Genomic DNA, 72,089 nt, shown 5'->3' with positions numbered 1-72,089 from the left:
AAACGGTTTGGATATTTCAATTCTAAACCACGTTTCATATTAATTAAACTATCATCACTAGAAGATGTTACTACAGTCATTAAAGCTATGTGAAGGATCGGAGAATCTAGTGCTTTGGACGATCGATGAGAAGATAGGACACGAATAAAGTAAAGACGTCAATTGAACAAAAAACACCAAGAAAAAGATCCAAAGACAGACCAAATAAAAAGTTGAATAGATTGATTGCAATAGTATCTAAAGAGACTGGAAGCAAAATATTGGGAGGAAAGGATCCAGGATCTGGATTAATGAAGGTTGACAACGGGAGCCAAAACTCTTGCAGTATTTTGAAGACACCTAAGAAGAATAATTTACTAAACATTTTTTGAGTTGAGTTTAAATATTCAACGCCACAATTGAACCATTCTCAATCCATAAATGAAAAATAAAATGATGATCTATTTTATTCTAATGTTTTATGTATTATACATGGACGTCATCTTATTGGTCTTTAGTTCAATAAACATGTTATCCTATTGCATAATACTAAATAATTTGACTACATATTATTAATATTATAAGATAACATACCTGTTCCGTTCGTTCAACAAAATATTCATTATTACCATATTCCTGTAAATATATATCTATTTAAAACAATAAATATTTGTACTAGGGCTACTACTTTTTTTTTTTTTATAAAAGATATGGTTGGGTTTATATTCCGTATTTATGAAAACAAGTCACAAATTAAAAAAAGAAAAATATATTGAATAATAATTGTACTATGAATTGTTGTTATGAATTGTTTTTTTTATATTAGATGTTAACTAAAATAATGCAAATTTCTAAAATATTATTATTACTATTTGATGATATACCTGTTCAATGTCAACGTCAAAAAAGTCATCAGTAAATTTTCGCTGTAAATATATATTTATTTAAAACAATAAATATTTTCACTAAGGCTTATAATTAATTTTTTTAATTTAAATTCTTTTTATAAAAGAAATGTATGTTTATATCCTGGGTTTATGAAAACATGTCACAAATTACACAAAAGAAATCTCCATTTAATAATTATTGTGTTATTAATTTTTATAAATTCATATAAAAGCGTTTTTTTTTTATTAAATTAAAACTGTCTAAGTTATGTCATTTTATTTCCTTTTGTAGATAATCAAAATAAAATTAATTTATCATAAAATTGATTGAAAAAATTAAAAATTAAAATTTTTTTAAATGTTTTGTATATCAGATCACAACAGCAATTAGTAATAATAATTTTATAATTACAAGTTCTTGGATTATATCTTCCTTCTTTGGTTTGGAATCCTAGAATTAAATTTGTACGATTGATAAATAAATAATTTTAAAGCCTAACCAAACATAAATTGAATAATAATTTCAATTTTTTTATTTAACCTTATGTACGATAGTGTTAATAAAAGAAAATAAATGTAACGTCACAAATTCGAAGGTAAACCGTTTATAATTTTTTGATATGTCTACTTTTTTATTTTATCGCGCAGAAAATACTCGAATGAATATTATTCTGACACAGCGGTGTCAACAACTCATTATTTTTGCTGCTGACCACTAGATAAGGCGACAAAAGAGAATAAATACAATTAAAATTGAGTTGTTTATCGGTATTGATCCCTCTCAAAAAGACTGGTCGTTATCGATTTTAAATTGCCGTTAGATTGGTTTTGTTTCTTCATCTTGCTTTTATCATTGACCGTGCTAGAGTGCACATGTATGTTGTCTTATTGTCACTTTTTAATTCAATGATGGAGTAAAGCAGCTAACGACGAACAACCAGGTCTTTTCGGCGAAGCATCCACACCACCGGATTGATCTCTTCGGAGACCGAGTATTGTTTTCTTTTTAGCTTCGATGCGAAGCTGAGATTGTATTGGTTTTATTAAGATGTGTTTTTTTTTTTTGTGTCTGTTACCACTTTTTCTCAGCTCTCACCGAACGGATTTCTTTCAACAATACGACAAAAGATCACAAATCGTATCTAGTCGAAGAGATTACCCTCAAAAATTGAAAAAAATTTCCTCGTTCCCCGTAAATGGGGGAAACCTCCAAAAAAATTACAAATTTAAAAATGCCGTAACTTTTTTAAAATAAATATATCAATATAATTCTTTTTTATATAGATGCATAATATCATTACCTTTCATTTGGTATATTTTTTTCATAAATTTAACCCTTAACCTGCCCACAAGGGGCGATTTAAAATGACAACTTTTTCACAAAAAATTAATTTTTTTAACTTAAATTTTGAAAATGTTCCGGAATGTCTGACACTTTTATATATATCTTAAATTAAAGCTAATGTAATATTCTTTATCATGAAAAAAAAAAAATTTCGGACTTTATCTTATCTTCACGGTGAAAACAGACATCAAAGTTAATAAAAAAAATACGATTTTTGTAAAAAAATTCTTTTTTATTTTTTTAACTTTATAATGCTAACTTTTTGAAAAATGTATGGATCAATATAATTTTTTTTTATAGATGCATGATGTCTTTACCTATCATTTGGTATATATTTTTTTTATATCTGACCCTTTACCTGCCCACAGGGGGGGATTTAAAATGACAACTTTTTCACAAAAAATTTAATTTTTCAACTTAAATTTTGAAAGTGTTCCGGAAAGTCTGACACTTTTATATATATCTTAAATTAAAGCTAATGTAATATACTTTATCATGGAAAAAAAAAATTTCGGACTTTATTTTGTCTTCACGGTGAAAATGGCTACCAAATGCTATTATTGTGTGAAAATTCTCAATTTTATTTTTTACATTTTTAACTTTATAATGCTATAACTTATTGAAAAGTGTATTGATCAATATAATTTTTTTATGGGAAATACTATTTTTTAATAATCCCTTTTTCATTCGACATACTTTATCTTAATCAGGATATTAATAAGGAACTAGCAGTTTATGAAGCTTTTAGAATAATCCACCAACTTTTTAAAATTAAACACTATCTAAAGATTTGCATCGAAGCGTTTTTTTTTTATAGTGATTTTAATCACTGTCAGATATCATTATACTTGATCCAACTATGCCACGTCACCACTGTGCCGCGACCCCCCTGTGCTGGGTTTTTTATAAATGAACTTAATTTTATTTATGTGTGTAGCGCACGTGTTCCTCTTTATTATAGCCAATGCTAAGAAGCGATTGTCCAGACCGCTCCTGGTGTTTTTCATTTATCTCCGATTAACATTAACGGATGTGTTCCAATACTATCTGTGATGTTTGTTATATTATTTGATTTTGTTTAAATATTTTATTTTATTTTTGTAGATATGGTTTTTAAAACACTCGTATTTTTGTTCATGTCTAACAAAATTTCCTTATTAATTTTAACTATAGTATTTATTTTATTATATTTCGTATTTATGAAAACAATGTCACAGATTAAAAAAAGAAAATTCTATTGAATAATAATTGTACTATGAACTTACACAATTCAATTTACACGTATCCCTTCCAAAAAATTATTTTTTTTAAGTTAAAACGAGACAAAAAAATTAGACGTTAATAAAAAACGACATTTACAACTATTACTTTTTAAAGTATTAAAGATATCTTTATATTACATTGTATTATAAATATAATTTTATAAATAAAAATAACAGATTATTATTGGACCCACAAATGAAAGCATCTAGAAAGCATGAATATTTTGAAAAATCACTGAATGAGGAGTTACCGGATAAACCGATACCAGCCTGGGAAGACCAAATAGTGCAAAAATTAGCTAACACAATCTTGAACGTCTAAAAAGATAGCACTAGATTTAGCCAGTGCCGTAAAAATATCTAAATTTACATTTTAATTATAGCGGTCATCCAAAAGAGGAAATTATACAAAAAAACTTGACAAATGTAGCAGTGCATACAACACAAATATCGCTATGCCAGAAAATCAATACCAACCAGTTCCGATGATTGCTAACCCAAACATACCATACATTACTAAAGAAAAATGTTAAACGCCATCGTAATATACAAACAGCTCAATTGATATGAATTAAAAATAACAGTTTTATTATTTAAAATTAAAAGTATATTAATAATATTATTAATTTAAAAGTAAAATACTATAATGTAATTGACACTCAGAATATGGTTGGGCGTCCCTACTTGCATTAATAATAATAAAAAAACTAATTAATCAGAGTGATACAAAATTAACACACGGTATAAATATATTTAAATATGTATCAATCTGATCTAAGTTTCCAGCAGCACAACTTCAGTTCTGTGTACGTGATATTAAAAACCAATATTTAAATGGAGCGACAATTAGCTTTTCATATGCCTAATGGAAACAATTTTTGCATGACTCCAATCATTTATTTAACCACAAGTACAGTAATTACACACGCGATAGAATGAAAAATGTCACAGAACAGCCCTCGGCGACGTCGCCTTATCTAGTCAACCTGACCACATACAAGACACTAATAGAAAGTCGACGATAACTGCCGTTCATCGAACTGCCTACCCCACCTAGGTTTGTAATTTGTTGTGGCTATAATTTGATTTTTTATTATTTTGTAATCTTTCAAATTTTAATTATTTATCAAGATTAATTATTAGATTATAATATTGTCATTGGGACAATTTAAGTTTTCTCACCGGAGTTGGTACTTGATAACTGTCACTTTCATCATTCTGGAACGACGATAAAGTTCCTAAGATGTATAAAGCAATGAAAAATGAATAGGTGAATAAAAACATGATTACACTAGATTTTACAGTTGAAAAAATTATTAAAAATATAGTGCAATTCATATTTGAGTTTTATATAATATAGATTTGAAAATAGAAGTATAATTTGTTTGTTCAAAAACATTTGTCCATCTCATTATTTTTAATCATTACCTATGATTTATGTGTTATAATATTAACTTAAAATTATTGCGAATTTCAATTTAAATACACACGTTAATATCTTTTATAATAATTGTTGACAAAAAAAATGACTATGAATTATGACTCTAGAAACAAATTTTTAAAATTCATTTCTAATTTTATCAATATTATAAAAATGTATAAGTCTTTTTGAAACTTATATGTGTAATAATTTTATTTCTTTGAAATTGAAACTATTTTATGGCAAACATATTCTACATTTAAAACTATTAATTTATAAAATATCAAAGTATGAATAAACTTAGTTTTTTCAAAAATAGCATAGTATGTACATACAAACACTAGTTTATGGGAGAAGTGCGATTTGATAGTTGGGGTTTTTACCCTACATTATAATTTTTTTTAATCAAATCAGAATATATGAAAAATATTGGGATATAATTTTTGTCTTCACACCTCTGTCATCCCATAAATGATCTCTACCTACGCATCTGTGTAAACATCTTAAATTTTCAGATAGTTTTAATATTTACATTTTAAATCAGTTATGCACTTCAATAATTTTTTTTAACTATTAAATTAAAGCTCATAAAATATTTACATTTTTTACAAATGTATTTTTACAATTAATTATACAGCGTGATTTTTTTATCGTAACCCACTCAATTACTTACAGAATAATAATAATTAAAATATTTTTTTTTATTATTATCTTTAATTATACAGTATTCTTTTGAATTATTAACTATGTAATACTTTTTAAGTTCATCCCTGCCTTGTAAGGATGTCAACTTTGTTTTTAGCTTCGATGCGAAGCTGAGATTGTATTGGTTTTATTAAGATGTGTTTTTTTTTTTTTTGTCTGTTACCACTTTTTCTCAGCTCTCACCGAACGGATTTCTTTCAACAATACGACAAAAGATCACAAATCGTATCTAGTCGAAGACATTATCCTTCAAAATTGAAAAAATTTCCCTCGTTCCCCGTAAATGAGGGAAACCTCCGAAAAAATTACAAATTTAAAAATCGCTAATTTTCGACATTTTTTCAATTTTTTTTACTAAAAACTGCCGTAACTTTTTCAAAAAAGAACATATCAATATAATTTTTTTTTATAGGTGCTTGATGTCTTTACCTATTATTTGGTATATTTTTTTTGTAAATTTGACCTTTTTTCTGCCCACAGAGGGGATTTTAAATGACAACTTTTTCACAAAAAATTAACTTTTTCAACTTAACTTTTGAAAATGTTCCGGAAGGTCTGACACTTTTATATAAATCTTAAATTAAAGTTAATGTAATATACTTTAATTTGAAAAAAAAAAATTTGACCTCTGGACTACCGAATGCTATTTTCGAGTGAAAATTCTCGATTTTAATATTTATATAATATTTAACTTTATAATGCTATAACTTATTGAAAAGTTTATGGATCCACACAATTTTTTTATGAGAAATAATATTTTTTAATAAACCCTTTTTCATTTGACATACTTTATCTTTATCGAGATATTAATAAAGAACCAGCAGATCAAGTAGCTTTTGGAATAAAACACCAATTTTTTTTAAATTAAACACTATCTAAAGATTTGCATCGAAGCGTTTATTTTTGATAGTGATTTTAATCACTGTCAGATATCATTATACTTGATCCAACTATACCACGTCACAACTGTGCCGTGACCCCTCTGTGCTGGGTTTTTTTTTTAAATGGGAACACATATTTTGAATTTTATAAAATGTTTGAGTTTTTAATTTAATAGTAAATGACATTTGAATTTTTAATATAACTTTATTTGTTTATTAGATATAAACATTTAAAGTTTCAAATTTTTGAGTTAATATACAGGTATAATACACAAGGGATTACAAATATAGGTAGCTAATTGGTTTTTTATGACATTGCTGTCACAGTCACGGATTATTTATTAGCAACTATGACTATCAATAGATATACTTTTTGTATTGTTAGTTAGTGTATTTATAAACTCACAACAATGTACCTTACAACCATTGATTATAACAATGCTAATATCGATGTCATAAAAATCCAATTAGCTACCTGAATTTGTAATCCTTTGTGTAATATACATGTATATTATCTCAAAAATTTGAAACTTTAAATGTTTATATCTAATAAACAAATAAAGTTATATTAAAAATTCAAATGCCTTTTACTATAAAATTAAAAACTCAAACATTTTATTAAATTAAAAATATGTGTTACCATTTAAAAAAACAAAGTTGACCCCCTTCCAAGGCATAAGGGATGAACTTAAAAAGTATTACATAGTTAAAAATTCAAGAATAATGTGTAACNAGGCATAAGGGATGAATTAGAAAGTATTACATAGTTAATAATTCAAGAATGATGTGTAACTAAAGATAATATTTAAAAAAAATGTTTAAATTATCATTATTCTGTAAGTAATTGAGTGGATTATGATAAAAAAATAATAAAATTTTTTTAGACGGAATTCGTTTTTATTAACTATAATTTATGTAAAGTATTTTTACTGATAAGAAAAACAAGTACTTACATATAAAAATTATTTTTTTCCAAATTATTATTAATTTTGATTTTTAATATTTTATAAATAATCCCTACAAAATTTCGGTTCAAAATATTGTTTTTTGTCATTTAAAGTTGATTTTTATGAAAATGTATAATTTAAAAAACGTTGAACTTTTAAAGATATTTTTAATTCAGCTGCATGTTTTAAATTTATATCATTAAAAAGGAAATTTTATAAGGATTTAAAAAATCACACTGTTTAGACTGATATATGATCAGTGAATTTTATAATGAATATTTACAGTAAAATTATAAAAAAAAGGTCAAAATTTCTTTAATTCACTTTTTTTTTTTGTAATAATTTATTATAATATAAGTCATAGTAATAATGTCTATATAACTCTTAGTGTTTAAAAAGATGTTGCAACTGAAATCTTTACATATTAATTAATATTTTAATTGTTTAAAAGTAACCAAAAAAATACAGATTGAAACTAGGCTCGGTATTGAAAGATTTGCATCGAAGCTTTATTTTTTGATAGTGATTTTAATCACTGTTAGATATCATTATACTTGATCCAACTATGCCACGTCACCACTGTGCCGCGACCCCCCTGTGCTGGGTTTTTTTTTTTATTATTTGTTTTAATAATAAAATATGTAAAAATACTTTTTTCAAATTTTGAAAGTACACATATTTAAAAAAAAATGTTTAAAAACATTTTAACGATTTGATTCTTATTTAGAAAAATTATTTATTTAGTTAAATGAAGAGGTAGACAAAGACCAAAAATGAGATGGAAGGATGTTATTGAATGTGATATGAGGACGGCTGATGTAAACGTCGATGATGACGGAGATCGTGTCTAGTGGAAGTTTAGGATGAGGGTGGCCGAACCCCAGTATTTTGGATTTAGACGAGGAAAAAGAAGAGGTAGATTCAATTTTAAAAATTGAAAATCAATTCTTAGTTTTTCCTTACATCACGGGCTAATAAAAAATGATTTTAAGAGATTTTAGCCAAACATTTAATTTTAAATGAAATAAACTTTTTTTAAACTAGTTAAGTTAAAACAAAAATTTTATTTATTTTTTTAACTTAACTAGTTGAAATAGTATTTAATTTATTTNTAACTTAACTAGTTGAAATGGTATTTAATTTATTTTACAAATTAAAAATTGGTTTTGATTACAATTTGTTAACATTAGAAGTATTTATTCGTTTCTGTATTAAATAACAATTTAAAAATTTATATAAATATCAATATATACAAAAATAAACATATTCATTTCTATGTACTATTTAGTATTTGTACGATTAGTGGTAGTTATATTTCTAACCTTAATTTCAGTTGTACTGGTGATGCAGTTGTTCATTGATGTAAGAGTTCAAATATAGTTGATATTCGTGCGTATTTATTCGCTGTTCTCTCAAACATAGTTTGTTGATACTTCCATTTAATTCATCATAAAAAATCTTATTGTTACTTGTTAGTTTTTATTTAGAGAGAAAACGAAAAACAAAAGTGTTCATTTTTTAATACATAGATATCATTATGTATTTCATTTCTTTTTTAAAACATAACCAACCAATTATTTTATCTTCTTATCACTTTGTTAGGAATGACAACATTTTTCCAGCGCCGCCACCACATAACACGAATGCAAAAGTCCCACACGATGTTGCCGCATATTATACAATAATACGAGTAATCATACAATAATAGTACATTTACAACATTTCATCTAAACTGTACCATTACATAGTTAAATTTATGAATTGTTAACTTTTAATTGTTAATTGATCTACATTGATCATACTTAACTTAACTTGAGTTATTTAATTCTATTATTATACCCATATTTGCTAATACTAAAGTTGTTATAAGCCGATAAGTACTTTTTTTAAAAGTACTAAAATGTAACTATTATAAAATACTGAAAATTAAAAAAGAATCATTTTTTTTTAGATCAAAAAATAAAAAATAGATATTTAACATAATTTAAGATTATTGTTTTAAAATAACTACATCTAAATAATAATTGTATCAAAAATTGTAAGAGATATTAGTTAAATTTATTGTACATGTACATGTAAATGTTTAATGAATCCTGTCTCAATTGTGAAATTGAGTATTAGTTTTAAATTATGGTTTTTAATATCTTCTTAATCTCCAAATAGTAAGGTAGGCATTAAAATTATTTACCAAGGATAGTCCAACTACTGTAAGACTTAAATAATCACTGTTCTGTCAAACACTTAAACACTGAGGAGAATTATATCAGTGGAGTGATATATTTTCAAATCTGCTATACCTAATTCGCAACTCCCGAGTCTCATAACTGATTTATTACTGTTTTTAAACTGTTATAAATCGCTGTGGATAAAAAATTTATAAAGTGTCCCAATTATAAAAAATTAAACTATAACAAAATAAAATATTTGTATTTCATAGCCAAAAAAATAAAAAACAGACTGACTAATTTCAATAAATTTAAGACTTATACTGAGTATAGCTTTAATAAAGATAACCAATAATTGTTTATTGTGTTAACGACAATGCTTAAGTTATTAATAATATTTAAAAATAAATAATTGAAATAAAATAAGTATCTTAGTTTAAGATTGAGTAGCATTATTTTGAATTAAAATATAATATATAAATTAAAAAATAAAATAAATTCAATACAATTTTTTCAATATATTTGCAACATTGACAAATATACTGATTTTTATAAAAAACAGAAGGATGAAGTTAAAACTACAGTCGATCAGGTTGTAAATGATGAATTTGTGTTTGATGTTGACGATCTAATAAATGATTTCTATTTTGATTTCGATGTCAGTCAGGAAATTCAAAATCATCAGTTTGAACAAACTACAAATGAAACTTCTAAAAGAGAGCCTGTATTCGCACCGAAGTACATGACTGACTACATACCTTATAACTTATTATAAAAAAAATTAAGATAAAAATTAGATTCTCAAAATTTAATCTAAAATCTTTATAAATTTATCAATTCAAAATACATAAAAAGTTTTATTTCATATTTAGTTTAGAATAACTGTAAAGTAATAAATTAAATTTAAAGAAGTAATTATTTAAATTTATTTTAATACATCTGCTATATGCGTTCATTGAAATGTCATAAAAAAAATTGAAATAATTTTAATTAAATAAATATTGTATGTCAAATACCTAGTATAAAAATTATATGAATTTTATAAATTATTTTTCCTAAGAACTCGCATTAAAACTGGTTATAAACCGGTAACTTTTTACTTTTTATTTTAAAGTATTTACAAAACGAAGTTTAGATAGTTTTATCTATAATATGTGAAGCTGTAATTTTTGGTAAGTACACTTAAATTGTCATTACAATGTACAATCTAAATTAAATTTAAAATTTTTGGTTGTACTTTGTTTATTTGTTTATCAATGAAGTCAATTACACATTATTTTTAATTTTCGATAGAAAATTGTAAAAATTCAAATAAGGTATTGTACATTAGTTTGAACAACAAATTTTATATATTTAAATCAATGTTTTATTGAATAAAAAAATATGTTAGCAATAAATTCATGATTAATAAATTTTTTTAAATATATAATGAAGACAAAAAACGGTAGCACAGTGAAGTCGAGGCACAGTGTGAACGAGGCATAGATGGGATAAGTATAGATGATATCTAATAGTGATTAAAATCACTATCATAAGAAACGCTTCGATGCAAATCTGTAGATAGTATTTAATTCTAAGAAATTGGTGGATAATTCCAAAAGCAACATCAACTATTATTTTTTTTACTATATCCTGATTAGTAGTTCTTTGATTTTAAAATATAATATATGAATAATGTAATATAAAATATGTAATTTATACGGAGAAATATAAAAATAATAAAGAATTTATATTTTGCTTTACTTTTACGTGTATAAAAATGTAAAGGGCTTGATGCAATATTTTTCAATAAAAACTGTTTGTTACTATAAATAAATGCACTGGACTACAAGGAACTTTCATCAGGTGCAAAAATATATTTTTCTAAATTAAATTTTTGTTGTAACAAAGAGAACAATAGAAACCCGTTTCCTGACTTACTGAACACTCTGTATAGCAACATGTTACCCAAAAATTTGTAATATTATATTCAGGTAGTAGCACACACAAACAGAGTAAAACAGTTATTAAATTACAAAGTAAAATGATTTAATTTTTTAGTTGAAACCTATCATACCAAATTATCATGTCAAACTTGATTCGTCAATAAATACTTTGAAATGAATGATATAATGAATTCATTATAAATGAATGATTTTAATTGTGTATATGGAGAACATGGGATAAGCAACTGTTAAATTGTTAAATAGAATTTTTTTTTTCAATTTTTGAGGGTAATATCTTTAACTAGATACGAATTGTAGTCATTTGACGTATTGTTGAAAAAAGTAGGTCAAGTTAGAGCAGAGAAAATAAATGATAGTCACAAAAAAATATGTTCCCATTTTTGCATCGAAGCTAAAACTTTTAATATAGTAAAATTTTTATATGAATAAGAAATTTCTTCTCGCGAGGGGCGACTACAGTGATGAGACGTTATTGAATATAAATGAGACAAAAATCAATACATTAGAAAATTATCCAACACGAAGTAAGGAATATTTATCACCTACATTTACAATTTGAAGAATAAGAAAATAGAAGGATATCGTTATAATAATGAAATTAAACAATTAGCTCTACATGTTTAATTTTTAGATCCGAGACTGTACAAATTTACAAATGCCTCATAAAGATTTTTATAATTATTTGTATAAATTAGAAACCATTTTCATAGAAAATTTTGTGTGTTGAAAAAAGAGTTAGTGACAAACTTAAATTACAAGTGTTAAATATTATCTAGAACATCTATGTACTAATTTTGATAACGATTATCTTATTAAATTTTTTATTCGTTTCAGAATATTTATTGTACAGTAAAATTTCTAAATAGAAATTTAGCATCCGAAATAAAACTTAAAAATAAAGAATTAGCAATTCTCCAGCATTTATAAATTAACTTTTTTTTCATCAACGCATGCATTTTTTAAATTCATAATTAACTTTAAATTTTTTGCATTATTAAATTTAAAATAAAATTATTTTTCTAAGATTGTGGAATATTTTTTAGAAATTTTAGGTTTTAGCTTTGATGCAAGCTGAGAAGGTATTTTTTTATGACTATTATTCATTTTCTCTGCTCTAACTTGACCTACTTTTTCAACGATACGTCAAATTATTACAATTTGTATCTAGTCAAAAACATTAACCTTTTCTAATATAATTTCTGATATTTTAGAGGTGATTACAATATTATTTATTATTTATTATGTTACAATACATAAATTTTACTTTCATTTTTCTATTATTATTAATGTATAAGTATAACACGTTAAAATAATGTTTACTAAACACATTATTAAGTAATACATATTTTTTGAGAATACTAATAAAATGTACTGTTAGTAATAATTAATTGTTTTTTATTAAATATTTAAATCATGCATATATATTAACACATATATTGTATATAATAATGGAACTATGAGAAAAATTTAGCACAAGAAAATTAATTTAAAGATATTTATTAAATGGTTCCTGACCCTTGGGATAATAAATTAGTACATCTGAATCATCATTCACTTCACAATTGTTATCTAATTAAACAAAAATAAATTATTAAAAATAGAGTAGTGAAATTATGTTCCGTATTAATAGAATAAAACAATAGTACATTATTTTATAACCATAGAGACAAATTAAAAAAAAAATCCGGTTTTTTACGGTCAATGGAAAGTTTAAACTTTTAAACATCCTGGTTTCACGAGAGGAGTAAATGATAACTTTATTTATAAATAAAAGTAAAATATGAACTAGAACTCATAACTTTTATTTAAAAAAAATTTAATTATTTAAATAAAACTGTAAAATGTTCAAAATATTACTATTAAAATAAAGTAAACCTATGACTTCACATAAGTTAACTGTTTTTTCATCATTTTTAATTAAATTTATACTCTTATTTATATATTTATATTATTTATTCTAGTTAGTAAACACTTTGGAGATAACTCTTAGATGGGTAAACCGAATCAAGACAATTCGGTATGAGGTGCTCATAATGGACTAAACAGACTAACTAAAACCAAAACTATTCTAGTTAGTATAAATGAACAGTTTAATAATAAAATAATAATTAAAAAGTATTTAATGATCAACCGTTATTTAATAATATTTTCAAGAATATCATATATATTAGCTAATGCTTTATTTTTAAAATATGGTATAAGATTTTAGGATTAATGAATATTTTTTTTCCTTTTTATAATATACATAAATATCAGTCAAACTGTATGAAAATATATTTTTTTTTAATTTTCAGTTTACTAGCCCTACTAGAAATATAAAATATAATAACGTTGAATATCTACGCTATCAATTTTCTAATAAACATTTCGAAACAAAAAATTTGTATTCTACAGTAAAAATCAAACTACTCTGATACACTAATCATAATATTTGCACAAAAATTGTATAACAGAATCCGTTTTCCGATTATTTTTGAAAAAATACAAAAAACACGTTGAGTGACTGATAAAATTTTTTTTAAAAATTTCACATTTTCACAAAATACTTATTATAATGTATATAATAAAGTTAAAATTGTTCTCATTAAAATTTCAATGGTCGAATTTTTGTGATCCATCATAATATACGTATATAAGGGAGTATAAAATATATAAGAATACCAGAAATTCGACAAATTTTCGAATTCTTCGAGGGCCCGATTTTTTTAAATTATAACCACCAAAAAAATTATCTCCTGTAAAATTTGAGACCAATCCGATTACGTTAAATTATGGTAACTTATGGTCAAAGTTTGACTATGGCTATATTTTTTTTAGAAAATGACTTACTATTATCATAATTTATAAAATATTATAAATAAAAAAATTTTAGATCAAAAAAAAAATGTCACTTATTTTGCAAAAAGTGATTTTCAATTTTTTTCTTAAACCATTATTTAAAGCTCAATAATAAAATTAAAACTATATTAAAAATATTATTAATTTAATAATTAAAAAATAACTCAAAAGCCACAAAAAATTACTGAAAAGTCACTGATACGTATTTCGAAAACAATGTTACCATTATAAATCCTAAATACCGACTATTTAAGTAGTATTAGTAAGTTTTTAGCGTTGATATTGGTAACATTGTCTCCAAAATACGTATCCGCGAATTTTCAGTAATTTTTTGTGGCTTTTGTGTTATTTTTTAATTATTAAATGAATGATATTTTTAATATAGTTTCAATTTTATTCAATTAATTAGGCACAAATGATCAAATATGTAAAAAGTATTTTAATGTATTATAAAATCATTACTTTCTTGTCTAATATCTTCCTGTGTCTCTACATTATTAGTATGTTGTATCGAAGGGTATGTTGTAATATCTAAACGTACTAAAATGGTTGTTAGGTCAATTTAAAACTTATTTAGATTAAAAAATAGTGGTACTGCCAAGTATTAGGGAAAATTTACCATTTTGTTGGATTGCTTCTTGCGTATTTACATAATTGGTATTTTGTGTAAAATTTGTAGAAGGATTTTGTGCGATATCTAAATATGTTAACAACAAATTATTTCAAATAAATGTAATATTGCTTTAACAGTTATACCATGATTGTCACTGGTAGATGGTTGAACAGATAAAAATGTCCGATTTGTGTTCGAATCAAATATAAATCCAAGTTCAAAATATTTTTGCGTGATTGTTGTTTCGATAAAATTACTAATATTATCACTAAGCAAAATAAATAGTTCTTGAAATTTTCCTTGAAGTAGAAATATATTGAATTCTTTATTCGATATTTGCCACAATGAATCAAAATCCAACTGTTTTAGCTGACAAAATGACTTTTCTTCATTAAGGTCATTATTCCTCCACAATAATATTTGCTTGATAGATCCTAATACATTCTTAATTGAAAGCAAACTGGTACTCAACCTAGTCAATAAAATTTCATCTTCCTGTAAATTTGTTAGTAACCTGCTTAAAATAAAACGTTTTCTTTTTCCGCTGATCCGGGTAACGGTATGATATTTTTCTATTGCATCTAAAGCTCCTTTCATACATTTTGCAATCGAAATAATTTCAATCATTTTCATTAAAAGTGTGACTGTACAATGGTGCGCTCTAACATAACTAGAATCTAATAGTTCAAAACAATGTTGTTGAAATTTAGTTAATGAATAGTTTATTAAATCTAAATCATTAGTGTAAGAACACCCAAGGAATAGCATTGCTTGCCGTATGCAATTATCACAATTTAATATTGTTACAGGTACAATAATTAAATCTTTAAGTTTATGCTGATTGTTCCTATACTTAATTAATTCGACATCATTTATATTATTCCATCCTGGATGACTTAGAAAATTTTTTATGATCTTCACATTTTCATTTGTATTACGTATTCCTTCAGTATGTAAAAAAGCGAAAAACATACATAAATACACTTTAATATTTAGTATTATTGCCATTTTCATTTTCAAAAAGTTATGAATCAATTTTTTTATATCTATCTTTTTATTAAAACAAAGAGAAGTTGTAGAAAATTTAATTCAATGATGACATCAATAAAATTTTTTATTTCCATACTAAAATAAAAATTTTGCAAATAATGCTACACTGTGTTAACAGGTGCAGATAGGCCAATAAAATTAATATGCATGTGACCGCGAGGAGTAGCTTGATTGTTATGTTTTAAACACTGCGTGTTGTGAGATTAGAAATAAATTGTATTAATACACATAATATGACTAGTAATAAAATATAATAAACATACAATTATAATAAAATAAATATAGTTTAAAAAAACTAAAAAACACGCTTTTAAAGCACATTGAACTAAAAAGTTGAAAATAATTTTTAAAACAATATTGAACGAAAAGTAGTAGAATTATTGTGATAAAAGCGCGGGCGCTCAATATACTAAAAATATGGCACGAAGCACCCACGCTTTTATCACAATAATTCTACTACTTTTCGTTCAATATTGTTTTAAAAATTATTTTCAACTTTTTAGTTCAATGTGCTTTAAAAGCGTGTTTTTTAGTTTTTTTAAACTATATTTATTTTTCACTTTTTAGTTTCATGTTATGATAGTAGTTAATATCAATATCATGGTTGTAACGGGTAACGGGAAATAAGGGTTCGATTCCGGAGAGGGAGTCTAAGAAACGGCTACCACATCCAAGGAAAGCAGCAGGCGCGTAACGTGGAGGTAGTGACGAAAAATAACGATACGAGAATCATCCTCCGTAATCGGAATGAATACACTACATATCTCTTAATGAGAATAAAGTGTATTAATATATAAGTTTTAATAGTAATTAGAATATATATATATTTAAAGGGACTTAAGTACGTAAACGTATCATGCATGAGGTATAGCCGTGTTTATGTGGGCGGGCATGGCGGAGGGAACATTATACACGAGGCATATACGGCAGCAGAGGCGTCGGCTGTAGAAATATATAAATGAATATTAACATATACGTATATACGTATAAATATAAATATATATATATATATATATTAATATTAGCGGTGGCGGTAGGAATATATAATCTTCGCATAATATCGCGGCACTTTTGCTGGCGTCGAAGACGCGATGTCCGGCGTGATCCTCGGGCGTCAATAGGTTAGCAGCGTAGATGACGACGGTGCGCGAGTGCGGATCAGTTTGTTGACGATGTTATTTTAACAATGGGAAGAAGACTACGGTATAGCGGCGGGACGTCGTCGGCCGTGCGGCACTTGCTGGACTTTGCACCGCGGCGTAAAACGACGCGGGGCTGTGTCAATTACAATAAAAATTTGTTATATATATATATATATATATATATATAATTGATGATAAGCGCGCGTCTACGGGTTGGAAAATATTGTTCTCTACGAGAGATGAGCGGGGTGGGGCGAATGCGTTACAACAGTATAGTCTCAAGGTCATACACGACGGGATACGCGACATAATAACACGTGCCGCGTGGAGTTACAAACTTACAAACGACAAACGACAAACGACTAACGACAAACGACCAACGACAAACAACAAACAAACATACAAGTGAAACTAATATAAGCGTGTTAAAAATACTTTTTATTAAGAAACATTTTTAGCTTCGATGCGAATTGGTTTTACTAATATATGTTTTTTTTTTTTGTGTGTGTCTTGAACGGTCAATCTCAGCTCTCACTAGACCAATTTTGATGAAAAATACGTTAAAAGATCACAAATCGTATCTAGTCAAAGACATTAACCTCAAAACTTGAAAAAAATTCCCTCGTTCCCCGTAAACGGGGGAAATCCCCAAAAAAATTACAAATTTAAAAATCGCTAATTTTCGACATTTCTTCAATTTTTTTTACTTAAAAGTACCATAACTTTTTCAAAAATGAACATATCAATATAATTTTTTTTTTATAGATACCTTAGATATTTACTTATCATTTAATATATTTTTTTTGTAAATTTGACCCTTTACCTGACCAAAGGAGGATTTAAAATAACAACTTTTTCTAAAAAAATTAACTTTTTCAACTTAACTTTTGAAAATGTTCCGGAAGGTCTGACACTTTTATATATATCTTAAATTAAAGTTAATGTAATGTACTTTATTATGAAAAAAAAAAAAATTCGGACTTTATTTTATCTTCACGGTGAAAATGGCTACCGAATGCTATTTTTGTGTGAAATTTCTCGATTTTATATTTTACATTTTTTACTTTAAAATGCTATAACTTTTTAAAAAATGTATGGATAAATATGATTTTCTTATGAAAAGTTGTATTTATATACATCTTTCATTGGATATACTTTTGTTTAAAATCAGACTATTTCCCTATATATGGGGGGGGCTTCAAATATAAAAATGCATATAGAAAGTAGAACTTTTTCAACTTAAATTTTGAAAGTGTTCCGGAAAGTCTGACACTTTTATATATATCTTAAATTAAAGCTAATGTAATGTTCTTTATCATGAAAAAAAAAATTTGACCTCTGGACTTGTCTTAGAGGTGAAATTGGCTACCGAATGCTATTTTCGTATGAAAATTCTTGATTTTATTTTTTACATTTTAACTTTATAATGCTATAACTTCTTGAAAAGTGTATGGATCCAAACAATGTTTTTATGAAAAATAATATTTTTTTATAATCCTTTTTTCATTCAACATACTTTATCTTAATCAGGATATTAATAAGGAACTAGCAAATCATGTAGCTTTTGGAATAATCCACTAATTTTTTTAAAATTAAACACTATATAAAGATTTGCATCGAATCGTTTTTTTTTATAGTGATTTTAATCATTATCAGATATCATTATACTTGATCCAACTATGCTACGTCACCACTGTGCCGCGACCCCCATGTGCTGGGTTTTTTTTTACTTAAAATTGCCATAACTTTTTTAAAAATAACTAAATCACTATAATTTCTTTTTTTATAAATCCCTTAGGTGTTTATCTATCATTTGAAATATTTTTGTAAACATATGACCCTTTACATATCCACAAAATGGGTTTCAAATGGAAATTTTTACACAAAAAATTAACTTTTTCAACTTAACTTTTGAAAATGTTCCGGAAATACTGACACTTTACTTTATAATGAAATAAGAAGTTTTGGACTTTATTTTGTTTTCATGGTGAAAATAGACATCAAAGTTAATAAAAAAAAAACAGTACAGTAGTGTCATGGCTCAGTGGCATAGTTGAGTCAAGTATAGTTAAAATCTAACAATGATTAAAATCATTATCATAAGAAACGCTACAATGCAAATCTGTAGATAGTGTTTAATTTTGAAAAGTAGGTAGATTATTCCAAAAGCAACATGACCTCCTATTTCCTTATTTATGTCCTGATTACAAATTTATTACAAGTTTATGACTTATAAGTGTAATATATGAATAAATATTTATTGCAGTAATGAAACATAGTATGATATTTATATTTAATAGTTTAGTATTGTAATTTTTATGGAGAAATTATAAAAAATTATAATGTAGTTATAACTTTTATGGCCATGTATATAAAAAATGAAGGTCTTGATACAATACTTAAAAAAAATTTGTGTTTGTTATTTATAAATAAATATACTGGTCTATAAGAAATTTTTATCCGAGTTCAAAATATATTATATAATAGTTAAGTCTATAGATGAGTTTATAGTTTTATATTGGCATATATAAAATAAAATTTTTATATGAAACAAATCTATTCTTTTTGATCCATCAATCATACATTGTTGATAGATATAAAGACAATTTAAGCCAGCTCAAAATTTCATTCGTTTTTATCTACTTAAAATAGAAAAAAATTAAAAAAACATTTAATTTTATATTTAATGTAAGTTAAATTCATATAACTCTTACGTAAATTGATGAACTTATCACATTAGTTGAACATTTTTTTTAAGTAATAACTGTGTAAAATTAAAATTTTAAAAATGTGCATAACAGAAGATTTAAATTAAATTTTTTTGGTGAGGGGTTGTAGTACACTAACCTCTTTTTCATGATTTCAAAAAACGCACAAAATTAAAAAACAAAATAAATTCCTTTTTAAAATGTTATACTAGCTTAAAGTAGAAATATACATTTACGAAAAATAGTTAAAAAAACCTTCTCAGTTGAGTATATTATAATATTAGATAATAATTGTGAAAATCCATAGTAAAATTTATAAGAAATTAAAAATTATTTTTTTTAGAAATGATTTATATAGCAATATATTACCAACAAATTTGCATTATTGTAGAATGGTAATAGAAAACACAAATAGTTGAAAAATTAATAAATTACAAAGTAAAATTATTTAATTTTGTAATTGAAATCTATTATCATATCAAACCTAATTCGACAATAAATACTTTAAAAACATTAAAAATGAAAGATTTTAATTGACTATATGTCATAATACTCTCAACACTATCACAATATGATATAACAGAGGACTGCTCTGTTTGTGTCCATAATAATGGTCATTTAAAAATTATTAACACTTTTATTTATAAATTATATTCATAAGCTTAGAATAACATGTTTGTTTTTTTTTCTTTGAGAAAATTCACAAATTATACTTGTCAGCTCTTTTTAACTAACTATAATAATATTATATGAAGTGTCAAAATGATTTGTGTATTATTCGCATGTATTTATGTATTTAATGTATTAATTCATATATTTTATGATGACTTGTCAATAAAATAGCAACATTGCGAGAATGACACAATGATGATTGTGCGGGGATAAAAGGGAATACTATAAAGGGGCTGAGTGCGGAAAGCTTAAAGAGAGTCTGTCTCTGAATATTCATTGAGCTGGTCGAATCGTGCTTTCGACATCGATACGCCAAGTTCGTAATCATCATTGTGAAATTCTTAATTGTTAATTTATGAACTAAACATTTGAGTTCGTGTTATTTTATTATAATCTGATATTGTCAAAAGTTATTATTAAAACAAGAAAAATCTTCAGGTAAGACTTTGAATCATTAAGAATCAATACTTATATTATCTTATAATTCAATTATTTAGAATTAATAATCTGAGTATAGAACGATAAAGCAATAGATCAAATAATTATATTAATTTTTAAACTTCAATTAATTATTATTAACTAGTTCGGACCTTATACATAATCACATTACATGGTACTCGTGAGATGGCCACCGCCTCTTCGTTGCCTAAAAGAGTTTAAAACCTAATGTGATTTCTACTGTATATATATAACACTTCGACTGGGTATTCGTGAGATGGCCACCGCCTCTTCGTTGCCTCAGTGTATTATTACAGGTACTTACTAGTTGAATCATTTACAATATCTCTATAAGAAGAACCTTGATTATTACTTTTTATATCTACTTGTCTTTATTGTTCTAAACCCTCGGACTCTACAACCCCGATAGAATCTCGTTGCTCACCAATTGACCAAATCCCCAAAATATCCAATCTTGGTCAAAAACACCCTAACATCTCCTTATTTTAGTTATTTTTGTATTATTACATATATGAAGATATGGACTAAGTAACTTTTTAATTGATAAAGTCGAAATTTTTTCAATTTTATAGAATAATATCTTTAAAAAAATAATTATGATCATTTGATGTATTGTTAATAAAAGTTGGTCAAGTTAAAGCTAAGAAAATAAATGAGAGCCATAAAAAAAAATCACACAGTAAAAAAACTTTAATATGAATAAGAAATTTCTTCAAACTAGGAGAGACTACAGTGATGAAGTCCATGATATTCATTGAAGTTATTTAATCTAAATGAAATAAAAATCAAAAAAGTTGAAAAATGTTTTATAACTCAAAAACTTACTAATCTTACTGAAGTAAGATATTTTAAAACAAAATAAAATACAAAATAAAAAATTTTAAGACAAAAATAGCATTTGGTAACTATTTTTGCCATGAAGACAAAATGAAGTTAGACATTAGTGTCAGTATTTCCGGAACACTTTCAAAAGTTAAGTTGAAAAAGTTGTCATATTGAATCCTCCTGTGAGCAGGTGGAGGGTCAGATTAAAAATATATTTATATCAAATGATAGGTGAATATTTAATATATTAATAAAAAAAAATTGTATTGAAACATGCAGTTTTCAAAAAGTTATGGCAGTTTTAAATAAAAAAAAAAAACCCAGCCCCTGTGCTGGGTTACGGCACAGTGGTGATGAGCATAGTTGGATCAAGTATAATTATATCTGACAGCGATTAAAATCACTATAAAAAAAAAACGATTCGATGCAAATCTTTATAGTGTTTAATTTTAAAAAAATGAGTGGATTATTCCAAAAGCTACATGATTTGCTAGTTCCTTATTAAAATCCAGATTAAGGTAAAGTATGTAGTTTGAAAAAGGGATTATTAAAAACCCAGCACAGTGGGGTCGTGGCATAGTTGGGTCCAGTATAGATGATATCTGACAGTGTTTAAAATCACTATCATAAAAAACGCTTCGATGCAAATCTGTAGATAGTGTTTAATTTAAAAAAAAAATTGTTATAATAGCATATTTTTGAAAATGGTAGCTACTTACGCATAGAAGATAGGTCGTCGGGACAAATTTTTTTTTTCATTTTATAGTACATAAAATAAGCTTTAATTTGATATATGTTTAAAGGACGCAGTATTTCCGGAACATTTTCAAAATTTAAGTTAATATAAATAATAAGTATAAATATTAAGTTAATAAAAAAATAATTAAAATATGACAGAAATGTTTCTTGAGTCTTTAATTGGTATTAAAAAATAATTTTTATGTATAAGTACCCATTTGATAAACTAACTCAAATGTAGTATATATATATATATACTAACCTCTTTAGGAACTCTGAGCAGTTTCAATGTTCCACATGAATTTATAGGGTGGTTATGATTATGTTTTAAATGAACTATTGCACAAAGTGGTTGTTCTCTTTTTAGATAATCATCAACTTTTTTTGTATTTTTATTATTTTTTTTAAGTAATATATCCAAAGATGCTTGGCAACTGACATCTCTTTTACTTTTTGAACCATTTGATAGTGTTTTATTCTTTGCTGAATGGTGACATACCCAGTATTTATGAAATATAACCCTACTATGTAAATAATTTAATCAAAATAATTAAAATTATGTTCTTCATGAGTAATGAACTTTAACTCACACTAATATATTCTTATGCACAAAAAGAAATTATTGTAGTTCTACATTTTATAAAATGTACTTCGGTAAATAGTAAATTTAATATAAAATCAGCTAATAACTTAACTGTCATAACCTTAATAATTAATACAGTAATAAAAAAACTATATTTATGATTATTAATCTTTAAAACTTTTGATTAATATTAACTATTCAAAACAATTTATTTTAGTGTTTTTTAAACTAATATATAATTATCTAAATCCATACCTAATCATCATAAATATGGATCACCTTTAACAAAATTGTAAATTATTTAAGTAAAAGTATTCAAATGCTTCCATTGGTATTGGAAAGTATTTTAAAATACATTTTATAAAGAGTATTTGAGTATTATTTTAAATATAATTATTTGGAATTTAATTCTAACTAATATTCAGTCTTATTATTATTATTTTTTTTTTTTTGCTAACTGTGACACATTAAGTAAAATAAACTCAGACAAAATCTAAATTGAGAATAATTATCTGTTAACATGATAGACAAGCCCAACAATAACAACTAAAAAAGATTTTAATTGTTCTGAACAAATTATGATGAATTAATATTTTTTTTTACTGATAAGTGTCCAATATATAATTTTATTTAACTCTAAAAAAAATATTGAAATTATTAAATAAATACTCTCAACTTAAGAGCACTCAATATTTGAATAAATTTATTGTCATATTTATAGTATATTCATATAGTAACTATGCACTTTATTAAAATTAAAACAATATTTATATTTCATTTTTTTTTTGTATTCAAATTTTTTTTTTCAAATATTTGGGTGTTATTTAAAATACATTTTAATAGTATTTTTTACAACTATGACCTTTAACATCTAATTAATTATATATTTATAATTAAGAGGATCATTGACTTGATACATTTAAATTTGCTTACATTTATGATCTAAATGATAGCAGTACAACTTACAAAAATCTTTGTATTGCCATTTAAATTTTGTAAAATACTGAGATACTAATTATTTAATCAATAATACTGTTCTACTCTAAAATACTCTAAACTACGTATTTATTTTTACTTTCAATATTTTGAAACTAATAAACTGAGACGCCAATCAAAAAACTCAATTTAATTGTTATGCATAAGTTTGTTAAAAAATTTTTAACATATGAAAAAATAATAAAAAGGTATTAGTAAATGTATGATATAATAACATAACATGATTATAAAGCTTAAGTCTTAAGCTAAAATCAATATCATTCTTACAATGAAATACTTTACATACTTTTGAGGATTTTTTAATTTGAAACTAACAATCCAGTTTGTGTTAGTTGTTATAGAAAACAAATTTACCCACTCAATAGCATCTTCAATATTACTAATGTTTTTTCTTATTATAATATTTTGTTTATCTAAGTCAGATTTAGAGCGATCAATTTCACATATAAAATGTTCATTCATTCTTCTAATTATTTCCTTGAAAGGCATTTTTAATTAATTAGGAGTAAAAGTTGACAATTAAAAACAAATATCAATTTAGCATTATTTAAATTTGAATCGCAATGATAACACGATATTTGGCACTAATTTTAAACGGACCAATAAGAATAGCGTATTGAGACCAGGCGCTGGGGCTATAGAGGGTTTGTAAATACGCATCCCGGAGTGGGATCCATTGCCCGGGTTGCACCACGTGGAGGTGGGGGCAGGACTTTGCGAAGGGGACAAATAATTCACAAAAACATAAAACACGAATACCTAAGGCGCCGGCCTAAACCAGCGCCTCAGGTCCTCCTGTGCCGGGCGGCGTGGCTGCCTCTGTCTCAGGCGTTCCGCTTCCTCCTTCTTTAATAAGACGGATTCGGCGAACGCCTGGACAAGCCTCCACGCCTTCCGGCTCCTCAACATCAGGTCCACCATGGACCCGACTCGGAACGTAGGCCCTAGTCGAGACTCCAAAGAGTCCCGTTTCTGGGCCCACGCCTCGCACCGGAAGAGGGTGTGCAGAGCGCTATCAGCCTCTCCCGGGCGATCCGAACAATGGTCGCACATCGGCGCGGCTGCTTCACGAATACGGTGTAAGTACTCGTTAAAGCAGTCGTGGCCGGACATCACTTGGGTAGACTAAGTATACCTAGCCTTCATAAATTGTAGAATAAAAAAATATATTTGTTGTTCTACGATCGTGGTTTCGGCTTGTTTAGAAATATATATTTTATAACATGTTATAAAATATATAATTTCAGGTAGCTATAGCTATTCGAATTATCTTGTTGTAAAAGAAGACGACCACGGTTATATATTTATTGTGTGGGTTTTTAAACCGTGGTCTATTTAACCGTGATGACTACAAAATAAAGCGCGTGAGCGTATGTCGATTATTAAGCGTTGCCTTTGTTTATTTATAGTTGATCGTCTATTTCTTTCTATCGTCCAATTTCGAATCTGCTAGTAGAACGTCTTGTTTATATTTTTTGTCAAACGCATGATGGACTGTGTTGTACAATTGTACATGGTTTTGGTTATTGTGTTAGAAACAAAAAACTCACATTTTTTGTATTATTAGTGAGTTTTATTATATATAGTATATTTGTAATTACTAAATTGATTATATAATTATTATTTATGATAAATTAAATTAGATGACTAGTTTATCCAAATCTGTATAAATATAATATAAATTAATCTATATTATGTCTACCTTAGTAAAGAGTAGTCGTTCTAAAAGAAGAAAAATGAAAAATAGTCTTGATAATATTAATAATATAATATTAATTATAAGTCGAATCGAGTTATAATTCCACTAATTATCCTGATTTAACTCAGCCTGCTCCTAGCTCTGGTATATCAACAAATTTAGTGGTTACTACAGTTGCTACACCCATTTCATTTGATAAAATTGACATTTTAAAATCGAAAGGACATATTAATACTATCCAAAAACTTGAAAATTCATTTAATGATGAACTAGCTCATTAGGCAGTTCATTATAACATACCTTTAAATGCTGTTAATGGTTTACTTTTGGTGCTAAAAAATCATAATTGCTTTTCCTCATTGCACAAAGATAGTATATATTATACCATAAGAATTGTAAAGCCTGGAATATATCACCATTTTGGTATTGCCAAAGGTATACAATTAAATTATGATAATAGTTTAGTTAATTACAGTATTTTAAAATTAGTTGTAAGTATTGATGGTTTACCTTTGTCACGTTCTAGCAAAAGTCAATTCTGGCCCATCTTAGCTTATATTAGAAATTAAAAAAAGTATTTCCTATTGGCTTGTATCATGGAAATGCTATGCCTTAAGAAAGTGATGATTTTTTGTTAGATTTTGTCAATGAAGCTGTGTATTTAACCAATGGATTAAACATCAGTAATAAATATTTTATTATTAAATTTGATCTCTTTTGCTTTGATGCACCTGCTAAAAGTTTTATTTTAAAAATTAAAAGCCATAGTGGTTTCAATTCGTGTACTCGTTGTCTAATTGAAGGTGATTATTTAAACAATGGTGTGTGTTTTCCATATAGTACCACTAAATCAACACTAAGAAATGATTATGAATATCAAAATGTAGTACACGAAGAATTTCATACATCTTCTCCGTCCATTTTAACTAAAATCTCCATCATTTATATAACTCGGTCCTTTATTTTGGATTATATGCATCTTACTAATTTAAAAGTAATGCGTAAATTGATTTTATTTTGGGTTTTGAAAGGCCCATCAACTGTACGATTACCAGCAAGAAATATTAATGAAATTACTTCACGATTGTTGCATATTAAAAAATATTTTACTGTAGTTCCCTAGAAAGCCTCGAGAAATTCAAGGTATTTTACAGTGGAAAACTACTGAACTACGTTTTTTAAAAAGTTTATGTTAGACCTTTTGTCTTAAAAAATATTATTTCAGAGGATTGCTATTTTAATTTTATGTCACTTAATGTTGCCATGATAATTTTTCTTAGTCCAAATAAAAAAGACTACACAGAATATCCTCAAGAACTCATGAACTATTTTGTTAAATCATTTAATAAAACTTATGGTAACTTCAGTATGTCTCACAATATTCATGGACTTTTACACTTGACTGATGATTATAACAATTTTGGGCCCCTTAATGAATGCAGCTGTTATCCATTCGAAAATTTTTTGGAAGAATTTAAGTTAGTACTCAGAAAATGTGAAAAACCATTGCAGTAATTTATCTATAGATATGATGAGCAATGCAATAATGTAAAGAAAAATTTAGGTAGTCCTAATACAAGTGATAAATTTGATAAAAAAAGAAAATTACATTGCCAAGGTCCCATAATTAATGATGTCATTGGTCCCCAATATCATCAGATATATTGCAGTAGTTTTAAGCTTAATTCATTAGTTAAGAGAGATAGTTATGTATTAACCAACTTTGGTAAAATTATTAAATGTTTAAATTTTGCGTGTCAATAGGTTAGTAATAAGTTAATTTCTGTCATTGTCGGTAAATATTTTATTGATATAAGTCCAGCTTACTCTGAACCTCTTTTGTCTACTCTACTGGATATTTATAAAATAAATAACATTTCTGAAAATTATATTGTAACTAAGGGTTATTCATAACACTTCATAGATTTTCTTTGATGGTTATTACAACTTGCAAATTGACATATTGAGAACTTGTTTTAGACAATAACGATTATTATATAATGAAGCAATCAATTTAAAAATTAAACGTATCATTTTTCAATAATACCTTAAAAAAGAAAAGAAGAATTTAAAGGATACAGCATTTATCGTGAGGAGGTTAATACCTCATCCAAGTGGATTGCCATAAGGAGAAAGTTATCTATCTCTGTGGTTAACAGCAATCCTTATTTGCTACACCGGAGTGAGCAATAATTGTGATTTAGATTGATAGTAACAAAAGTAGAGATTCGTACAAACATGGAAGCCAACAGCACAGAAGGTGCCATTACTCATAGAATCTAGTTGTATTTATCCCTTAAGTGACCAAAGTTTAGTTCTAAAATCATTTAATTATAATTTACACACAAATTACGCTGCATAATTAAATTAAATTGTAGCTATAACAAGCAATTTATTTACCTGTGAAATATGATAAAAATAAATTTTTCACGTAGTTTAGTTACATAATTATTAATAGGCTCAAAATTATTTTATAAAACTTTTGACCATAATATGATGATGCATCACTATCACACTCTTATACTTCAAAAATATAATATAGTTCATAAATAATTAAAAAAAAAATAGCTTTATTAATTAAAATAAGGATTTAACAATAACATATAATACATCAGTTTTACTTATAAGAGAAAATTAAAAAAATTTAACACTATATAATATAAGCCATAATTACTTAATAATATCTATCACAACTTATTATTAAGTTTTAAAATAGGAATTTTCATTCTACTTCTTATTCTTTAAAACATTTTTGCATTTAATTGGTAGAAAAATTACAATCAAATTAATTTTTACAAAAATATAATTTTGTAAAATAAGTTGATAAAAAACCATTGTAATGCTATCACAGTCAATAAATTAATATATTAAAAGTCAATAAAATATAATTATGTTAAACATAAGCTATTTACAAGAGTATGCAATTTTAACATAATATCGCTAAAATTCTTTATTTTTAAAACAGCGCTATTAATAATACACTTAATCATGTTTACATCATCCATCTTTGTTAATTTATCCCATAAATCTGGGCCTAAAATTGATTTATAAACAATGTACTTTTTCAATAAGCCTGAAGAAGGTTTGTATTTTGGATGATACTTCATTATTGCTATAGTACTTGAAGCATAGTCAACTGATCCCAACACCATAACAATAGTTATAAGACATTCTTCAAATAACCTAGATCCTATGACATAAAAAAAAAAATTAAATAACTAACTTTAATTAATCAGTTTTTCAAAAATTTTAAAAATAATAATTACGTATACGACTATCTTTTAAATATTCAATAAACTTTTCCTGCAGTATTTTATAACTATTATAAATAGTAATGTAAATATGTTCTTTTTCACTTTTTTTTGTATTAAGAGAATTTTTATACTTATTTAAATAAGTGGCTATTATAGCATTACATGATGTTCTAAAAGGCTTGATAGACATGACTAAAAATATTATTAAAAAATTATAAGATATTAAAATTAATTTATTATGCTTAAAATCATTTAAAAAATTATTTATTTACTTATTGACTGCATAATTTTAAGAGTATTTTCTTCGTTTATTTGAGTATTTAGATAATACTCCAAGGCTGGAAATAGGCAATTCAAAATAAACTCAACCATATCTTTAGATTTACAACACTTCAAAAAAACAACAATGGATACAAAAAAATCTAAAAATGAAAAATACAGAATTAAAAAATTCATGAAATTACATAAGATAAACATAAAATGTATGTACCTGGCTTGTTTATATGTTGTATAAAATTTACAGGTAAATCAGTGTTAAATGAGTAATTGAAATGAATAGATAATAAATTAATCAATTCACGTTGAAAAATGTCACAACCAGCAATTTGCTCAGAATATAACTTTTGTTTAGCTATTATACATGATATGACACTTACTAGAACTGGATCTACAATAAAAATAAAGTTTAAGCCTAAATAACTTATTCATAAATAATAAGTTAATTACCTTCTTCATCATTTATTCGCATGGGCAGGCAATTTTTCCACATTAATAATGATATGAATATTACACAACAGTATTTATTTGGTAATATAACCATTGAATCAAAAATAAATGTCTGAAGTGTCTTTAAAAGTCTTAATCGAACACATATATCGACAAAATATGTTGTATTAGTTATTATTAAGTTGTCCTAAAAATTAGAAATATTATTGGAAGAAATAGTATTTAATGAACCAATAACCTGAAGATATTCTTACTTACAATTGCATGATTCATATTCATTTTTTTATTCAAAACATTTTTTCGAATAACACTTAATACCAAATAAATAAATGAATCCTTTCTTATCATTTTGGCTAATGCTAAAGTAAGTGAAGTTAACTTAACTATTGTGGGGCATTCTATATGTAAATTTATTTCCCTTAGCCGCTCAATTTGTTGAGGACTTTCTAATTGAGAATAGTCAATTTTAAAAGGTGCCAAACCATTAATAATAGGTACTGCAATCATTTTTTCAAAAAGTAACACACCAATAGAACTGCAATAAAATAAAATGTTACGAACATTTTTTGAATTTTTTATAAGTATATGCAATTAGAATCGTATGATCTACCTGGCAATTTCTCCTTCGTTGAAAAAACGTAAATTTCTAAATTCTTTTGACTCCAAAAGTTCATTTATTGGTTTGTTAGAATTTATTAAATCCCTAAAAGTAAGCCTAATTTTGATATTACTTTTAATATCTGAAAAATATTAAAAAAAAATTAATTAGATATAACAAAATTGATCACCAAAGGAAAAAACATTTTGTTGTTATTGATTTATCAGGAAAAATTGTTAAAAAATTACTTTTTTTTTGTGTTGATGGATTTTTTTGGTTATTATTTTTTTTTTTTTCCTTTTTACTCAATACTATATTTTCACTTTTACACATAGTATTACTATCTGGAATTGGTTGCTCTGTTTCACTTAATTTTGAAAAATATTCATTTTGCTCTAAAATTAAGCAAATATTTATACATGTTTATTATATTTCAAATTATTAATACATATTTATTCATAAAAAATGAAAAATTTTATAAATAACAAACACAATTTTTTTAGATAGTTTAAATATGTTGGACACAAAGTTTGTTGATAACTATTAGTTTAAAATTACCTTTTTCATTTTCAACTTTAGTTGTGATATTTGCAACACTGTTAACATTTAATGATTCATCAAAAGTGGTACTTTTACTATTTAATTCCATATTTTCTAAAAAATTTTTAAATAAATCAGTAATTTATTTTAATTATTTGTATTTGTATCTATTACATATATTATAAACTATACACATAATTGTTATATATTATGTTAAAGAACATAGTTATTATTTACAAAGCATTATTATTTTATGACTTAGTTGCTGAATATTCATCAAAAAGTACCAGAAATTATGTGAAAAAAAGGAGGTACATTATAGAAATAGAATCTACAATACAACGCCTAAAGATATAATCTACTACTAAACCACCACACACTTATGTTTCAGATTGTGATACACTTCCTTATATGTTAATAATATGATGTGCCACTAAAGGAAATACTAATATGTCATTTAAATTTTTAATTTAAATAAATTTTAAATACCTGTATCAGTCTCGGCTACTAAATGAGTACAAAGAGGAACAAAAGGTTCACCCACCATCATTTCTTTAAATATATCTTGAATTTGTTTGGAAAATTCATTTTTATCTTTTGTACACAATATCGAGAATAATTCATTACATGTGTCAACTGACAAGTCAGAGGACATAAAATTCAAATCATTATCTTTATTCAGAGCCAATTTGTCATCTAGAATGTTTTCTGGTTCACAGCTATTATTTTTATCTGTAGCTAATTTAAAAAAAAAAAAATGATACACAAAATGATTGGTTTATCATAAACCATTCGATTACTGAATAATAATATATTAATAAAATAAATGTAAAATAAATATAATATAAACATTTGATATTAAATGGATAAATATGTTTATTTAATATGCTGACATTAAATAATTATAATTATGACTAAAATTTGAAAAAATTTTAATTATAAATTTATGCAAATATTTTAAAATCAAATTGAATATTAAAAATAAGTATTACATAAATGTTGACAAGACATTTAAAAATATGTATTAAAAGTAGAATTAACATATAATTTTATCGAAATATTTTAATACCAAATTTAGTGAATATTAGCAAAATAATATTACATAAATTTTGACGTGGCTTTCAAAAATAAATATTTAAAGTAGAATCAACGTATAATATTATTATAATATTAAAAAACTAAGATAAAAATGTAACATTACGGGAATTAATAATATAAACTAATATTTTCTAAGTAATCAATACGTAATATTTCTATCATATTAAAATTTTTTCTTACTGAGTGGGATATTTTTAGTTGCATATATTTCCTGATTTATTAGCAAATAATTACTTTTTAGAATAATCACTTATAATTTAAAGGTGTGTTTTTTAAAATATACTCTTCTGAGAACACATTCTTATAATTCAGAAAATTACAATTTTTCTAACTTAAATCTCGTATTCCAATAAAAAAAACCAGATAAATTATATTCAAAATTTAAAAGAATTAACATTTATAAATTTCATAAGATTAATAAAAAAAAGTTTAAAACATTTTTAAATAAATCTAATAGTTATTTATTGTTAAAAAAAATGTTTAGTAATAAATTCCGGTGGTGCTTACCAAATATGTTAATTGAGTTTCAAAAAATAAAAAATAAATATTTTATTAGTAAATGTATCTCCAACTATCTTTTATGAAATATTTTTTGTTTATTCCTTATATCCTATTATAAAGTTATTAAATAGAAAAATATCTAATTAAGAAAATAATTGGTCAATAACAATTTTTGAACTAGTGTTTAAAAAGTTAAGACTGTGAAGATTGGAATAGTTGCTGCTATTTTATCACTAGTCATTTCCCAACAGCATAACAATGAGAATAACTTCTAAAGTACTGGTCTTAAAGTTATTAACGACTAGTCATATCCTTAATTATAAAATTTCCTAATCTATAAGCTAGTTAAATGTGTATGTTGCCATTTAAAAAACACCCTTTTAAGTTATAAGTGATGATTTTAAAAAGTAATTATTTGCTGAATAATCAAGAAATATATGTAACTAAAAGAAATCAAAAATTGTTTTTACACAATATTGTATTTATTTTTGAGGGTAATTGAGTAATTTATCATAAACCAATCACCCTATATAAATTATAAATTACTTTTATCTTTACTGACTTAATTAAATAATACACATACTTATGCATTTATTTGTTACATCAATTATGTCTAAAGGGATTATATCAATATCAGAATCTTTTTTTGAATCGGCATTTGTATAAAACACATTGACTTTTTCAAAAAATGAATTATCAATTTTCGAATCTGAAACTTAAAAAAAATATATCAACTAAAATATAATAAAAAATATATGTATTATTCTCAACATGAATATATAACAAACTAGCCAAATGCATATATGACACAGTTTTTTCAGTTAATCTTAATAAAAACCCATAATTCTGATAGATTAGTTTTATCTAATAGTTATTAGTGGGGCTCATAACATACAGCTTTAAAACGTTCTATTTTAAGTACTGACATACAATTTAAAAAATTGTTTTTAGCATTAACCAAAAATCCTAAAATATGTTGAAAAAGTAAAAACTTTTATAACTGTTATAACACCAAAAAATTTTGAAAATATTTAAAAATTTATAAATACACGTGCTGCAATTAATATTACATGTTCCTTAGTAACAGGATCACAAAGTTACAGACAATAATAGAAAAAATAACAGAAAGAAGAATATTTTAATTGTTCTCTAAGTAAACGAAAATTATTTCAAGTTAAAGAATAGTACATGGTTGTATTTTTTTTTAGTAATAAAGGTATAAGTAATTTTTTGCTCTTATAGCTGTAATAGTAAAACAATAATTGTCTACGTTTTGGTCAACCAGAAATGTTTTTAATTAATAGTATTTATGCTATAAAAACAGAATTAAAAATCAAAACCGTATTTTAACTTTGAAATATGAAAAAATACGCAACACCAAATGTTTTATTCAGCTTACTGGTTTTTTAAAACAACCTAATACCTTACGTAGGTTTCCTTAAAGCTTCATAAAAAAAATATGCCTACACCAAAAATTAGAAACCCTGGTGGTTTCTAAACAGTAAATAAGCTAATTTTTGAAGAAATTGAAAAAGTTAGTCACTGTTTATTATTCATGTCCTAAATATATCAATATATATTCTACTTTTATCAACCTTATAACAAAAGATATGCAAGATTTTGTAAACTTGGACTTGGAAATTGTGTTTAAATTGTACAATTTTTTAGGTTCAGGTAAGGTTTAGTCTACCTCTTGTAATAATGACTTGATTGTTATTAAGTTAAAAATAACTTTAGTTGTGATATAATGAGCAAACATTTAATAAATGATACATATAAATAATATTTAGTTCATTTTTTATTGATTATTAAGAAATTGTTTTATAAACACCCTACACAATAATGTAAGTGAGTATCAAATATTTTATCAATATAGTAAATAAGGAACCTTTAAAGAAAGATTTGAACATTTTTATTTTAAAAATTAATATAATTTATATTCACATTTGAATAATTATTATTGGATGCTATATCAAATTTCGTCACAATGATTTTAAAAATAAATGTATAGTTTTATAATGTATATTTGTATTAATGTATAATTTTAATCTATACAATTTTGACTATCCTTGGTCTCTACTAAGCATAGTCCCAATTGAATTGTTTTTTATTACTTATACTCTGTAAAACTTAAAAATACATCAGTCGGTGTATGAATACTTGTCCATAGATATAATTCCCAATTATAACTCAAAAGTTGTTCATTACTACAAAGAAAACCAAGTATTATGATCAAAATTAGCTGATGGCCAGTATTGAAATGCCGGTTATTTAGATATGCCCAAGGAGTGTATTTTTATAAATTGTATAATCTATGAATTTAGACATATACCTAAATAAAAATTGAAAAATTAAATTACCATTTTTGTTTATTTCTGTGTTATTTTCATTAATATTTTGAGAATTCATGCTAGTAATATTAGCTGACCCATTTTTAGAACAATTTTCAACTGGACATTCTGAAAAATAAAGGTAATGGATTATATTTGTTTAATTACATCATTATATATGATTGGGTAGAATATATTTTAATTTTATCCAAAATCGAAACTTTATTTAGTTTTTAAATCAGTAATTTATATTTTGAGAAAATTAGTAAAAAAAACTTATAGCCCAATACCACCTCAGGTATGATATTATATTTACCGATTTGCAATTTTCCTTCTTCATCAGAACTTTCATTATCCGTTGAAACATTGCAGAAATTTTGATCAAACATATTATTATAAGGTAGTTTATTATTTTCATTATCTGAAAGTTACATAAATTAAAATTAAAAATATAACACAGAATAATAATAATATATATACCTAAGCTTTTATCACAAACAACTTCTTGTTTAGCATATTTAGAAGAATTAGGAGAAACAGAAATTTTAGAAATATCAGGTTGAAAATTAATATCTGTATAATGTGAATTTATTTTAAATGGCATATCATTACTGTCATTGTGCATACGATCTAACAATAAATATAATATTAAATAATAAAATAAAATATTAAACCACTTTTTAATAACACATTTATTTAAAATTGTATATTTCATCAAAAATACCCATAGAAAAATCTTGAAGATCTGTTTTTTGAAACTTATTGTACTCATTATTAAAATCATTTTCTTCTTTTTTACTGCATAATGATTCTTTATGAAAAGTATTGAATGTAGAATTTTTTAAACTTTCTAAAACATTGTTTCAAAGAACTAATAAATAAATTTGATAAGCATAATAATAACAAAATTTAAAATGTCTCTTTATTATTTCCAAAAAAAATTTTTACAATAAAAAGTTAGTGATCTTTTTATAACTATGTAGTCTGATCGATTTATAATAATCATTTGATTATTATTTTTTTTCAATTATTTTCAAAATAAATACAATATTAAAAAAAAACTTTTATTTCTTTTAGTTGCATATATTTCTTGATTTATAAACAAATAATTACTTTTTAGAAACATCCCTTATAATTTAAAGGTGTGTTGACTTAATTTTTTTAATGGCAATATACATATATAATCAACTTATTAAATAGAAAATTATTAAATTAAGAAAATGATTGGTTGATAACAATTTTTGAACTAGTATTTCAGAAGTTAAGACTGAAATGGTGAGGTGAGAAATGAGTGCTGCTAATTTAATCACTAGTCATTTACTAACAGTATAAAATTGAGAATAACTTCCAAAGTATATGTATGTTGCTATTAAAAAAAAAAAAAATTTAACACCCCTTAAAGTTATAAGGGTTGTTTCTAAATTGTAACACAAATAATATCCGACATCAAACTGATTTTGTCATGGACTTTGGATTAATGTTAAGTTTTAACCTTGACCCTAATCCACACATTAATTATATAAGCTGTAAGGTGTTTAAAGTACTTGGTTTATTATTTAGACTAGCAAGACTTTCAGCTAAACATTGCTGTTAAAAATTTATTTTTTTCCCTTTTTTGTCCCGTATGCTTCTACCAATTATTTAGTGAATGAGCCATTAAGGCATTTAATGTCTTGTACCAATATGGACATTCATTTCACTAATTTATTATTTAACACTTAGTTCTAAAAATATTAAATATCTAAAATTTTTGTTACTTTGTAAGTTATTGTGGATTTTTTATTGTTTTGTACTTAAAAATTGTAGTCTTTGTATAAATTGTACATATCTATTTGATATGTAAAAGGGCCCAGTCCGTTGAATTATATAAAATAAAATAAAACTTTAGGGCCAATACTATGGAAGTTAATCATATTTTTATACCTAAATGGTACAAAGAGTAATAAAAATAATTTATTAGTTGTTAAATAAAGAAATATATGCAACTAAGATAAATCAAAGTTTTTTTTCCAATATTGTATTTATTTTGAGAATTATCGAAAGATTTGATGAACCGATTACCCTGTATAATTAAATGTTAATACTGAAGATATAAGTTAGATTTCATTAATAAGAAAAGTTATTTTTAGGTAGTGATATTTATAAAAAATAATAATAATAACCTGAGATCAACAATTCATCTTCACTTGAACTATCTTCAAACGAATTTTCTGAACTAGAATTAGAAATATTTCTTACTTCAAAAATGCTTTTATAAAAAACTTGATCTTCATTGATAACACTGGTATTTATTCTATTTTTATTATTGAATGATGGTTCTATATCTAAAAAATGATGATTTAAGAAGATTTAACAAAAATAATACAAATAAATAACACATACTTGAATATATTTTGGATGGACTATTTTCTAACGGAATATCAATTTCTGAGGTACCTGAATTTTTAAGTTCTCTAGAACGCAATAATATATTGGAACTTTCACTTTCTGCTTTAAAAGACTTTTCTTTGTAGGTTGGTTTTTTTAATAATGCTGTAAATATAAAATATAATGAAACAAATATCTAAAGCATAAAGTATAAAGCATAATAATTACTAGATAAATTTTGTTTAGTATCTGAAACATCAATCATTGAGTTATCATTTGACGATTCTTTCTTGTCTATAATGGTATGAACTTTAAGTGGTGTTGATTCTGTGAAATTGAATATATTTTGATAATAATCAAACTGATTTTGACAAGAAGGATACAGGGTAAAAACCATAATGGTCTTCTCTATAAAATTTTCAGGAAATCAAAAACAAAGTAATCAATTTTTATCCCTTTATTAATTAAATAAAAAAAGACTCTTTAACATAAGTAAAATAAAAATATTTTTCACAGATTTTAATACTTGATACAACTGCCAATGATCTATTGAATTTAACTATAAAATCAATATAAAAAATAGACAACTATCATATTTTTCCTGTATCCTTCAATTACTTAAATTAAATCGGCAATCAATAATTATTTACTTTTAGGTAAGAATTTTTCTTTACAAAATGTACTATTATTATAAGAATGTTCACATTTTGAAGATGGTAATAAATTTGACACATCTTTTTCTTTAATTAATAGTTTTTCACTACAGTTAATAGAAGTATTGACATCTTCAGACAGTTCAATTGTCTTAGCTATTTTAAAAATTGAATTACAGTTACAAAAATATTTTAAAAGAAGCTTAAATATTACCAGTAGTAGAAAACTGTGAATTTTGTTTATTTGAATTACACTTTTCTGAATAGGGATTACCAGATGCATTTTTTAAATAATTATCAATATTTACATTATATGAAGAACAATTAGTTTGCTTGTCTAAAAATGAATAGAATAATTTTAAAATATAACTAGTATGAACTATTAAACTATCTATTTTATACCCATTTTTATTTTATTAGTATAATATTACGATAACATTTAGCTCAATTTACAAGTTTGAAATTGACATCATTAAATAGAAAATTTTATGAGAAAAAAATTGTAATTATAAAGTTATAATAGTTAACAAAGTTATAAGTTTATACTTATAATGATTTCTTTACTACTTATAATAATTACTTTAACTAAAATAACTAATCAAAAAAAAGTTGTTAAAAAAACTAAAAATCCATGTTAATTCAGAAGAAACTAACAATCAATTTTTAGCTTTAATGCGAAGCTGAGAAGGTATTATATTACTGATTTTTTTTTTTTTTTATTATTTTTAGAAATGATTTCTATAGCAACAAGTCACCAAAATATTTGGAATATTATAGTCTGGTATCTATCTACTTCGATTTGATACGATTTGTGATCTTTTGACGTATTGTTGAAAGAAATTGGTTTGGTGAGAGCTGAGAAAAAGTGGTAACAGAAAAAAAAAACACATAGCATCGATGCTAAAAAATGTTTTGTACAATTTTTTTTTTTATTATTATTATTCAATTATCAGTGTGCTATGATTCATTGAAGTTTAGTATTACTCACGTTATTTTATAAAAAATGCTCAAATTTTACGTTGCAGTACAATACACCAATAGTTCTTATCTGTACACTAAATATTAATGTTACTGTATTTACTCGACTACTGTTTTATTTGTTAACCCATAAACTTTAAATAGTAATCTCTTTTAGAATTGATTAAAATTGATTTTTTTTTTTTTTTTATGCTAAACTAGATTAATAAAAAAAAAAACTGGTTGCTATTTGAAAAACTAAAGTTGATATTGATTTGAGGGTTAAGGGATAAAGATGAAATCTTTATTTTTCTTATCAAGTAGCTCAACAAAGATTTATAACAAATAAAATAATTACATATATGATAAAACCAATATTTTTAAAGAAAATTTGTGAGGCATAGTTAGTCAATCACCCTGTATAGTAATTAGTACCTCAAATAGATCAAATAAAATTATGTTCAAAATAAATTAAATTTATTAAATACCTGCATTAATTTGTGGTGCTTTAGTCATAACTTTGGAACAATTAATTTGAGCCTTTTTGTTAGTAGATAAATTAAAATTTGGTGAAATAGAATTCATATTTTTTACTGCTTTATTTTCATATGGGTTTATAGTATAACCTGAAAATATATGTCAATAAATAACATCATTATTGTCAATAAATTGTATCTTCATCATGTAAATAATTTTTTTTTGGAAAATCTACCCCAATCATTTTCTCAAAAACTACACTAATTATTTACTCTAAAGTTCTGAATAATTGTATGTTATTTTTTATAAATTAAATTATTGAAAGAATACTTACATTTTTTTTTCTCATTATGAGTTAAAACTGTGACACTTGGTTCAAAGGTGTTTTTGAACTTCAATTTCTTACTAGGAGTTTTGTCTCCTAAGGAATAATAAATAATTAATATAATTTTCATTCAAAATTTCAACAATTTTATACTGAACTCATTGAGTTCTTAAATGACATATTTTTAACTATCAACATTGTAGTATTTTCGGTGATATTTTATCAAAATATAGAAAAAAATCACCCAATATATAAATAAAAAATATATACGTAAAATTGGTTAGAAAATTAAAATAATTATAAAATACAGGATTTCCACTTTATTATTATAATATTTATTTTAACATCAAATATGAAAAATTTATATTTAATATTAATCTTGTATTGAAATATCAATATTGATTGAGGACCTTATTAACTAATAATTATAATGATAAAATATAATGAATAATGTATTAATAATAAAAAAATAATATCAACAATAAAGAATAGATAAATAAATCAATGTAAATTCTTACTTTCACGAGTTTCACAGTTATCAGATAAATAATCAATATCCACATAAACATCTTTTAGAATACTTAAAATGTTAGGATCAATATCATTTGACACTGTTGTTTTATGAGAAATTTCCAGAGGTTTTAATATACTTTCTTTTCCTTCTAATTCCAATAGTAAGGGAATATCAAAATTAGAACTTCTCATTTGACTGATTAAGCATTTCTTGTCTTTACTTATTAAATCATGCAGAATATTTCCTTCTATATGCTTTTTAGTGTACATATCACTGCGAGATTTTTTTAAGTTAATATCAAATGCATGATGTTCTGATTTTGAATTAAAAATTTTATTATTATCAACATTTACATAAAAAAATGTTTTGCAATTGCATTTTTTATCAATAGACAAAGCTGAAACAAAAATATTAACAACCTAAAAAGACTTTTATTAAGCAAATGCAATAATAATAAAATTTGATTGTGTAGTAACTGTTCTCTATCAAAAATATTGTATGTAATAAATCAAATAATCCCCTTATGGTCTACAGTTAGAATAGAACCACAAAAACTCCTGCTTATCATAAATATGATGAAGAAATAGAAGATATCTAGAACAAATATAGATATAGAGTGATAGAAATGACAAACGAAAAAACAAACCTAATTGTTTTAGGAGACTGGAATGCAGTAGTAAAAGTAGTAAAATAACATGTTACTAAGTTATACATTTAGTTTAACTGAAGTTTATTGATACAAGAAATTGAATTGTGATTTCTAAGTCTCCATAAAGCTTCTTTTTTTATGTGAATTATAATATACTTTAGAATGATGGCCATCATTGCCATTGTTATCACTAGTACACATTTTATGTTTATGATTATTTTTAATATTATATAAAACTTTGATTTAAAAAACAAATCTACCATTTGAGTCAAACATTTTATTTAAGTAATTTTCAGGTATTTTATTATAGATAAATAATTATTTATAAATACTTCATTATATGTAAGATTACCTATTATTTTATTTAAATATGTTAGAAAAATTTAAGTAAAACTAGAAGTTTTACTTTATAAAATTATTAAGTTCATTAACGTTTACAATAGTAATATTGAATTTTAGCTATACAGTATTCTTTTTTTATTTATTTTTTAACATCATTTCTTTTGAGATGAACTTCTAGATTTCAAGGATAATGGTAGACATATTCATCTTTATTTTATAACCATAAAAATGTTAAACATTATCAAGATTGTATAAATATTATTTAAGGAATTTCATGCTAAAAGGGCAACATAATTACACTAAACCCCAAAAATTTAGTCAATTTTTATAGTTTTTAATAAAAATCTTATTTATAAAAAGTTACTTTTAAAATTCTAAAATCACCAATAAGTTTATTAACATAATTGTTAAAACAAGTTATTCTTGTACCATTTTCACATAATTTAAAAACCTATTAATTTTATAATTAAATTATAGAATACTTTTATTCCTAACTAAATTTAAACAAATAAATCAATAAAATATAAAGTTATTTGCAAGTAAATGATTCTAAAGTACTTACGAATTTCTACAACTTCAATTTTATTTGAACTAAATAAGTTAATAGGTTTTTCATAATTTATAAAAGGTATTTTAATAACATCATTGCAATTATTATCATGGTTGGGAACATTATGCAAGTCAAATATACTAATTTGTGATTGCTTTCTTTTACCGCACAGAGAAAAATCTAATTCATTACATATTAGATTTACAGAATCAATAATTTAATTACATTTAATGACTCATAAAAATATACCTGTTAATAAATTAGACTCATGAAATGAATCATTGAGAGTTTTGAAAGATAGTTCAATATTCTGAGATTTCATTTCATTAACACTTTCACCATTGGAATCTTTAAGTAAATATGATATTAGATTTACAGAATCAATAATTTAATTACATTTAATGACTCATTAAAATATACCTGTTAATAAATTAGACTCATGAAATGAATCATTGAGAGTTTTGAAAGATAGTTCAATATTCTGAGATTTCATTTCATTAACACTTTCACCATTGGAATCTTTAAGTAAATATGATATTAGATTTACAGAATCAATAATTTAATTACATTTAATGACTCATTAAAATATACCTGTTAATAAATTAGACTCATGAAATGAATCATTGAGAGTTTTGAAAGATAGTTCAATATTCTGAGATTTCATTTCATTAACACTTTCACCATTGGAATCTTTAAGTAAATATGATATTAGATTTACAGAATCAATAATTTAATTACATTTAATGACTCATAAAAATATACCTGTTAATAAATTAGACTCATGAAATGAATCATTGAGAGTTTTGAAAGATAGTTCAATATTCTGAGATTTCATTTCATTAACACTTTCATCATTGGAATCTTTAAGTAAATACGATATATCATTTTTACTTTCTTGTACTAAACATTACATAAAAAAATTAATGAATTAGTATTTTATGACACCATTATTAAAAAATAAAATTGTGTAATTTCTAAATATAAATTTTAATATATCTTTTTCTTAGGTTGATGAATCTTTAAAAATAAACAGATTAGTCATTACGTTATGATAAAATATAAGCAGAATTAATTAATATTATAAGTACGATTTTATAATATAAATATAAATATATAATATAAAAATAACTTACTAATTTTTGTAATATTTTCACTAATATTTGTTATACTCAATGATTTATTATCATTAGATGGAGAAATTTCTTCAACATTAAAAATACTACAAGAAGGGTTTTCATCTACATAATTATGGGAATTTGTGATATTCTCTACAGAACATAAATTTATTTAAACAATTTATTCAAAATCTATACTGCATAATTGAAACTTACTTGAAAATACATCTGGTTTTTTAATTAATTGAACATCATGATTATCCTGAAGAATTTTTTCTGTAATGAATGAATTTTGGGTAAAAATTGAGATTTTTTATACAATTAATAAAAATTAAATTTAGTTTTATAATATAACTTAAATAAATCAAATCTAACAAAAATTAAGATAACATACCTATATTAAATTCAGGATTAGGTTCAATGGGCAATTCCAAGACATTAGCTTGTATTTTATTTTTATTGCTGGTACTATTGGTAACTATATTGAAAGATTAATTAATAATTTTAAAACTCAAGTAAATAATTTTTTTTAATATTATTAAATTATAAGTACATGATCATTTTCCTCTTAAATATATTGAAATTTGAAAAATATACAAAGTGATAAAATCTTGTAAGACACTCAATTTCTCAAAAACTATTGAGAATTTAAAATTTTTGTAAGGAGAAAAATATGTTCTTTACATAATATGTAGTTATATTTTTTTCCGACCCTTTGGGGATAAAAATCCTGATTTAAAATTTTCTTAAATAGAAATCCTTATTTTTAACTTTAAAATATGATACAAAAAAATTACAAATAACACTGTTCTCACAATTTTTTAATCCAATCAACCGTTTACATTGTATGAATTGTTTAAAGATTTAAATGCAAGTAAAAATTCATTATTGATTTGTTTTTATAAACCAGTGGCAGTGCAACCAGTATTATTGTCTCTACGGTAGCAGCAATGTTACTATTTCATGACTTGATAAATAAAAATTGGTTTATGCGACTGCAAAAAAAATTAATGATTTCTGTATTCAAGACAGTAAAATCACTTAATTTTAACAAGCAGTAACAGACCAACAGTTGATCGAAAAAAAAAATTGTAAGAACAAAAATGTTAGTAGTTTTTTTTCTCTATCATATTATAAAGTTAAAATAGGAATTTCCATTTAAAAAATTACAAATAAGAATTTTTATCTCTGCAGGGATGAAAAAAAATATAACTACATATTATGTAGAGTTTCATGAAAATCCTATTGGTTCTCCTTATAAAAATGTTAAATTCTCAATAATTTTTGAGAAAATGAGTGTCTTACCAGATATTAATAACCTTATATATATATATATTACATAAATTTAATAGCCAAAATTTCACGATTTTTTAGGAAAAATTGCTGGTGGTCCTAACGCTAATTTTGTTTAATTTTTTTTAGTATAATAAATTCCAAAATGGATATTTAGAACATAAAACCTTAAAATATTATATTTAATATAAATTTAAAGTTAGGGTGTAAGTAAAATTCCATAAGAAACCCTAAAATTTGGTACATATATAGTTTAATAACATAAAAACATGATTTTTATTCATTATTTAATTAATTTAAGATATGGGAAATATTAAAAACGTTATTAAAAATTTTTTTAACATACTGTAATTATAAAAAAAAACCCAGCTTAGTGGGGTCGCGGCACAGTGGTAACGAGGCATAGTTAGATCAAGTATAATGATTTCTGACAGTGATTAAAATCACTACCAAAAAAACGCTTTGATACAAATCTTTAAATAGTGTTTAATTTAAAAAAATTGGTGGATTATTCTAAAAGCTACATGATCTGCTATTTTCTTATTAACATCCTGAATGAAAAAGGGATTATTAAAAAGTATTATTTCTCATAAAAAAATTGTATTGATCCATACACTTTTCAATAAGTTATAGCATTATAAAGTTAAAAATGTAAAAAATAAAATCAATAATTTTCACACGAAAACAGCATTTGGTAGCCATTTTCACCACGAAGACAATTCCAGAGGTCAAATTTTTTTTTCATAATAAAGTATATTACATTATCTTTAAATTAAGATTTATATAAAAGTGTCAGTTATTCACAGAACATTTTCAAAAGTCAAGTTAAAAAAGTTAACTTTTTGTGAAAAAGTTGTCATTTTGAGTCCCTCCCTGTGGGTAGGTAAAGGGTTAAATTTATAAAAAAAATATACCAAATGATAGGTAAAGACATCAAGCATCTATAAAAAAAAAATTATCATGATTTGTTCATTTTTTAAAAAGGCAGTTTTAAGTAAAAAAAATTTTAAAAACTTCGAAAATTAGCGAATTTTAAATTTGTAATTTTTTTGGAGGTTTCCCCCATTTACGAGGAACGAGCGAAATTTTTTCAATTTTTGAGGGTAATGTCTTTGATTAGATACAATTTGTGATCTTTTGACGTATCATTGAAAGNCTTCGAAAATTAGCGAATTTTAAATTTGTAATTTTTTTGGAGGTTTCCCCCATTTACGGGGAACGAGCGAAATTTTTTCAATTTTTGAGGGTAATGTCTTTGATTAGATACAATTTGTGATCTTTTGACGTATCATTGAAAGAAATTGGTTTCGGTGAGAGCTGAGAAAAAGTGGTAACAAACACAAAAAAAAAACATATCATAGTAAAACCAATACCTTCTCAGCTTCGCATCGAAGCTAAAGAAAGATTTTAAATAATAATTTTTATTTCTCACTTTTAGATTCCATTTTAAGTTCTTCTTCTAATTTTTTAACATACTCTGGAGTAACTACAAATTGTTCAAGATCATTAGAATCATTAAATATCCAGTCATTTGAATCTGAAACTTCATAAAAAAAAATGTTTAAAAATTCTTTTCTACACTTGAATTTTATGTATGATTAAGTTTATTTTATTAATTAAAGAGAGACCTTGCAAAAACACTGAAAAAATAAAATATTAGATTAGTTACTAGATTTTTGTTGATCATTCATTGATAAAATATCTACAGGCTCATTTGGATTTAAACAGCTTTTTAACATAGATAAACTTGAACATTCTGATGAGATTTCAGGATATAATTTCAATATATTTGTGCCTAAAAAAATTACAATATATTAATACTATAACATCACTTACATATTTTATATTTATTGAAATTATTCCGTTTTAATATTATTTATAATAAGCTGTGGAATAGAGAACTTTTAGTATTTGCATATATATTATCATATACATAAACAATCCCTGCAGATATTTATTTATAAACATAAATAAAATTCAAAAGAAAAAATTTGTATCATGTAACAATGAATTTATCTGTTATAAACAAATTACTTAAAAAAAAAAGTTTGAGTTTATATTATAAGGTTTTTAAGTGCAAAAGTATTTGCATATATAGGTCTTTATTGGGGCTTTAAATACTCTGATCTAATTATGAGCATTAAATTGCTTTTTTTATAGAATTCTCAAAAAATATTTCTAATATTAACATTCCTTATAATTAAAAAATTAAAACTAATTTGAAAATATGTTAACTTATTTTTAACAAAATTTTCAAAATACATACATTACACAACTAACATAATTTGTATATGTTGAGATAACAAGTATTTTGTGATCATTTTTATCTATCTGTTCTATGTTATATTTAATTTACTTTTTAAATGTAACCAGATGACGATCTATTGCCAAAACAAGCAACTACCATTTTAAATTTATAGAACTCCAAGGACTTGGAGTATACATTTTATAATAACAATTGTGTATTAAACTAAACCAATTGATCAATGATAATGTTTTACTTTAAATTCTTGATATTCAATTTTATGGTACTTTATTAAGGATAGAACATTAAAAGATAATAATTTAATATTTTTGACATTATCAATTTTTTTTTAAATATTATATATAATCTGTACACTTAATATAAAATATATATATTACTTTTCTTGGTATCTTTACATATTGATGAAAGAGATGAATATTTGGTATTAACAGATGATTTAGTATTGACTAGAAGGTTGGAGATTGGATTTGATGAATAGTTAAGTTCATTCGTTATTAATGGTTCATTCATTATTAACTGTAAATCATGGATTGAATTTAACTTTTTTTCTACAGATGTATTAGATTGCTTTTCACCTATAAATAAAATATTGATAACTAGTTATTTGATATAAATATATATATTTTTTTTAAGAATATATTTAATTGAAATCACGCTTAATATAAATATTTTATTCATTATCATTATTATAATTTTTTTTTTTATTTGTTGAATTTTTACATATACAGTAAGGATATTATATCATAATTTTTAAATATCATTAAAAAGAAAATAAATTAATCAAAATTATTATGATAAAGACAACATATTAGACTCACTTTTTTTTTTAATGTACAATATGATATGACAAAATAAAAATTTCCCATCATTATGGAGAAAAACAATCATAAGATCTATCTCTAAACCAGACAAAGATGGATTTCAAAAAAACAGATCTACCATGAATGCACTAACCATTATAACAAAAGACATCTATTCAGCATTCCATGCCAAATAACATTATTAACCTCATTGAATATCCAAAAATCTTATTATAATATAAATTGGCTGAACAAAATTCTAATAACACTTCAGAAGTAGAATATTAACAGAGACATACATACATATCTAATTTTTAAAAATATCTCACCTTCTTAGTAAAATTCAATGAAACTCATATGGAACTGAAATTTTATCTCAACTGAAAACACTATACACCATCTTCAACCAAGATTTATGCTTTAACATCTGAGCATTTAAATCAAGCCCCACACCAAGCATATTATGTGAAGCCAATACCTCTTTTTATAATACACCTCTTTTAAATATAAAAACATAATATTCTCATAGCCCTACATTAAAATATATAACCAATAAATAATTTTTAAAAAGCAACCTATAGTATTTTAAATACAGAACTAGCTTACAAAAACCAACACAGAATTACCAAGAATTTCTCCACATACAACATTTTTAACCTTGGAAACTACAATAATGTTGATACATCAAAAAATTAAACTTACAAGATATACAAAACAATTCAATTAAGTAACACAATTTTAGTACAATAACCATTAAATAATAAACACTGATGGATCTAAGCGTCAGTATAAAAGATTTTGCAATTATATTTTAAAAACCATTTTTGCTTCTCCTTCTATAGATACAATTATATATTGCCAATTGAAACTTTAGCAATTTTAAAAGTTCTAGAACAAATAGAAAAAGTATAGATTTTTTTCTTCTAGCTAGTGGCTCCCTTAGTAGATAGTAGCAATAAAAAATTTAAATGTGGAAAATGAAATATTCAGCAACAATCAGCAAAAAACAATAGCACTTCAAACTAAATGTATGAAATATTTCACTATGAAATAGTACATACATCTGGATACCAGCTCAACGAAATATAAGAGGAAATGAAAATACAGACATAACTGCAATAGAAGCTACAATTAATGTTAATGTACCAAAAAATGTAATATCATCTATAAACAGAATTATGATTAATATAAATAAAAAATTTCATCAACAACAGTGGTATATAGAAAAAATCAATAAACTATAAAAACCAAATAAAACCTACATTAGAGCCCAACATAATATCTTCTTCAACAAAACAAAGACAACATAATTAAATACTTACAAGCTTCAGTAATTTTTGAACAGATTGTCTTTTTATTAGTGTAGGTTTTCACATCACCGCCTAGAATTAAATTTAAGAGTATATATGATAAATCATTTTACAAATAAGCAATAATAGCATTAGACAACCGCCAAAAAAAAAGTATTTAAAAATACACATTAATGAAAGTTGAACATAATATTTTCTTAATTCTTACTAAAAAAATGTCTATATTATTTATTTAAAGCTACTAATTTTTTACAAACACTTACCTTTAGAAATTAGACTTGGAAGTACAGAATCTAAGTTATGTTCGAAAACTTTTGTTTTATCAAGTACATGAGATTCTAAAATAAAAAGTTAAATAGTTAAAATATATTATAAATAATACATTATGAATTAAGTTACCAATTGAATTATTAATTAGTTTGATATTATCATCTTCAGATTCTGACTCTGACTCAAATAATGAAGGAATAACATTTTTTTTCTTTTTAGGATATATATCATTTTTTGAAAATATATCATGAGTGAAAACTAAAAATGAATTATTTATAATAATAAGTTTAAAAATTATAATTACAGGTGTATCTCAATAAATAATCTGGCACACAGTTATCAGAACGTGTGATTTAAATAACTTTTATATTGTACAGCTGCATAATTTGTTTTATTGAATTTGTGTACTAAAAAAAATGTCATTGAACACACAATCATAACTTTGTGTGATAAAAAAGAAATATTTAGCCATCTAAAAAAAGTTAAAAGATAATACATATAGTCTAAGAATAGAAAACTGCAGTGATGTTACCAATCCAAGAAAAGTTTTTACCTACTGTTAAAAAGGTTATAGAATAGTTATGACACTAACAAAAATTATTTATTCTGAAGGTCGTTGCCAGATAAACATATGTTCACTAAATCTAAAAATCCCAAGTAGAAAAAATTTATAATGACTGTAACTTTTATACCTTATGCTAATTCATTAAGTTCTCGTAAACTCAATATATTTTAACTATACATTCATCTTTTTCATCATTTTTTAAATTATATATTTTACATATAACCTACGGTAATCCAGTATTTCTAATAGTTCGGCACTATTATGGTTCCATTTATTCCAAATTATCGAGATTCACTTATATTAGTTAGCAATATTTTATAACTCATTATTAAACGGTTGTTAAAAAAAACCTGTTTAAAACATAAATCAACAGTTTTAAAATGTTTAAAATGTCCCAAAAGATCAATGTAAATTTTTTAATTTTTGGTGTTTAACTAATAAAAAACACTGTTATAACCTGCTACTTAAAATGTAACAACCCTGATATAAAAACCATAAGTTTATTTTGAAATTATTATAATATTTATGTAAAAAATATTTTTATAAAACTAGGAAAAGTAAATATTAATCATTTACCATAGTTAAATGAATTGTTCTGGCCTTTTTTTTTAATTTTTCTGCCTTTTCCATTTTTTTTCCCTAAAAATAATTGAGAAGTTTATACACTTAATTCATAACTGTTTGCTACAATAATTTTTTAACATTTATTATATAAAGAGCAAAGAATTATATGCATTTATACATTTTACTAAGTTCTTCTGAACACACCATCTGCAAATACACATTTTTATTAATTGTTTAAAAATTTAGCTCTTTTTTAATGATGTTATAGGTTTTGAGATGATTAAGGGGTTAATTTCCCCTAAAATGAAAAATATTTTTATGTTTTTATATAATTTTACAACTAAGTTTTACAAACTTGGAACCCTTCAAAGTAGCTTAAACAAAATTTATAAATGCATATAATTCTATGTTTTAGTTATATATATATATATATTACCTGAAATCCTTTTTGATTTAGTACCTTCAATTTTAGAAACAGTTCTTACATCATCAGCCGGATTTAATTCATTGTTTTCTAGTTTAAACATAAATAATACTTAATTAAATAAAACCCGAGTATACTATATAACACACAATTGAAATGATACTTAATGAATGTTTTTTTTTTAAATATTTACCATAAATAGCTTAGGAAATTAATTATATTTTAGATATGTAGGAGTAATAAGAATCAAAAATGTTTCATAACAATATTAATTATTTTTAATTTTAGTAGCACAATCAACTTATTTGAATGAATTAAATGAAAAATTATAAATATTTCAATCATAAATGAGTTATCATTTAAATATACTTGATAAATAAAAGTTTATAAGTTTTCTTTTTAAACTAAAACATGAGATAAATGTTTTTTATCTAACTTGGATGGATGTTATTCAATAGTACAATTAAAAACAATACCTATGTTAAATGCTCACTAGTATTACATATTAATGTTCAGCAGTATTACACCATGTTATATTTATTGAGGCCCTGTTAAATTTTCACTTAAAAAATTATAATTTTACCTTTTAACTGTTTAAGTAATCTACATCTTGTCATATATCCACTAGTTGATGTTTGTACTGCTTTATCAATATCTTTTTGACTGAAAGACTTCTTTTTTTTTCCTATGTTAAATTTTACAGTTTAATATTTTTAATATATTATATATGATTAATATACTTAATTGTGTTATTGTATTATGATTTATTACAATCATGACAATAATCATTAAATTATATTTTTAATAAACTTACGCCCATAAAAATTGTTTTGTACAGGATTTTCTTTTTCAATCGAATCTGAATATGATCTTTTCAAGCTTTGGTCTGATATATTTAAATCATCAGTTGAAAATAAATTAACTAAAAAAAATTTAAAAATATAAACAAAACATTTAAATAAGTGTTATTGATGTATATTTTTTAATTATTTAACAAAGGCAAACTCACTTTGACTAGGACTCATGTTAGTATTCACTACTATAGAAGATTTCTTCTTAATTTTAATAAATGTCTTTCTATTCCTAAAATCATGAAAAATAAATTAATTTAAAAAAAAAACAATAAAAGGTTAGTAAAAAATCAAATTGAAAAATACAAAAATAAATGTTCTTTAAAAATCATATAATATCTTAACAAACTAATAATTATTTTAATGTGTTGTGTTAGAAAAAATCTAAATAATCTAAAAATTTCATTTATAAAACCAAAACGTTAACTAACGTTAAAATGGAGTTGTAACTTATTCGCTTACCGTAGTAATTTACAAGCTCTAAAAAGATCGCCTTATTAATAAACAATTAAAGGTATTACACAAAATTAAGGTATAGGAACACATTACTTTTTTTTAACAATATAATATTTTTTTAATAACATGCTTCGCAAACCATTTCAACTATCAAGTAAAAGTACCGGTAAGCGCACTGAAAAAAGCGAACCATGTGTTTATGAAGTTAGCAACAAAGAAGAATTGACAACATTTTTATCTTTGATAAGGGGAAATGAAAACTATTATGCTAGCTTTTATCAATATTAATTTTTTTATGATATAATTCTTTGAAAAGTATTTTTTGTCTGAAAAATTAAATATTGATTACAATTTCACTCGGAAGATCTTTTTCAATACCTATAATGAATATTTAAAAAATAATGCTATAATAAAATTATTTTCAAATAAATAATTTAGAATGATGTTCTTTGAAATTAATCTAATCAATTGATAAGAGTTGAGTATTATTGATAATATGTAGCGCGAGTTGATAATAAAAAATAAGTACAATGTATTTTTTTTAATTTTTCTTTAATTAAATATAAAATATCATTTCCTTATTTTCAAACGTTAATAAATATAATAAAATGCCACCCCACAGATTTATGCATCCTAGAAATTTATACAAAATCAGACCAAACTTTAAAGAATTAGCTGAAGAATATCCTGAATTTAGAAAATATGCTACTACTGTTTGTATTTATGACTTTTTTCACTTGTACTTACTTTAAAGAAATTTGTTAAAAACGTTTTTAGACTTTAAATGGAAAAGTTACTTTTGATTTTGAGAATCCTGATGGATTACGTGTTTTGACTATAATTTTGTTAAAAAAAGATTTTGGCTTAGATGTTGATTTACCATCTGGTAAATTAGTACCAAGAATACCATTAAGACTAAACTACCTTTTATGGATTGAAGATTTATTAAACTTGAATAATACTAATTCATTTAATACCAAAGGAATAGATATAGGTGAGTAAAAATAATTGATTTTCTCTTAGCAATTAATTTTTTGATTTTATTTTAGGTACTGGTGCATCATGTATTTATCCACTATTAGCAGCCAAAAAGTTTGGCTGGTCCATGGTTGGTACAGATATCAATAAAGAATCAATTGAAACAGCACTTAAAAATGTGGTAAAAAATAATCTTCAATGTAAAATCAATGGTATAAATTATTTTGATAAATAATTGCAGCTATCCAAATTAAATATTTTAATTGATTAGTATTAGAAGTATCGGAATGGGATGGACTTCTACCAGTAAAAGAAAATGAACACTATGATTTTTGTATGTGTAATCCTCCATTCCATTGTCAACAAACAACATGTTCTGATGATGAAGATAATAATACTGGATCTTCCTGTGAAATGTATACAGCTGGTGGTGAAGTTGACTTTATTAAAAAAATTATTACTGAGAGTGAAAGATTACAAAATTCTATTAGGTACCTAATACTTCTTAAGAACTAAACAGCTCAAATACGGTAGACATTAACTTTTAGTTAATAAACCAGTACAATTTATCTCACTTTATTATTGCAACTAAGGGTAGATTTAGTGATGGTATTGCAGAATCATCATGGGTTGGTTGATTGTAGATTAGGCCATCACCATCAAAGGAAGCCTTTCTCAAATTTTCGTTCTAATTGCATCTGTGGCTAGAGGTGTAAGAGATAAACCCCAAGCTTTAACAAACCCTACACAATGTAGAAGATCTAAAATTATTCATTCTTTATAAAAAAAAAATATTAAGGGCACCACAAAATTGTTTCGCACAAGGCATTGTAATTTTTAGCACTTGTCTTGGAAATAGAACTAATAATTATTAAATTATTAAATCAAGAAATATATGTAATATATTTCTTATTAATCTGGGACTAAAATTTTTTATTTATTACTGCATTTAAAATTTGTAATTATTATTCATAATTCAATGATTATGTATTTTTTTAGTATTTATACTACCATGGTTGGCTATAAGTCATCATTAAGTCCTTTGAAAAAAGAACTAGTCAACATTGGAGCCAATAGTATTGCCAAAGCTACTTTTTTTCAAGGCCAAACTGCACGTTGGGGACTTGCTTGGACATTCCATTCAGATATCAAATTAATCAATTTTATGCCTAACATAGAGTTTCAAAAAAATTCATTAAAACCACCCCTGTCATTTTCTCTTTCAAGTACATATAATACTGATAGTGCCATTTATAAATTAAATGAACTATTTTCAAATTTAAAGGTAATTATATTTATTAAATAAATGAAAAATTATTTTTATTAATATTTTGAGTTATAGTTGATTGTTTCTCCTTATAAATTATTGAAAAATAAAGATATTTTATACCAAGCTGATATTAAAGCATTCGAAAATACATGGCATCATCAAAGACGAAAAAGACGAATGGAACAGAGGTTAACAGACAAAAGACAAAAAAAGGAAAACAATATGTATAATGAGTCAGAATTTAATCAATCCTCAGAACCTCATAAAGATAATAAAAAAATTTTATTTGAAGCTACTCTAGTTTTAAGAACTAATGACAATATTTGGATTGACATGTTACATTTAAATGGTGATAGGAACAATTCATATCAAGTATTTCAGTTACTAAAAAATCTTTTTGCTTAATGTAAGTATAAGATAAGTTGACATTAATTTTAACTTCTTGAGCTAATAATATTTTTCATGAATAATACTATATAAAAAAAAAAACGGTAGCACAGTGGGGTCGCGGCATAGTGGAGACATTGCATAGTTGGGTTCAGTCTAGATTTAATCTGACAGTGATTAAAATCACTATCATAAGAAACGCTTCGATGCAAATCTGTAGATAGTGATTAATTTTAAAAAATTGTTGGATAATTGCAAAAGCAACATCAACTTCTATTAAAATAAAATACAAAACCCATAATTTTCATACAAAAATAGCATATTTTTGAATATGGTAGCCATTTGCGTATAAAAATTTTTTTTTTTCATTTTGTAGTACATAAAATAAGCTTTAATTTTATATATGTTTAAAGGACGCAGTATTTCCGGAACATTATCAAAAATCAAGTTGAAAAAGTTATTTTTTGTAAAAAAATTACTATTTTAAATTCCCTCAGTGAGCAGAATAAGTGTTAGATTTTCAAAAAAAATTATATCAAATGAAAGGGAAATATCTAAGGTTTCAATACAAAAAAATATTATTTTTATTTGTTCATTTTTGAAAAAGTTATGGCAGTTTTAAGTACAAAAAACNTAATTTTAACTTCTTGAGCTAATAATATTTTTCATGAATAATACTATATAAAAAATATATATAAATACATATATATTTATATTTATATAATTATACTATATTGTGAACAACAAAAAATTTAAGTGTATTATATAACTTGTATTAATTAAAATGCTTTTAAGCTTATTTCACTGTTTTGGTACAACATTGAAAAAAATTTATGAAATATACTAATATATAGAAAAGAAAAGAAATAAAATATAACTAATAGTACTTCAAAAAGATAAAGAAAATTAAGAAAATAAATATAAACTTCAATTAAATTTATACAAAAAGAATCAACATAAACAGTCAAATAGTTTGTACATTGTCAAAATAAAAGTAATATAGCCTTTACACATACTGTGGCTTTAAACAGAATGAGATCAAAATAAAAATATACATAAAATATAGTGTTAATAACATAATAATTGAATATTTGACTGTAAAAAGAATCAATTTAAACAGCAATTATTTTGCTAGGGTCAACTTTGATGCGAAGAAATAATACATTATCTTTAATGAACTGTCTTTTTTTCAGTAAAGTGTCATGTGAAACAAATTTTGGGAATCCAAATCCAAGACAATCTGGTTGTGTACTTGGTCGTTGAAAATTTTCCCATGACGGATCTGGTACAAAACTTTCAACAATGTTGCATGGCTATAAAAAAATTCATATGAATTAAAAACATTATTCTTTAACTTATAAATCGATAATCAATGTGTACATCAATCATATGTATATATTTTTTAATTTAATATCAACTAAAAATGTTTTGTTTTTTGTTACAAAAAATTTAAATTACTTATATTTTTTATATTCTGTATAAAAAAAAATAAGCAGAATGAATAAGTCAAATAATTTATATTCTTCCAATAGTTGACATTTTATCGTATTTCACTCGTATTACTGTTCCTTATTTTAAGATTAGACGTAAAAAAAAAAGTTATTAAAAAGGTATTTAAAAAACAAAAATTAAACATTTTAGAATCTCATAGAATATTATGAACTCATGACTAAAAGTGATGTTTGTTAATTTGTATGTATAACATTTTCAACAAACTATTACAATGAAAGCTTTTTTTTTTCATTGTATCCTAAGACATCCTATTAATTAATTCATAATATTAATAAAATTTTAATACCTTTTCACTTTGATCAAACAATGTAAATGCAACGGAATGTGAAAAAGGCCATTTTAATAGGGCATCAAATTCTCCTGGTAATATTTTTATATAGACTGATACATGAGTGTTTTCACCAGAACCATTACCATTCAAAAATACAGATGCTTGCAACTTATATCCAAACTGACTGGTATAAAATGGAGAACTAATCAATTCAATGCCATCACCACACAACTTATGTTGACCTTCTTCAATTTTCTCGAGTACATCCCCGATTTTCCAGATTAATGTGCCTTTATTAAACAAAAATTATGATAAAATAGCTCGTTTAAAACATACGAATTGTCTAATTCGTTCTTTAATTTCATGAATACTTGCCTGATTGGTTGACGGCCAAATTGTTAATGACTTTTTTCATGGACACAATCTGTTGTTGTTGCTTAGCTACCATCGAACACATTAATACCATGTGTTGTTGATTAGCTTCATCCATATGAGCATCCATAGGTTTTCCCTTAGAAGCCTAATAATCAATTGAAAAGTTGTTTAATATTTTTATAATTACAAAAAAATTTATCTAATTACCTTAAAACGACACCCTACATCTTTGAAAACACAAGATTGCAACATTGAGTTACAAGTAAGCTTAATATGGTGTTCAAGATCTTCACGGGCTACTGTTACAATCTCACATCTGTTAGGGCACGAAACAGGGAATCGCGGGCATGACGTTAAATGTGAATTCATCGTATCAGCCACAAACTGTCGCCCACAATGACGACAAGGCAGCAGTCTTTTTGAACATTCAGTCACCTAAATTTACCATGTTAAATTAGACTATTTAAAGTTATTTTACTAACATTTATAGTTATGCAGGGCGTTCAGTAAGCAAAGAAATGGTTTTTCTATTGTTCTCGTTTGTATTGATCTATTTCCTTATTAACTAAACACATTGTATATTAACAATTAATTCATAAAACAAATTACCTTATGCTTAGCCAACATTCTCCTAGGAATCTTAACTCCACACTTGGCTTCACAATGGATTGGCTCTACGGGGCACGTTCGGCTATGCTCTTCACCAGCCACTTCGCCTTTCATTTCTCCATTGCAATAGTCACATTTGATTAGACGATCAATGCACGTGTACCTCACGTGGTCGTCCATCAATATACGAGCAATTTGAGCACCACAGTGATTCGTACAAGGAATCGCATCAAACTTACAAGTTTGTAAATGACCCTAGTGTAACAAAATGTTAGTATCTAGTTTTTCATAAAATCATTTCTAAAAAAGTATCTTACCTTTAAACGTTTAAGTTGATCGGACCATTTGCATCCTTCCTTGTGGTGTATACAATACACGGTAGAAGCCATAATATCTTTTTCCTTTTCATTGTCAGATGCCTACAAAATAATTAAGAGTCAACATAGGTCTAAAATAATTTTAATCGTTCATAATTGCTAAATTATTTATAGGTGCCTGGGAATAACTAATATAGGCGGTCACAAAATGCATCCCTAAAGGAATGAGTACACATTTAATATTAATTCTATTCTGATTAAGCATTATAGTTAACACGGCAACAGATGGGCAAAACCGATTGACGGATTTTTGCAATACCCAAAATGGGCCTGCGGTCGTCACTGAGAGACGTTTCTAAAAAAAAAACTGTGACAATCAGAATTATTTTTGCTTTCTTTCGTATTTAAGACATGGAAGGACGTGCCCAGCCGATAGACAATAGAACGTGTTACATTATTTACAGAACATGTGTGCTTCGTACACACAATGGGGTCGCCTATGATGAGTTCACCATATGTTTGTAGAATGTAATAACTGCACCGAACCGAAAACGATATTTGTTCCCTTCGCAGTGGGATATCGTACGGAACTGCTAACATCAAACATATGTGTTGGCGACCCAAGTACAAAATGCCCTCTGACACGAAAATTCTTTTATTAGACACGTCGAATGCCTTTAAGAGTATATATACATACACAACAACATAAATTCGAAACAAGTACTAAGTTCCAAATCGTGTCGAAATCGGATGATCCTTTCCACTCCATTTGTTATTCAGTAGCCGTTAAAACAATATACATGACAAGATATACATATATGAGAAATGACTACGGAAAAAAGTAAAACCGCAAGAATCGATTAAACTCAGCTTGAAAGGATTTCCCATGTTTATCGTTGAGCGGACAGTGTGTACACCCGACCGATCTCGGTAGCAACAATAACGTTCTCACGATGTCAGTCTCTATAGATCGGTATAGCTCAATCTCTAAGTAACTGGTGTAGTAAAAAGTCATATCACTTATTAGATTACACCCATCAGCGAATTAACTTCACTTTAAACCCGTCTAAATTACTCAGTTATGTTCACTCTTTTTTTTTTTTTAGTAATCCAATCCTCCTATTTTGTTTGAAAAGTCACCGACATTTTTTTATTCTCGGACATTATTTCTGTAAATCAAAACGTGCAACATATAATAATGTACTGATATTTGACTTCTCCAGCTTTTTTATCGCGGTATAAGCATTTGTGTATTCTTGAAATTGATTAATTCAATATTTATACAATCTCCAAATTTCTTTAATAAATTTTGATAAACAATGATTTGAAATTATAGTGTCCAAGAGAATAAGTTGTAGATTCAACCCTGTTATTTTGAGTTTTTTCTACGTGGCAGATGATCAAATGCACAATAAAACACATTCTCATTGCAGTAATAACGTGTTTCATTGACTTGCATAGAAACTTCATAAGGGATAATCGATATGATGCAACGGCTGTAAGTTAACATTGGCTTACACGTAAAAATCATTTTACTGGATCCGTGTGCGCGTCAAGCAAGGTTGAGCACGCCAGAGAAACCCAACTAAACCAGGTGTGATTCCTTCGATCGTTATGTGTCGTTGACGTCCAGCAAGGAGTATTTCGAAAAGGATATACGCATGGTGAAGCTTAGGGAGACCTCCTATAAATGTTACGGTCATCGAAGCACACCTGCTCTTCGTATGAGGCGACAGCAGCTGCGGTCTTGCGGCGTAGATACATATCGTTCAAATTGAGAGAGTTAAAAAAAAAACTCTCAGTGTAGGTTCCGTTTAATTATTTTTTACATGTGTAAGTCGTGATATTACAAAATGAGACTAGCTACGCGATTGCCTATTTTTGAGCTTATTCGTCAACTCCAGACGTTAGTCATATCGACTTTATCATATTTTAACGTGGCACCCGTAAAACCAAACAACTTGGATTCATCAGTAGAACCACGTCGGAACTCGAGTCGAGGATACGTCATGGGGGTATATTGTCCACAATGTTTTTGTCATTAGATTGCCGGATAACAATAATTAGCGTATCATTTTCTTATTTCTATCTTTTACTGGCTTTGTATAAAAACATAATGTATTAACATATACACATCGTTAACTTGTAACTCCACAATAGAATAATATCAAAGATCATTAGTCAACCACGCAGACCGTGTTATTTTGACAGCATCACTAAGATGCATATGTATGTACTTATTATTATTGTACGTTTTCTTTACGTATCGAATTCGTCCCATTGAACGCGTTGCGCGCGTACATAAATTATATTTTCGACCAAAAACGCTTAACAAAAAATTGTCTGACCTCCCGATAACATATTTCCAGTCACATACTATTTTACACAACTACCACAATAATGCCAACGATATGAATTTATTTAGTCCGGCAGATGCGTACGTCCGTTTTGGGTACATTCCATTCGGGTTAGTATTTATTTTTTACACTTCACATAAGACGTGCGACAGATGCTTTCGAACAGCGATTAAGTGAATCCTCCACTGCACACGCGGTCGAGACCACGTTCGGCAGCTTTGTTGTTACGAAGGGTTCATAAGAATGATAACAAATGGTAAGATTAAGACCGATGCGAATAAAAAAAACCACTCGTGATGCAACGCACACGATAACGGTGTGCGAGTCGATGGGAGTCGCCAATAAACGATATGGAGAAGAATTAATTCGTTTTTTTTTTAATCACTTAGCAGTTAACTCGAATCTTAATAGATGATAATTAATAGTATTAACTACTGATGATGTAGAAATCGTATCCAACGCCATTTACGGCAATTGTCTGATGGGTCGAGTCCGTCGCAATAAGTTATGTGTTATGACAGTTGAGAGGCTCAATCGAATGGAAGCCGCGCGAGAGGAAGTAGATCGATTTTCATAGGGTTCAACGCGGAAATAAACTTAACACATATTTTAATAGATAATTACTTATATTTGTAATGTGACGAAACTGTAATCTCTCGCACTAAAAAAAAATAACTAATTAATTAAAAATGACTGCGCAATGAGTTTTAGAAACCACCCGAAATTTCAATTGAAAATTGACCGGTTTAAATTAGAACTGCTAACTCGGACCGTACACGGTCCAAGAACATATAGGTGAGTAACTTTTCGGATCTCCTTCTAAAAATTAGCCCAGTTCACTAACGAACCGTCACGAACGTGAACAGCGATTCTGCGCGGCAACGTTACCGTAAGTTTACCGTGCGAGTGGATAATTACTTTCGAATTAACGAGCTCCTCTTGCATAAGGTTAGTTTACTATCGTTGAATTTATTGTNCGATTTGGGCGCGATTCTGCATGGCAACGTTTACCGTGCGAGTGGATAATTACTTTCGAATTAACGAGCTCCTCTTGCATAAGGTTAGTTTACTATCGTTGAATTTATTGTACTTTGGTAACGCCGTAAGACGAACGTTGTGCTGCCCGACAACCGGTCGGTTACGCGTTTTCATATTTCCACCGACACCCGTTGGCCATAGGGCTGTGCGATTATATCACATCAACAACAGCAATGATAACAACGCACACAATAAAACCCTAATGAGCTTAATACACGTGAACCCGCCGTCTGATACAATACCGTATATGGATTTTTATAATATATTTACTCAGCCGTGGCACTCTTGTACCGTGAAAATCATTTGCTCGTTTCACATATGATTTATATTAACACATCTGGTACGCCGCCGTTGTAGCCAAACAGCCTGATCCGCCAACTCGAATCAAATTTACATAGCGTTTTCGTGCAAACTGGCTCGACGCAACCCGCCGCCGAATCGTACTGTCCCGGGGCTTTTCTATTTTACTAATCGTCGTCATCCAACGATTACTTCATATTCTAATATACGTTTGTTTTTCGCACATAAAAATAAAAACCTATCGTTTACTTACTCCCAAAAGTGTCTACATTTGTGGACACCGGCAAGAAAAAACTTTACATTTAAATTTTAAACGCCTGATTTTAAATTCAAATAAAAGCGCGACTACCATAAAATTGTTAACAGGTTTATTTTTAATTTATAAGCGAACAAAAAATGTAAAGAAGTGTATAAACGAGATTTGTGGGCGCCGCACAGCTCTCGAAAGTCATTTTTCAATAATTCAATTTCTACACTCAATTGTCACTTCAGTGCACCCGCTTTTATTTGTTTAATTTCATTTTATCAGTGACAAGCGAATTGCAACAGATTTTCTTCGCCCCCCCCCCACCATTTCCCCTATTTCTCGGTAAAATTTCATTAGCGGCCGCATTCGCCCGGACCATATACAAAATACGATTGTATGCAAATGCGAAGGTGAATTAACAATAATCGCTGCACACCACGTTTCATTGTTGTTCAAAATGAAGTGTTTTATTTTTGTTGTTATTTCACTATATATTATTATCATACATTATTTCAAGCAACAGTTTTAGTAATTTGTTAGTCGTCGATCATAATATTAAGCATTTGCTACACAATCGTATTGTTGTCAGATGCGTTTGTGTAGTCGGTTGTTACATGTACTTGTTTAGTCTGTTGCCCAAAGCCCATTTGGTTTGCCAAGAAAAATAAAATTGTACTACAGTCACTACACGAAACATGTCCTACAGACGAACAAATGCAATATTAAATACAAATTCTATTTTGTTATTATTTCAAGCCAATAGTTCAATTGAAAGATTACGTTTAAACGTTTTTGTGCAAAAAATAAAAAACGAATCGATAAAAATCAATTAACTAAAAGGAGTGACGGCGTTTCGGCTAATGTGATTAAAGGCGGGTCGCTTTTTGCAAAAACTGTCACAACATTAAATGAAAATATTTCCAAAGTTCTACTTTTTAGTTTTGAATTATAATCTCCGAAATAAAATCCATTAACGATCAAATACATTTTACTTTACTAGTGACATTTACATACAATTGTTTAAAACGCCTTTATCTCATTAATACATTCGTTTATGTGTATTCCTCGCCGTGTACAACTACTTCCACGTGACTTGTATTTTTTCGTCAATAAATATGTTAAGATCTTTGTGGACAAACCTGTATTGGCGACTGTCGGTAATTTCTAAAACGACCAATTCGCACGGTGCGGTACTATGTTTTTATTATTTTTTTACTGTTATATGGGCTAACTAATTGGAAGCTAAGCTGCAACGGTCTTAACTTCTTGTTGTTTTTCAACTACAAGGTAAGCCACAAAAGTGAACACGGAAATCTCGAAGAGATGTTATGTGCAAACTTTTACCTCATTAGAAAAAAAAAAAATCACAAATACCAAAGGGAAAATCGCGATGACATTTACAAAAGTTACTTTCGTGGCAAGTTCTTCACAACAACTGTCATAATACCTTTTACGCCGTTGCGCAACGAAAAATCGGTCTAAAACGAATGGAGTTATTAATACTGTTAGGTATATTATTGTTATGAATGTAAATAAAATGATATCGTGATATTTTGTAAAATATACAGCTAATGTAATATCTTTAGCCGCATACTTGAGCACTCGCTTGTGATAAAAAAAGCAATATCCAATAAATTATACTCGACTTGAAAGAGCAAATACTTAAAAATATGGATACTCGGCCGAGTACTGATTTATTAATTAAATGAAAATTTACTCTAAACTACTAGAGAAAAGTGGAACGGATAATTATATTAATATTAGCTAAAAACATGACCCGTAAGTCGTATTCGAAGTCATAAAGTTGTCATAAAAGAGAGAATAGATATTATGAATATTAAACCAAATGACGTGTTGCGCACGAATATGTATCGTGAACATTATTAAGAATTGAAACATGAAAAATAATTTCCTTAAAAGTTCCTAATAGTGAAAATACAATAAATCACTCAAGTCTTACTACACTTTTTTTTCAATTAAGTATGCAATACTTTATATAATCTCATCAAACTGTTCTTCGAAAATAGATCTTTTAGAGTTTTCAAGTTATGGTAATGAAAGAAAAAAAAACGCTATTTTTAAACGAACTTACATCAGGTGAAGATATGGGAGTCTTGTCTTTTATTGGCGTGGCGGGTGGTGCGAAAATGTTGCACGAGGACGTGTTAATGGATGTAGTAATGCTGTGCTTAGACGCCTTGTTGGGCGAGTTCCGGGATGGAAAACTCAGAGTTTTGGTCCACAGTGCCAGGCTGCGTCCCATGTCGATATGAAAAGTTAAAGAAAAATTTCAAATTGCAATAAAATCAAAAAAATAAACCAAACACACGATTTTGTCGTCAACGGGACAACTACACGATTCGAGTACTTGGACAGCGCGAGCGGAAAAGACGACGGACGAAACGCGACTGACCGATTGAACAACGTTAGTGGCGGCGGCGGTTGCGACCGGTGCGAAAGGATCAACGGCGGCAGCAGCTGTTTCCCACCTCCGTCGGCCACGGCGTGCAGTTGCCCTGCTGCAGGCGCCGCCGTGGTCCCCTGAAACCTGTGCGGACTTGTAGCCACACGTCTTATCTCCGCTCTTTTCCAGTGTCGTTTGTTATTGTTGTCGTTTGTAATGTTATTGCACTTTTCTCACCGCGTCCTTGACCGTATACATGTCACAAAGTATAAAGAATTATTTTTTCATATTTTAAAAAAGCACATAACTCTTTGGTGTATTCAATATTATACGGACAAATAACGACTAAACAACATACATTTACCCGCACGGCAAAAATGTGAACCGTGTTATTATCCAATCGTGCCCACATTACAAAATTAATTATTTATCTATCGATAATAAGTAGAACACATGATGTGTAGGTCGATTTCTCGCATACATTTGGCGCACATAAAATTTGTTTTACCTAAAGGACAAAATTCTAGTTTAGTATTGGAATAATATTTGACATGCAAACATTGGTATACATATTTTATTAATTTTAAAAAGTGCTCGAAAATTTAAAAATCCGCAATATTCTTTTTTTGTATATTTGCGTTGTATTGAAAATGTACATCATGTTGTACTTAACTTTTATTTGATGAAAAATATTTTCATCGATTTAAGGCTAAGAATAGTATGTGAATTGCAATAAAATTTAGGTATTGATTATTTCAACACGCAATACGACTTAAATTATTAAATAAACAAATATTCAGTTGTAAATGAAACATAAAACTAAAAAATGTAATAACATTTACTAGACACGTACATTTTAATGTAACACATGTCGTGACCACTAATATTAAATATTGCGTTCATACACGTTGGAGATTTTTTATAAAAATAGTCAAAAATTATTTTCTTATTAAATTTTTATTTTTATTTTTTTCATTTGAATTTACTCTAAATAACAAACAACTACAAATTTACATAAAATCAAACCATCACACGAGTCATTTAATGTTTCATCACTACTTTTGTATTGTCTACAACATTTCTTTGAATCGTTTAGGTCGGCAATAGGTAAAGGTTCAATTATTGTACCGAATCACACCGTGTTCTAATCGAAACTAATCAAATACAGTTAATAAGGTGAACCTGGTACAACTGGTCATTACAGTTTCTTTAACTGCGTCGAATGGCTGACGCATTCTCTTGCGTCCATTTAATTTGTATAATTTTTGTACTTATAGTGTAAGGTGACCTAACTTAAGTCTAATTTCAATAAAATTATTTAAAAGACTAAAGAATACCAGTTCATAAAAAAAGTTAGAACGTACGATTTATGTGATTCAAATTTCTTAAAAAAAAAAAAAAATTTACTTATTTATAAACACACGATAAAAAAATGACTTAAAAATCAAAATTTTAAAATTTCTCGAGTTCAATCACATTAAATTTCTTAGTAAATTAACATTATGTTAAATAAGTAATTTTATAAACAGGATATGAATTTACCTAAACCAACAAAAATGTTGTTTTATAGAAAATAATTTTAACATTGTTAATCGTCGATGCANGACAAAAATGTTTTTTTATAGAAAATAATTTTAACATTGTTAATCGTCGATGCAAGCGTGCACAATTTTCTCAGATATTTTTTTTCAATTGAGCACATATATATTATAATTGTTCAATACAATATATGTTATCCGTACTATACTATTATATATTTTATTATACAATAAAATAATAGGTGTGAAAATGGTTTAAATGTGTTTTAATNAACAAAAATGTTGTTTTATAGAAAATAATTTTAACATTGTTAATCGTCGATGCAAACGTGCACAATTTTCTCAGATATTTTTTTTCAATTGAGCACATATATATTATAATTGTTCAATACATTATATGTTATCCGTACTATACTATTATATATTTTATTATACAATAAAATAATAGGTGTGAAAATGGTTTAAATGTGTTTTAATTAATCTTAAAGAATCCGGACAGATTTGAACTCTCATTATGTACTTTCAATTATGTAATTAAGTTCATAAACAAATAAGTCAACGACCGAATAATCTTAAAAAAAATGAATTATAAGACGACAATAGCTCAGACAATAACACAATTGAGTTATACGAACCGGATTGATTGTTATTCGACCATAACAGCTCGTTCACGTGTATTAAGAGTTTAAAAAAATGGATTTTACACACAAATCGTCTAGTCTAAGCATTTATCAATAACTTATTACAATAATTAAAATGTATTTGAATGTTATAACGTCCGAACTATTCAGGTGGAACTCGGACAAGAACATTTTTGTAATTAAAATTCATCATTGATTTTCATACTTGACATTTTGTGTCAACTGTGGTCCCACGAGATTTGACCATTTTGAGTTAACACGAACCTCACGGTGCGTACAAACGTACAGATGTCACCAATAGAAATGGCGTATGTTTCACACTATAAGTCGATGGTATTCAGTAGTTGGCGGGACTAGAAGCGTTGTGTTTATGCACAAAGTAGCATAATAAATGTAAGAAACAGGTTTTAGGAGTTGTGTCCTTTATAACGATATCCGCGTCCTTGCCTCGGGCAAAGCGGTCGCAGTCGCCCAAGTGTTTGTGGAGTAATATAAAAACAATAACACTATATTACAACGTGTCTTTTCTACATACACATGTCTCCTGTTGGGTACTTGTATTATTAGTGTTTTAGTATCACTAGTTACTATTATCTCCCCGACCCTAGGGAACGGCATTTCGAGTAGTTCCGGTCAACCATCAAGAGTTGACGCACCACGTGCACAAATCAAAAAGTAAATATAATACCACGACGAAGAGTATTTTTCAACGTTTTACACGTACTTGGGTTCTCATAAAAAACAACTATCCTATTCGACAGTGTATCAATCTAATGTACAGAGTGATTCATTTATCATAGACTGCTTAATTAATCAATAAATAAAAATAATATTGAGATTTTTTTTTTTTTATTTCTTTTTCGATGTATAAACTATTTTTTATATTAATCCTTTATAAGGGAAGATGTACTTTATGCATGAATTACTATTTTATTTAATAGTTAATAATCGAATTAAGAAAAGACTGGTCGATAACATTTTTTGGACCAATTTTTCAGAAGTTATTAACATTTCCATACTTTGTCGGGAGAGGATCGAGGCCGACATATGTTTAATGGTAAAAATGGTAGCACACGCCTATAATCTCCAGCCATCGTTATAAAATTTTAATAAACTCTAAAATACTGGTTCAAAAGTTGTTATCGAGCAGTCATTTTCTTAATAAGATCATTATCTATAAAATGTGTAAGTTAATTATGTGTTGCCATTTAAAAAAATTAAGCTGATACTCTTATAAATTATAAGGGATGTATACGAGAAATACTTTTATGGTCGATAAATTGAGAAAAACATCAAAAGAAACAAAAATACTTGAATATTATTTTTATTTTTCGATTAATTAAGTGGTTGGTGATAAATGAATCACTCTGTATGTGCGTTTCCATGAAAACCCTCATAATGTTTTACATTCTAGACCACATGCATAAGGGCTAAATATTATATAATTCGGTGCGTTTTATGAAGGGGAGAACAAATAAATGTAATTAATATTATTATTACTAGTTTGTTCGCTTTATCTTCAAACTATCCACCCACATGTAAATAATCGTAGCAATATTTTGTCGGGTTACGAACTAAAAAATACGACAGTTAAAAAGTATCGGCGAAATATAAAGTAAAAACATTTTGTTTGTTCATTAAAAACGCGGTATTATTTTTCGGCTGTCGTCGTACATCCGCCAGGCCTCTTCAAATCGATGGAATTGCTATTCCATAGACTAGATCTTTATCGGATCATGATCAAACGACGAATTTATCATCGAACGACGTTCGTATCGCCCACACGGGTTTAGGAGTTTCTCTTGACAACGTTTATTAGTGATAATCAACTAAATCTGTTCGAAACAAGGTCGCCTCGTTCTTTTTATTATACTGTAATATTGCAACTAATTAGGAGTATCCGTTTTCATCATGGGATTTGATATTTTATGCTGTATAATGTAACTTTGAGTACTATCAATAAAATAAAACTCCGTCGTATGGGCGGTCGGGATCTGTAAACAATATACGTTAAAACATACAAAACAAAAATGGCTTGGATTGCTATCACGAGACCGTACCCTAGACCGTTCTTGAACTCTCGACCTGGCAAAATACTGTGAAAACCTTAGGGCTTAGCCACAAGAGTATAGTACAATCGAATAAGAATATATAATTAGAAAAGAAGAATAATCGAATAACATTAATTTATATCGAAAATATGCAAATAATTAAACAAAATTCATTTATTTTTGTAAACGGTTTTGGCTATTCAACATTCTTTAGTGATTATTTGTTAAATGTACTTTGCTTATATTTTATTATAAAAATTATTCATTTTTTTTTTAATCGCATCAAATGCTATTTTTATTAATATTTAATATATTTTTATTTTGGCAGCTTTTTTCTGTATGCGCTCGAAACTTAATTCAACGTTGTGAATAAATTGACCGATGTTTCTTATAATTCAAGGTTTCGTGTTTTTTTTTAACCCCAGACAACGGATCACAGGAAGTGACGACCGGCTTCATCAGTCATGTTAATAATAATATGAAGTGTAGCCTAGCCCCGGACTATAAAAATTATTAAACTAATATGCACAACGTAGAGGGTAAGAACAGTGGTTACCGAATATAATGGCGTTGTAAAGTAATAATGTAAATGTACGAAGGTCGCTCAGCGGTTTGTATATATTTATTTTTCGTTGTTTTTTTTTTTTTTAACGAATACGCACGCCGGCACAATGTAATAAGACAATAGTACGAGGACGTTCGAGGACGTTGGCGGGAACGACGATGGGAAAAGCATTTCAGGAATTCGGTCCGACAGGAAACGTGTGAATTAGAAAACCGTTTTCAGTGGCGGTCTTACGCTTGTTTCCTGTAATTTTACTTAAATTCTATGCAAGTATTTTAATGATTTTGTAAGTTTGCAAAACAAAAACTAGTGAGTTATACACATCACACCACGAATACATAGTAACAAAAATGAGAAAGAAATTTCATATTTACTTAAAAGAGTGAGAATATCCGGAAATGAAAAAGTTACTCATAGATTTGTAGGGTAATTACAATTCAAAAATATTGTATTTCAAACTACGTAAAGAGTACTAGTAAGTACTGAAATTGAATTTTCAATAAAGGCAACTTTTTAATTGCCAAATAACTAATAGGAGAACAATAGTTTTCATTTAAAGGGGAGGTATTTACTGTTTTGTAGACCGTTTTTAAAGCGAATACTCCCAAAATATGAGGGCGAGCAATTAATAATAAATGATGAAGACGAAAAATGATCTGAGGGCAAGCGTAAAAATCAATAAAAGCAATTATTTCCTCTTTAGATACGCTTGAAAATCAACAAAAACCTATGTTTGTCTGACATGAAATTGAAGTATCTAATGGTATATCTAAACCAAAATAATTCCATGTAAAACACTTTTTTTACTTGTTTAAGGTGATGATATAGGTCGCTGTGAATATGAAGCGACTAGATGGAAACTGAATAGATCTGGATCGTATCGTTGTATACTTCATTGGATTTATTTTGTTTATGTCATTTGATCCTATGTCGTTATTTACATATTATAATAAATGAAACATTTCTGATTTGGTTCCGATTTGATCTTTTGACTCAGTCTCTAATCCGTATTCATTATTTTTTCCTTTTTGTACATCATCGTACGCTATTGTCCTGAAAAAAAAACATTTACGATATAATCTATACGGCTGCTTATCTATACTGATGGTATCTGATGACTCGGCTTTATATAATTTGACACCGAACAAACGACAATGCGGTAAGTCATATACGCGTTAAGAGTAGTACACGAAAACGAAACGCGGTCACTTTGTTCTTATGCAATGTGTACTTTGTACGAATGTCAACAAACCGTCTGAACTTCAGTGAACAAACAGATCCATGTACGTTTTATTACCATGCACATTCCTGTTCATCATCATCATCTCATATTGTGCGTTATAAAATATACAGAATGTTCAGTAAGTAAGGAAACAGGTTAATTGTCACAAACAATGAGAACAATAGAAACCGTTTCCTTGCTTACTCAACACCCTATACAATTAACCAACCATGTAATTTATAGCCAAATAATCTTTGTCGATTACAATAAAACCATAAACATTGCGAAGGTCAATATTGGTTTGGAATTTTTTTTCATCTATTCAATCTTGGCTAATAAAAATTAACTATACGTGCAAAAAAAAACATATGCATAAGACTTTTCTATAAATTTATTAGCAAAATATCCCCATGTCACAAACATTATATTCGATCGTAGTTTGCATGTATATAAACGTTAGTAAATATTCACATGTATCTTACCATACCATAAACAAATTGGCAGTTAAGATTTCTATTAGTATAGAACATGAGAAATGCGATCATAACAAATTAATTAAATTTATAATTGACAACAGATCTGGATTAAGGCAGTATTTTCAGTAAAATTTTTTTTTTATCAATTATTATCTAGAGCCACGAATTGCTTAATAATGTCAAGATTCAACGCATTTAATCTTTATATTATTTGTCTTGCTGGTGTCTACTATAATATGACTTAACTAATGACAATTAATCACTTGCCTATAAGAATTGTGAAATTTAAAAAATAAATTGCTGTGCTATAGATTGTATGTCAATGTCAATTAGATCTTTATCTTTATATCCTGATATAAAGTTAAAATTGTCTCCACTATTTGATGCATTCAAATAGTGGAGATATTTTTACTAGCATTTAAGAAAAAAAAATATATGTTAATCTTTAAATATTTCACAATAAAAAATATATTATTCAGATAGAACATACGATTTCATTGTATATGGATACATAACTATAAAAAAATAATAATACCGTCTTAACAGTTTATGTTTCACTACCGGTTGTATAGTACCGAATTTCCAGGTGTCTAACGTTAGAATTCCCCTTATGCATTTAAAGAAACGACGGAGAAATGTTATAATGGTATTATTTCAATGGATATCAATTATGAAATAAAGATCAAGTTTTGTGCAGAAACATAAAGCAGAATGACATCTATAGGTCTTCAGCTAGAAGGAAAAGGTATTTTTTAAGGTGAATCCTGACAAAAATATAACCGGATAGCGTTTTGCATAATCAAGGAATGCAGGTGAAAACGATACAATATTGTACACCAAGTAAACGTTAAAAGGTAGACGACTTATTGTCGTTTTTATTCGATAACAGTTTAAAAGGTGAAAATTATCATTTATCATAGTTCTACAGAATTAAAAAAACATAATTTACACCAATTGCAAATACAAATCACTTTCGTTTAAATGAATTCTAAACCACCAGCGACATCCAATCATTAGTTTCCTGTTTCCCTTTTCTCTAGTCATTATTCATTAACATCATTATACTATAAATATCTTACTCAGTATCGGCAGCCTCTTTGTGTTTTTTCTTTCTCTAATCTTCTTTTAACACTGACGAAGCACATATTTCCAATGATTTTTCTAAATCTTATATGGATTGTTATAAGTAATAGGTCTTAAAGAAACTGAGCTTTGTTTTTGGTCGTCCAATTTCAAGAGCAATTATTTTTCTACTTATACCGAAGCTTTAAATACTAGTTTCACTATTAAAATATGTTTGTTAATTCTAAAAAATCAAGAACATTATAAAATTCACATTTACTGTTTCATTTTCAGACACATTTCGATTTATTGTACGTTTTAAAAAGATTTTCGATGTTAAAAATTTCATTAAAAAAATTATACAATATCCTCAATAGAACAAGAAAAGTCAAATAAACCGTTAAACAATTTGCATGATACTCGATTTAAATAATAACGTTATTTAATACGTACAGTGATTATGATAACAATAAAAACGTAAAAAACGCCCACACGTTGAACATAACTCAATAATAAACACAAGTTTATGTAAACTGAAGTTGATGGCATTCATTTTTTCTCCGTGGGCGTGCTGGTGTTGAAATTATAGGACCGTGAATTATTATTATTAAAAAATTAGAAATTAGCCATTTGCCGCGTTACCCTTTGTTTTATTGGATTGTTTTTATTATTTTTATAACATTTGTGCACGATAACGTTTTAAATGAATTTCTCAGATAAATTGCACTTTACGACTTACGAAAACATAAACATAAAGTACTTTTTACACCTACGATGCAATACTTAAGTATAATATCAAATTATATTTAAACAA

At 26.2% G+C, this 72,089-nt stretch overlaps 5 protein-coding genes across 25 annotated transcripts in view; 1 reads left to right on the top strand and 4 right to left on the bottom strand.

The window, feature by feature from the left end:
* The window catches only part of LOC126895306 (uncharacterized), a 7,937-nt gene extending 3,137 nt beyond the window's left edge, over positions 1–4,800 (bottom strand). The window contains exons 1-4 of the mRNA XM_050667044.1: positions 4,656–4,800; positions 1,279–1,317; positions 864–905; positions 574–615 (exon numbers count right to left, since the gene is read on the bottom strand). Coding sequence (XP_050523001.1) covers positions 574–615; positions 864–905; positions 1,279–1,317; positions 4,656–4,757 — 225 coding nt within the window. The 5' untranslated portion in view covers positions 4,758–4,800. The remainder of the gene's footprint in view (positions 1–573; positions 616–863; positions 906–1,278; positions 1,318–4,655) is intronic.
* An 8,156-nt stretch (positions 4,801–12,956) lies between these two features.
* On the bottom strand, positions 12,957–16,104 carry LOC126895276 (uncharacterized). 2 transcript variants are annotated; one of them, XM_050666960.1, is made up of 4 exons: positions 15,132–16,104; positions 14,995–15,072; positions 14,838–14,915; positions 12,957–13,106 (listed from the first exon to the last, which is right to left on the bottom strand). In XM_050666960.1, the coding sequence occupies exons 1-4, from the start codon at positions 16,000–16,002 to the stop codon at positions 13,024–13,026; spliced, it is 1,110 nt and encodes a 369-aa protein (XP_050522917.1). In that variant the 5' UTR covers positions 16,003–16,104; the 3' UTR covers positions 12,957–13,023. The 2 variants fall into 2 exon arrangements, with proteins under 2 accessions (XP_050522917.1, XP_050522918.1); XM_050666961.1 differs by having other exon boundaries at positions 14,838–14,906.
* Positions 16,105–28,703: 12,599 nt separating this feature from the next.
* On the bottom strand, positions 28,704–51,864 carry LOC126895258 (probable serine/threonine-protein kinase DDB_G0282963). 18 transcript variants are annotated; one of them, XM_050666914.1, is made up of 44 exons: positions 51,662–51,864; positions 51,358–51,431; positions 51,163–51,270; positions 50,932–51,033; positions 50,361–50,438; positions 49,937–49,999; positions 48,925–49,053; positions 48,789–48,863; positions 48,538–48,597; positions 46,793–46,990; positions 45,819–45,944; positions 45,582–45,692; positions 43,251–43,334; positions 43,073–43,132; positions 42,875–43,009; positions 42,504–42,641; positions 42,333–42,431; positions 42,162–42,260; positions 41,991–42,089; positions 41,754–41,921; positions 40,421–40,597; positions 40,205–40,348; positions 39,696–39,782; positions 39,373–39,510; positions 38,142–38,264; positions 37,925–38,083; positions 37,503–37,601; positions 37,290–37,439; positions 37,070–37,231; positions 35,632–35,757; positions 35,388–35,537; positions 35,224–35,328; positions 34,938–35,036; positions 33,161–33,292; positions 31,468–31,716; positions 30,997–31,092; positions 30,687–30,833; positions 30,451–30,580; positions 30,099–30,375; positions 29,841–30,027; positions 29,605–29,781; positions 29,387–29,536; positions 29,127–29,306; positions 28,704–29,050 (listed from the first exon to the last, which is right to left on the bottom strand). In XM_050666914.1, exons 2-44 carry the CDS (start codon positions 51,371–51,373, stop codon positions 28,749–28,751), a joined length of 5,694 nt encoding a protein of 1,897 aa, XP_050522871.1. In that variant the 5' UTR covers positions 51,374–51,431; positions 51,662–51,864; the 3' UTR covers positions 28,704–28,748. The 18 variants fall into 18 exon arrangements, with proteins under 18 accessions (XP_050522871.1, XP_050522869.1, XP_050522870.1 ...); XM_050666912.1 differs by having other exon boundaries at positions 40,205–40,597; XM_050666913.1 differs by having other exon boundaries at positions 33,161–33,286; positions 40,205–40,597.
* Positions 51,865–52,149: 285 nt separating this feature from the next.
* On the top strand, positions 52,150–55,810 carry LOC126895271 (U6 small nuclear RNA (adenine-(43)-N(6))-methyltransferase). Of its 2 annotated transcripts, none has more exons than XM_050666953.1 (7): positions 52,150–52,368; positions 52,433–52,649; positions 52,705–52,845; positions 52,905–53,049; positions 53,633–53,918; positions 53,976–54,309; positions 55,484–55,810. In XM_050666953.1, exons 1-6 carry the CDS (start codon positions 52,264–52,266, stop codon positions 54,306–54,308), a joined length of 1,227 nt encoding a protein of 408 aa, XP_050522910.1. In that variant the 5' UTR covers positions 52,150–52,263; the 3' UTR covers position 54,309; positions 55,484–55,810. The 2 variants fall into 2 exon arrangements, with proteins under 2 accessions (XP_050522910.1, XP_050522909.1); XM_050666952.1 differs by having other exon boundaries at positions 52,152–52,368; positions 52,905–53,124.
* Positions 54,980–69,341, bottom strand: LOC126895267 (TNF receptor-associated factor 4). 2 transcript variants are annotated; one of them, XM_050666946.1, is made up of 7 exons: positions 69,323–69,341; positions 57,375–57,476; positions 57,058–57,312; positions 56,656–56,883; positions 56,449–56,593; positions 56,089–56,363; positions 54,980–55,603 (listed from the first exon to the last, which is right to left on the bottom strand). In XM_050666946.1, the coding sequence occupies exons 2-7, from the start codon at positions 57,444–57,446 to the stop codon at positions 55,403–55,405; spliced, it is 1,176 nt and encodes a 391-aa protein (XP_050522903.1). In that variant the 5' UTR covers positions 57,447–57,476; positions 69,323–69,341; the 3' UTR covers positions 54,980–55,402. The 2 variants fall into 2 exon arrangements, with proteins under 2 accessions (XP_050522903.1, XP_050522902.1); XM_050666945.1 differs by lacking the exon at positions 69,323–69,341 and adding an exon at positions 63,409–63,797.
* Between the last annotated feature and the right edge of the window lie 2,748 nt (positions 69,342–72,089).

The sequence above is a fragment of the Daktulosphaira vitifoliae genome, unplaced genomic scaffold (assembly GCF_025091365.1).
Source record: "Daktulosphaira vitifoliae isolate Bord-2020 unplaced genomic scaffold, ASM2509136v1 Scaffold_1, whole genome shotgun sequence".
Taxonomy (NCBI): domain Eukaryota; kingdom Metazoa; phylum Arthropoda; class Insecta; order Hemiptera; family Phylloxeridae; genus Daktulosphaira; species Daktulosphaira vitifoliae.
The sequence above is the reverse complement of the archived record's forward strand: the minus strand, read 5'-3'. Positions and strand labels throughout refer to the sequence as shown.

What these genes read in the sequence shown, in the direction of transcription:
- LOC126895276 (XM_050666960.1), bottom strand. Translation starts at nt 16,002, where the DNA reads ATGAAAATGGCAATAATACTAAATATTAAAGTGTATTTATGTATGTTT. An exon ending in AGAAGCAATCCAACAAAATG is followed by an intron (nt 14,916 to 14,994) that starts GTAAATTTTCCC and finishes CAACCATTTTAG; the next exon opens with TACGTTTAGATATTACAACA. An exon ending in GGAAGATATTAGACAAGAAA is followed by an intron (nt 13,107 to 14,837) that starts GTAATGATTTTA and finishes TTGTTTAATTAG; the next exon opens with ATAACAATTGTGAAGTGAAT.
- LOC126895258 (XM_050666912.1), bottom strand. An exon ending in GAATGATCAACAAAAATCTA is followed by an intron (nt 45,693 to 45,818) that starts GTAACTAATCTA and finishes TTTTTTATGAAG; the next exon opens with TTTCAGATTCAAATGACTGG. An exon ending in TCTTCAAGATTTTTCTATGG is followed by an intron (nt 35,538 to 35,631) that starts GTATTTTTGATG and finishes ATTTATTGTTAG; the next exon opens with ATCGTATGCACAATGACAGT.
- LOC126895271 (XM_050666952.1), top strand. Translation starts at nt 52,264, where the DNA reads ATGCCACCCCACAGATTTATGCATCCTAGAAATTTATACAAAATCAGA. An exon ending in TACCAAAGGAATAGATATAG is followed by an intron (nt 52,650 to 52,704) that starts GTGAGTAAAAAT and finishes ATTTTATTTTAG; the next exon opens with GTACTGGTGCATCATGTATT. An exon ending in TCTTCAATGTAAAATCAATG is followed by an intron (nt 52,846 to 52,904) that starts GTATAAATTATT and finishes TTAATTGATTAG; the next exon opens with TATTAGAAGTATCGGAATGG.
- LOC126895267 (XM_050666945.1), bottom strand. Translation starts at nt 63,579, where the DNA reads ATGGGACGCAGCCTGGCACTGTGGACCAAAACTCTGAGTTTTCCATCC. An exon ending in CTCCCATATCTTCACCTGAT is followed by an intron (nt 57,477 to 63,408) that starts GTAAGTTCGTTT and finishes ATTATTTTGTAG; the next exon opens with GCATCTGACAATGAAAAGGA. An exon ending in TGTTTGATCAAAGTGAAAAG is followed by an intron (nt 55,604 to 56,088) that starts GTATTAAAATTT and finishes ATTTTTTTATAG; the next exon opens with CCATGCAACATTGTTGAAAG.